General features: G+C 47.7%; 1 pseudogene; it reads left to right on the top strand.

Annotated features, from left to right (window-relative positions):
• Positions 1 to 22803: 22803 nt before the first annotated feature.
• LOC123191472 (uncharacterized) lies at positions 22804 to 62741 on the top strand (annotated as a pseudogene).
• The last annotated feature ends 9348 nt before the right edge of the window (positions 62742 to 72089 follow it).

Genomic DNA, 72089 nt, shown 5'->3' with positions numbered 1-72089 from the left:
ACCAAATCCTGCCGAGGCACAAGATCGTAGCTGAGGTAACAAGCTAAACGTCGAAGACCACGCGGAAATACTAGTGAGACTGAAGTCTCTCTGCAAAAACATAAAATAGGCAAACGTGAGTACAAATGTACCCAACAAGACTTACATCAGAACTATCTACATATGCATCATTATCAACAAAGGGATGGTGGGGTTTAACTGCAGCAAGCCAGCTTTGACTCGGTGGCTATCCTGAACTACGACTGCAATGTAACTCTTTTGAGGTGGCGCACACGAGTCCACATATTCACCATATCAATACACCACTATGGATCCGCTCCCGTCTCCCTACGAGAACGCCATCCATAGCACTCACGCTTATCTTGCGTATTTTAGAGTATCCACTTTCACTTGTCTATGAACTGATATAAGCAACCCAGAAGTCCTTTTCCGCGGACACGGCTATTCGAATAGATGATATTAACCCTGCAGGGGTGTACTTCTTCACACACGCTCTCACCACTTACCGCCGTTTACACGACATGTACTCGGCAACCTTCAAGCGGAAGCCCAACGTGGGTGTCGGCCACGGCCTGCCTAAACACTCAAGTCTCTAGTCCAGGTTTATCGCCTATTCGGGTTCCATCCATGAGGAGATCCGGCCGGAGTTTCGCTCACAGCCCCAAACGATGTGAACAGGGTTCCCGAGACACCAAACGGGCGCCCGGTTACACCGTGCCACGTGCCTACCGCATCACAGCCCACCCCTACGGTCAGCGCTGCCACGGCCTCCAGCATACTACAAACACCAGAAACTACTTGCAACTCCTGGACAGAGGACAAGGGTGATCAAGAAGCCGAGAGGGTCCATTGGTTTCGGGCCCAATGCGTGGTAGTAGCTGAATCATGGATCACAAACACAGAACTCAGTTCCTGAGGACGGCTGCAATGAGACAACCCACCATGTACTCCTACATGGCCTCTCACCGCTACCTTTACCAAATCGTGTTCACACACTTAGCTCACACACAGTAGGACATGTTCACACGCCTCTGATTCATCCCCGATGAATCAGACCTGACTCAACTCTAAGCAGTAGCAGGCATGACAAACAAACATGAATGAGTAGGCACATCAGGGCTCAAACAACTCCTACTCATGCTAGTGGGTTTCATCTATTTACTGTGGCAATGACAGGTCATGCAGAGGATAAAGGGGTTCAGCTACCGCAGCAAGTAACAGATGAATCGGTGTTGTCCTAATGCAGTAAAAGAGAGCAGGAGCGAGAGAGTAGGATTGTATCGGAATGAACAAGGGGGTTTTGCTTGCCTGGCACTTCTGAAGATAACATTGAGTCTTCATCAGTGTCAACGATCACATCATCGGTATCACGTCTATCGAGAGGGAACAAATACCGGCAACACAGAAGGGAACACAATCAATGCAATGCACAATATGATGCATGCTATGACATGGCAATATGAATGTGTTTTGGGCTAATGCAACTAGCAACAGATTAAATGAAGTTGGTTTGAATATAAAATTCAAATTCAAACTCCATATGTGATTATTCAAATGCCATTCACTTCATTTGCCCTAAACAGTAGTGATAAGTTGTTCTAACATGCATGAAAATGGTACAGATGGATTCCTTGAATTTTTCTGATAATTTTTCATATATAATTTATTTAATTTGGAGTTACGGTTAATTTTCTATGATTTATTGAAGTTTTAGCTATTTTCTGGAATTATTAAATCATTTAAGATTATTTAAATTCCAGAAAATACTTATTGCGTCAGCCTGACATCATTATGACGTCAGCAGGTCAACAGGGCGCCTCCAGTCAAACCTGACCAGTGGGGTCCACTGGTCAGTGACACTGGGGCTAATCCCGCGTTGACCCGGGCTTTGACCCACTACGGGGCCCACTGTCAGCGGCTGGTGGGGTGGCTAATGGTGGGGATTAGCGCTAAATAAGCCGCCACGTCAGCCTCGCCGGGGTTCGGCCGGCGACGACCAAACCGCGCGGCGGTGCTTCGCCGGAATGGGCTACAGGCGGCGGAAAAACGCGCGGAGACCACCGGGGCGTAGCCCGTGCTCTCCCGTATCCAAAGGAGCAGGAGGGTGGTGGCGGGGGCGCTGGAGCTCGTCGGAACGGAGCTCGCGGCGGCGGCCGGAGCTTCGGGTTCGAGCGGGGCGAGGCCACAGAGGACGGGAGGGATGGTTAAGGGGCTCGCCGAGCTCCTGAGGATGCTAGGAGCACGGTGCCGTGCTCGGTTTCGAGCCTTGCTGTCTGCAGTGACGGCGGCGACATCGCCGGCGGAGCCGAGCTCGCGGCTCCGGTGGGATCGGGGCTACAGGGCGCAATCGAAGGGGGGAAGAGGGAGGGGAGGCGTAGGAGCTCACAGCGGTGCCGTAGAGGAGGTCAGCGAGCTCGGGGAGGGGCTGGTGACGACGGGAGGTCGCCGGCGATCTCGGTGGCCCGAGGAGGAAGAAGACGTCGGGGACGGCGCTCCGGGGCTTCCGGCGTCACATGGGTTGGTGGAGACGAAGAAGAAGGTGCGGCGGTTCTTCTGGAGGCATCGGCGAGGCGAGGGGTGGTCGGTGGCCGCGGCGAACAGCGTCGGTGGCGACGGCTGCGCTCGGCACGAGAGGGAGAGGGAAACAGAGGAGGGGGAGAGCTCGGGAGAGAGTGAGGGAGTTCGTGGGGGCCGCGTGGCGTCTCCAGGGAGTAGTGGAGGCAAGCAGGGAGGCAGGAGGTGGCCGAAGCAGGGAGGAGGTGGCCGGGGCGCGTGGCCGCGCGCGCCGGGCGCGTGCCCGTCCTCCTGGCAGAGGAGGAAGGCGACAGGGGAGGCGCTGGTGGGCTGGGCCGGCCAGGGGGGGGGAGCTGGGCCGGCTCGTGGCGCCAGGTAAGTGGCCCAGGTGGCCTTCTCTTTTTTTATTTTTGCTCTGTTTTATTTCTAATCATTGTTTTCTATTTGTTTCAATCTGTTTTGATTTAGTTCAAACACTAAATCATTTTTGTTTCTTCCAATAATTTTTGCAGGGACTGAAAGTAATATTCTAGAGCCCCTCACAAAATATCAGAATTATTGAAGCATTAAAATATATATATAACATATATTTGCTCCAACTCAAATACAATATATATTAGTTCAAAGATCCAAAATGACATGGAAAAATGTGCATCATCTCTGGTTACTGTTTCCAGCATTTTTCCAAAGATGATGAACATTTTTGAAAGCCACTTGGATTGACTGAAAATATTTTAGGTGAACCTGGTGAATTCTTATAATGCTAGGGTTTGGACAAACCCCATTTCAACTTTCTGTAAAAGTAAACATGATGCATCACCAAAGGCTAGTACTAGTGCAATGCCAGAAGCTAGGGATGTGACAACTCACCCCCACTAAACAAGAATCTCGTCTCGAGATTCAAGCGTAGGGTAGGCTGAAGGGGAAGCGCAAACTAGTATAATCTTCACGATCCCGGTTGCACTTCAAATGAACGTTGATTTGAACACCATCTTTGTCTTGTCGTCTTGCTCTGAGAATTCCAGCTAATCATGACAAGAAGAGGAAAGGAAAACTCTGGAAGGATCGGTCTTCTCGAAGATCGAACAACTCAGGATTATCTCCCGGAATGAGACATAGAACCATCTCTCGGGTTGAGACACGAGATACACATCAAGAGGGGTGGAAGAAACGGATGACGGAGGTTCACTAGGTAGACCACAATTTCACTCTTAAGAAGGTGGTAAACGATTGTCAACGTAGCGAGGAGTTGAGTTGCCATGATACCACGACGAAACATCCTGGAGGAGGGTGATTCGTAGATTATTATCTTAAGTGGCAAAAAGAATTACTTTTGATATAGAGATCATTGAGACTCTCTATATCAGCCTAAGGCAAATCACAGCAATCGTTTGGAGGGGGTCGGTAGAATGGCATACTCGGACTTGGATGATGTGGATTACCTTGTTGAAGACAACGTAATGGATGAATTTTGCTTATCACCGGAAATGGAAGAGACCCATGGTAGAATGGCACATTGGCGGTGCAAGCTGGGAACAAAATGCAAATGCTGGGAATGATTCTGGTAACTGGGGAAGAACCCAACAATAGAGAGTGAATTCACTGTTGGAGTGGTTATAGCATAACCGAGGAAATCTGGGGCAATCCCAGCTAGTGCCGATGATAAGACGTAGCGCTTGTGCGTGCTCTCAAGAACTTGAGCATTTTCACAATCATCAAGGTTTTACCAACATCCATGTCAAGGGTCCGGTAACACAACTTACTACCATGATGAATGGTGATGGAGGATGCAGATGCAAAGGAAGATAACACCTCCTCAGATTTCACCCTTGGCGGGGCCAAGGAAATAAAAATCTGGATGATCGACCGAGAGACATTTAGCACTCCGCTTCTAATGTTCTCCTTGATGTGCTAGCGTAATCCACCCATAGATATGGTTTGATATCTAGAACATCAAGTAAAAAGGTCGGACTTCGGAACACAGAAATCCATAGGGCAACTAGGGAGTAATCCTACGAAATCCTTATGGGGAGGTGGCCAACTTCATCAATCAAGATATTATAATAACAGGTCTTCCGGCTGGGTGTGTTGGCCACGACATCCACTTTACCGGTTATCGCGCGACCAATATTATAATTCTTGGGAAATATTCCAACCATCATATCTGCCTGAGATTCAGATCTGGTTGGTGTCAGGATATTCCAGACTCATCGAGTCTAGGAAGAAAAACGGAAATTTGCAACACAAATCGACGAGATGACGTTGCGGGATTCTCGAGAGATGAACTACGATAGCAAGCTCCAAAACATGAGCTGGTTCTGCTACAAACATGTGAACACGTTGTCCCAGACAAGCATGACCACAAAGTAGTCTTATAATAAAACACTACCGAGTTCTGGTTGGGAACCATCACCGTGGATAACGAAGTCCTTGCATAAGTCATATGATTAGCTCTTATGAAGGAACTTCTTCTCCTTGAACAAATCAATCAGTGGCTTGGTGTGCTCGGGACACATATGGAATGAAGGTTGCAAGTCTCCAGACCACAGAATACTTCGCACGTGTGCATGACTGATTTGGGATGATTCCAAGGAAACAAAACTAGCTTTCTCAAATTCACGGCGGCAACTTTCACCAAATGCACGTGTATAAGAGGAAGTCACTCCTTTCATCAAACAAATACTTCATGAGCTAGCATGAAGGAAATGCTTCAAAAGTTTCCAACACTAGCTTAATGTTCAGCAAAATTATGGAGATAAGGATGTTGTCAATGGGCTCAACAACAATTCATCTAGGTTTCCTTTTAAAAGGAATTCCATAGTTAAGTGAACACGGTGATAGCATTGGTCAGACCCAAAAGATATAATGGTGTATGCTCGAGGGATCAACCACGAGTAAGACAACATTACGAATATCGTTGGTTCTGGTCTGATTGGATGATAGCCCATACTCAATCAAAGGTTTGGGTAAGATAATAGATCCAACAATTGTTCACGAGGACCAATTGATGAAGATATCATCTTTCTTCAACACACACACACACACAAAAGATATCCCTTAACATGAACTAAGTCGGACAAGCTTTTATCTTCCAACTCTCCAAGTTGTTGTTTGGCTTATCCAACTAGCTCAGGGTATCCAACACGGATTCTTGGAGAAGGGGGTGGTTTACAGGAATAAACCAACTTGATCACGAACTCAACATAGCGGTCAGGTGACAACCTGGTAATACTTCTGAGAAGATATTCAGAAAATCATGAACCACCGGTATGTTACTAAGCTCGAGAACAATCTTGCTTTTCAGGGCAAGACGATATGATCAGTAGGGCAAGGATTTGAAATAATCCTAACTCACCGATCGAGGAGTGAACCAGGAGAATGGACTAGGTAGCACGATCAATCTTAGAATGATGATTCACTAACCAACATGCTAAGAATGAAATTATTGTCCTTTATCTACCAAGCAACAAGGTTGCTAGGAGTATTTAATTCACACATCACGATTCACTTGTCGGCATTCCGGTTGCGACAACACGGAACCGAGGGATGAATAATGATGGCGAGAAGTATCACTACATCAAGAATTCACAAGAGCCGGTGCAATCCTCATGAAATCCTGACATAAAGACGGTAATACTTCAAGGTAGAACAGAACCAAAAGCTGGATTGGCATCTGATCTGCGGAATACAACTACTTTGACCCAATCCTAGATATGGATGAGGTACTGGAGTTTGTTTCTCCAAGTCATTCAGCGATAGAATGGCTTGACGGACCACAAGAGTAATAGGCATCGATAAACGAACACACGCATACTCTTGACTATCAATTGATAGACGAAGGTCAGAATGCAACTAAAGAGAACAACTCAAAGGAACATATAATTTTCTGAGTTGTGGATGCATAGATTAGTATGTCGAACCAAGTTCAACATATTTCTTCCGGATAACCCATGCGGAAAGGTAGAATTGGCAGAGTCACAATGTAGAATCGAGAACCCATCGAGAGCACTCTGGTTGTGATCTTTCGATCAGCGAGGAACATCTGCCATAAGCGGTTCATAGTATTTGGAAGAAAGGAATACCACGAACATCGAGGACTAATGCAAAGGTTACTAATAACCTAAAGGAACGAGCAAAACTATCAACATGAAGCAAGTAGGGTGAATCTCGGGTTCAAGAACCCAGGAACAGAATACCTATTACTAAGTAGCATCACGGGATGCTTTCGAGAATGATGGCCAGAATCATCACACTGGGAACACAAATCATGGCTAAATTACTAGATGATCCCCTAAGACACCTAGGGTCATAATAATATCTCCGACATATATGTCAAGGTAACGGAGTACCTCAACTCACTGATTAGTGTGGTTAATCTGGCCCATGGGAACATTGAAACGGAAAGAAGGATTTGCAAATGCATCAGACTACTTAGAAACCTGGGATGACTCGGACAGCATAACGGCTATAATTGCTCAAAAAGATTTGAGACAATCACAAAAATGGTGGCATAACCACTCAGAAGCACAATATCAAGGTTTCGAGATCAACAATTAACATACGGAGGTAGTAGGAACTGAACTGAGACTTAAATCCAACAATCTTATAAGTCTACTGATTAGTAACACGTGATCCTAATAGAAAGGAGAGATAGCCTAGTTCTTAATCCCCGCAGGAAAGATAAGATGACTCAGATCAGAAGGGCATGAGGTATAAGGAGTAAAAAGAGCCTTACGTTCCATCCCACAATCTATTCCCTTATATAACTAAAGAATTTCTAGACTCAACTTCGACCAGTTTGGCTTGGTAATCCTACAGGCAGTCAAGCTCTGATACCAACGCTGTCAGGACCCCGACTCAATGCCACATCGATCTAGCATGTAACACCTCATATCACTTTGCGGCCTCACGCACGGTATTCCCACGGGTGTCGCCTTACCTTTGCCCGGGACCGTTTGCGCCTTTTGGCACACGTATATGACAGTGTCGCTAGCATCCATATGATAAGGAGCCCGGGCTGACATGGCTAGTCGTAAACCCAAAGTGGCACAGACTTACAGGGACAGGCATCCATGACCCAGCATCGAACGTGTCGGTCATCAGCGAGTGAATCCAGGCTGTAGCACTGGGCTAGCAGGACTCCGGTGAACCGGGCTGTAGCGGGCTAGCAGGACTCCGGTATTCATCGCGTGACATTTCCCCGAAGGGACAGACACAGGAACGAAGAAGGACACATGCCGGCCAGCCTAAGTGTTCCGGAGCAGTAGCAAGCTACCATGGCTCGGTGGAAACACTAGGAGACATTTCCCCGTAAGAGAGGCTACTAAAGATAAACAACTAGATGGTCAGATCCCACACATACCAAGCATTTCAATAACATACACACAATATGCTCGATATGTGCAAATACAACATGGCATCACAACATGACTCTACGACTCAAGTAGTTTATTCAATAGGCTCCGAGGAGCGAGATATTACAAACATGGGTCTCATGACCCAACACTCAGAGCATACAAATCAAGCACAAGCGGAAGCTATCATGTCTGAGTACAGACATCTATAAATGAAAAAGGCTGAGAAGCCTGACTATCTACCAAATCCTGCCGAGGCACAAGATCGTAGCTGAGGTAACAAGCTAAACGTCGAAGACCACGCGGAAATACTAGTGAGACTGAAGTCTCTCTGCAAAAACATAAAATAGGCAAACGTGAGTACAAATGTACCCAACAAGACTTACATCAGAACTATCTACATATGCATCATTATCAACAAAGGGATGGTGGGGTTTAACTGCAGCAAGCCAGCTTTGACTCGGTGGCTATCCTGAACTACGACTGCAATGTAACTCTTTTGAGGTGGCGCACACGAGTCCACATATTCACCATATCAATACACCACTATGGATCCGCTCCCGTCTCCCTACGAGAACGCCATCCATAGCACTCACGCTTATCTTGCGTATTTTAGAGTATCCACTTTCACTTGTCTATGAACTGATATAAGCAACCCAGAAGTCCTTTTCCGCGGACACGGCTATTCGAATAGATGATAGTTAACCCTGCAGGGGTGTACTTCTTCACACACGCTCTCACCACTTACCGCCGTTTACACGACATGTACTCGGCAACCTTCAAGCGGAAGCCCAACGTGGGTGTCGGCCACGGCCTGCCTAAACACTCAAGTCTCTAGTCCAGGTTTATCGCCTATTCGGGTTCCATCCATGAGGAGATCCGGCCGGAGTTTCGCTCACAGCCCCAAACGATGTGTACAGGGTTCCGAGACACCAAACGGGTGCCCGGTTACACCGTGCCACGTGCCTACCGCATCACAGCCCACCCCTACGGTCAGCGCTGCCCACGGCCTCCAGCATACTACAAACACCAGAAACTACTTGCAACTCCTGGACAGAGGACAAGGGTGATCAAGAAGCCGAGAGGGTCCATTGGTTTCGGGCCCAATGCGTGGTAGTAGCTGAATCATGGATCACAAACACAGAACTCAGTTCCTGAGGACGGCTGCAATGAGACAACCCACCATGTACTCCTACATGGCCTCTCACCGCTACCTTTACCAAATCGTGTTCACACACTTAGCTCACACACAGTAGGACATGTTCACACGCCTCTGATTCATCCCCGATGAATCAGACCTGACTCAACTCTAAGCAATAGCAGGCATGACAAACAAACATGAATGAGTAGGCACATCAGGGCTCAAACAACTCCTACTCATGCTAGTGGGTTTCATCTATTTACTGTGGCAATGACAGGTCATGCAGAGGATAAAGGGGTTCAGCTACCGCAGCAAGTAACAGATGAATCGGTGTTGTCCTAATGCATTAAAAGAGAGCAGGAGCGAGAGAGTAGGATTGTATCGGAATGAACAAGGGGGTTTTGCTTGCCTGGCACTTCTGAAGATAACATTGAGTCTTCATCAGTGTCAACGATCACATCATCGGTATCACGTCTATCGAGAGGGAACAAATACCGGCAACACAGAAGGGAACACAATCAATGCAATGCACAATATGATGCATGCTATGACATGGCAATATGAATGTGTTTTGGGCTAATGCAACTAGCAACAGATTAAATGAAGTTGGTTTGAATATAAAATTCAAATTCAAACTCCATATGTGATTATTCAAATGCCATTCACTTCATTTGCCCTAAACAGTAGTGATAAGTTGTTCTAACATGCATGAAAATGGTACAGATGGATTCCTTGAATTTTTCTGATAATTTTTCATATATAATTTATTTAATTTGGAGTTACGGTTAATTTTCTATGATTTATTGAAGTTTTAGCTATTTTCTGGAATTATTAAATCATTTAAGATTATTTAAATTCCAGAAAATACTTATTGCGTCAGCCTGACATCATTATGACGTCAGCAGGTCAACAGGGCGCCTCCAGTCAAACCTGACCAGTGGGGTCCACTGGTCAGTGACACTGGGGCTAATCCCGCGTTGACCCGGGCTTTGACCCACTACGGGGCCCACTGTCAGCGGCTGGTGGGGTGGCTAATGGTGGGGATTAGCGCTAAATAAGCCGCCACGTCAGCCTCGCCGGGGTTCGGCCGGCGACGACCAAACCGCGCGGCGGTGCTTCGCCGGAATGGGCTACAGGCGGCGGAAAAACGCGCGGAGACCACCGGGGCGTAGCCCGTGCTCTCCCGTATCCAAAGGAGCAGGAGGGTGGTGGCGGGGGCGCTGGAGCTCGTCGGAACGGAGCTCGCGGCGGCGGCCGGAGCTTCGGGTTCGAGCGGGGCGAGGCCACAGAGGACGGGAGGGATGGTTAAGGGGCTCGCCGAGCTCCTGAGGATGCTAGGAGCACGGTGCCGTGCTCGGTTTCGAGCCTTGCTGTCTGCAGTGACGGCGGCGACATCGCCGGCGGAGCCGAGCTCGCGGCTCCGGTGGGATCGGGGCTACAGGGCGCAATCGAAGGGGGGAAGAGGGAGGGGAGGCGTAGGAGCTCACAGCGGTGCCGTAGAGGAGGTCAGCGAGCTCGGGGAGGGGCTGGTGACGACGGGAGGTCGCCGGCGATCTCGGTGGCCCGAGGAGGAAGAAGACGTCGGGGACGGCGCTCCGGGGCTTCCGGCGTCACATGGGTTGGTGGAGACGAAGAAGAAGGTGCGGCGGTTCTTCTGGAGGCATCGGCGAGGCGAGGGGTGGTCGGTGGCCGCGGCGAACAGCGTCGGTGGCGACGGCTGCGCTCGGCACGAGAGGGAGAGGGAAACAGAGGAGGGGGAGAGCTCGGGAGAGAGTGAGGGAGTTCGTGGGGGCCGCGTGGCGTCTCCAGGGAGTAGTGGAGGCAAGCAGGGAGGCAGGAGGTGGCCGAAGCAGGGAGGAGGTGGCCGGGGCGCGTGGCCGCGCGCGCCGGGCGCGTGCCCGTCCTCCTGGCAGAGGAGGAAGGCGACAGGGGAGGCGCTGGTGGGCTGGGCCGGCCAGGGGGGGGGGAGCTGGGCCGGCTCGTGGCGCCAGGTAAGTGGCCCAGGTGGCCTTCTCTTTTTTTTATTTTTGCTCTGTTTTATTTCTAATCATTGTTTTCTATTTGTTTCAATCTGTTTTGATTTAGTTCAAACACTAAATCATTTTTGTTTCTTCCAATAATTTTTGCAGGGACTGAAAGTAATATTCTAGAGCCCCTCACAAAATATCAGAATTATTGAAGCATTAAAATATATATATAACATATATTTGCTCCAACTCAAATACAATATATATTAGTTCAAAGATCCAAAATGACATGGAAAAATGTGCATCATCTCTGGTTACTGTTTCCAGCATTTTTCCAAAGATGATGAACATTTTTGAAAGCCACTTGGATTGACTGAAAATATTTTGGGCGAACCTGGTGAATTCTTATAATGCTAGGGTTTGGACAAACCCCATTTCAACTTTCTGTAAAAGTAAACATGATGCATCACCAAAGGCTAGTACTAGTGCAATGCCAGAAGCTAGGGATGTGACAACTCACCCCCACTAAACAAGAATGTCGTCTCGAGATTCAAGCGTAGGGTAGGCTGAAGGGGAAGCGCAAACTAGTATAATCTTCACGATCACGGTTGCACTTCAAATGAATGTTGATTTGAACACCATCTTTGTCTTGTCGTCTTGCTCTGAGAATTCCAGCTAATCATGTACCACAGTGAGGGGTATTGAAGCCCCTGGCGTATTTGCCGTACCACAGTGTACGGGTGCAACATGTTATTAATGAACAGTTATAAAAGATAGTAATGCAAAAAATAGACAAAAGCTATGCATTGTTTATATAAAGGCTATGATCAAAGCCGAACGATACAAATAGTGCGATAAGCAAAAGGTTGGACTATTTAACATGTCCTGTCCAGGAGTAGGCCGCGGAATTGTATGCAAATCAGGTATACTGCTCGTAATAGAGACCACCTGGTAGTTCCATGTTGCGGCATGGCTTGTCTGCTTCCCTGGATCTTGCATCGTTTGTGCGGCTGTCGAATTGCCGAACAGGTCATCCGAAGTATGGAGTCCTGGAAGTAAGAAAAAAAGAATTCGGCAGCCCCTAGTACGGTTTAGGCCGTGTTTTGGGCATGCCGTGATTGTGCCCCTTCCCCTGCGCACATGGTATTTCAAGAGCGTAGTTATGTATGCGAAAGCTGGGGTTGGGGTCGCATTCCTACGCCTGCTCAGAACGTGCCAGGCGGTCTTGTTGTAGGTTACTCCGGGCGCGCTTCACATTGTCCGGCGTTATAGTGGCCGGACTGGAGAGCTGCCTAAAAAGGCTGCTTTGCACTTCCGCGGCGAGGGCTGTCGTGTGCTCCTCCGTTCGGAGGGAGCGTTCGGTGTTTCCATTAACCGTGATCACACCTCGAGGGCCTGGCATCTTGAGCTTTAGATATGCGTAGTGCAGTACCGCATTGAACTTTGCAAATGCGGTGCGCCCGAGCAGAGCGTGATAGCCACTGCGAAATGGGACTCTGTCGAAGATTAACTCTTCGCTTCAGAAATTATCCAGAGATCCGAAGACCACTTCAAGTGTTACTGAGCCTGTACAGTTGGCCTCTACACCTGGTATAGCGCCTTTAAAGGTCGTTTTGGTGGGTTTAATCCTTGAGGGATCTATGCCCATTTTCCGCATTGTATCCTGGTAAAGCAGGTTTAGGCTGCTGCCGCCGTCCATGAGGACTCTTGTGAGGTGAAATCTGTCGATGATTGGGTCAAGAACCAATGCGGCGAAGCCGCCGTGATGGATGCTAGTGGGGTGGTCCCCTCGATCGAAAGTGATCGGGCAGGAAGACCATGGGTTGAACTTTGGGGCGACTGGCTCCATTGCGTATATGTCCCATAGCGCACGCTTCCGCTCCCTCTTGGGAATGTGGGTTGCGTATATCATGTTCACCGTCCGCACTTGTGGGGGAAAACCCTTCTATCCATTGTTGTTCGGCGGCCTGGGCTCCTCCTCGTCATCCCTATGCAGCCCCTTGTCTTTGTTTTCGGCTCTTAACTTGCCTGCCTGCTTGAATACCCAACAATCCCTGTTGGTGTGATTGGCTGGCTTTTCGGGGGTGCCATGTATCTGGCACAAGCGGTCGAGTATTCGGTCCAAACTGGACGGGCCTTGAGTATTCTTTTTGAATGGCTTTTTCCGCTGACCGGATTTGTAGCCTCTGAATCCAGCATTAACTGCCGTGTCCGCGTTGCTGTCACTGCTAACGCGGTGTTTTTGCTTGTTCCGGCGTGTCCTGCCACTTTTGTCCTTGGTATCTGAGTTACCAGGGTTCTTTGGTAAGTTGTTACTGCGAGCTAGCCAGCTGTCTTCTCCCGCTCAAAAGCGGGTCATGAGTGTCGTGAGGGCTGCCATGGATTTCGGCTTTTCCTGTCCCAGGTGCCGGGCAAGCCACTCGTCGCGGATATTATGCTTGAAGGCCGCTAGAGTCTCTGCGTCCGGACAGTCGACTATCTGGTTTTTCTTTGTTAGGAACCGTGTCCAGAATTGCCTGGCCGATTCATCTGGCTGCTGAATTATGTGGCTTAGGTCATCGGCGTCCGGTGGTCGCACATAAGTGCCCTGGAAATTGTCGAGGAATGCGGCTTCCAGGTCCTCCCAGGAACCGATTGAATCTGCTGGCAAGCTGTTAAGCCAATGCCGGGCCGGTCCCTTGAGTTTGAGTGGGAGGTATTTGATGGCGTGTAGATCATCGCCATGGGCCATGTGGATATGAAGGATATAATCCTCAATCCATACCGCAGGATCTGTTGTGCCATCGTATGCTTCGATGTTTACGGGTTTGAAACCCTCAGGGATTTTATGATCCATTACTTCATCTGTGAAATACAGTGGGTGTGCGGCGCCTCTGTATTGGGCTATATCACGACGCAGCTCGAAGGAGCTTTGTCTGGTGTGTTCGGCCCGGCCGGATTTATTGTATCCGGAGTGACGATCACCGTCACGTGCCGTGAGGCGCCCGCGTGATCCGTAGATTGATCTTGTTTGCCTTGCCTTGTCCTCCAGTATGTCTCGTAGGTCTGGCGCATTTTCCTGTGCCTTAGTCTTTGAACGGTGCCGGGGCATGGCTTGGGTGGAGGGAGGAGAGGCCTCTCTGTCACGGCCGCGAGGTGGCCGGTCGGCCATGTCATGTGCTGGTGATGTAGGTGCTTCCTCCTCTGATCGGGGTAGCGGCCTGCGCTTTGGGTAGCTCTTGGAGGGGCGTTCGAGTTCATACTCTTCGGCCGCAAGGACTTCAGTCCATCTGTCAGCTAGAAAATCTTGATCAGCTCTAAGCTGTTGCTACTTTTTCTTGAGGCTGCTTGCCGTGGCTATAAGCCTGCGTTTAAAACGCTCTTGTTCGGCGGCATCTGATGGCACGACGAATTCGTCGTCGTTGAGGCTTGCCTCATCTTCGGAGGGAGGCGTATAATGATCATCCTCAACCTCCTTGTCTGCCGCTCTCTCGTGAGGGCTGGCTTCGCCATCCTCCTATGCCGAATCTTGCTGGATGGGGTGTTCTTCGGCGCTATCCGGGGTAGTATTATCTCCCGTGCCGGAATCACCATTTTTGCTTTGGCAGGAGCGGCGCCGCTGACGCCGGCGCTTGGGATGTTTCTTGGTGGTGTCATCCCCCGCTATTCCATCACCATCTCCATCTTTTGGAGTATCCACCATGTATATGTCATGCGATGAGGTGGCCTTCCAGTGCCCTATAGGCACTGGTTCTTGGTCGTCTCCTGCATCGGCGTCCATACTGTCGATGTCTTCGGAGTCGAAATCGAGCACGTCGGTTAAATCATCGACGGTGGCTACGAAGTGGGTGGTGGGTGGGCTTTGAGTTTCAGCATCCGTATCCCATCCTTGCTGACCGTAGTCCGGCCAGGGCTCTCCTGACAAAGAGAGAGACTTTAGTGACTGCAGGATATCGCCAAGGGGCGAGTGCTGAAAGATGTCCTCAGCGGTGAACTCCATGATCGGCGCCCAATCGGATTCGATTGGTAGGGGCGCGGAGGGCTCGGAGTCCGGAAAGGAGTCCGGCCCCTAGGAGTCACGGGTCGGGGCTGGCGTTCGGCTCGATCGCCTTTGAGATCGCAGCCCCCGAGGTGGTGTCCAACCGCTCATCCTCGATTGGTGCAGTGGGCTCCGAATTAAGGGTCGGAACCGGCATGTGTGCGGCCTCCAGGGCACTGTTAGGCTGCAGAGCTAGATCATGCCCATCGAGACGGTGCGGTGCGCTCGGCTGTGGCCCGAATCCGTCGAAGATCAAATCCTCGCGGATATTAGCCGTGTAGTTTAAGCTTCCAAACCTGACCTGATGGCCAGGGGCGTAGCTTTCGATCTGCTCCAGGTGGCCAAGCGAATTGGCCCGCGGTGCGAAGCCGCCGAAGACAAAGATCTGTCCGGGGAGAAAAGCCTCACCCTGGACTGTATTGTCGATGATCGAAGGAGCCATCGGGCCTAAAAGCGACGACATAGAGGGACTCTCAATGAAAGCACCAATGTCGGTGTCAAAACCGGCGGATCTCGGGTAGGGGGTCCCGAACTGTGCGTCTAGGCGGATGGTAACCGGAGACAAGGGACACGATGTTTTTACCCAGGATCGGGCCCTCTCGATGGAGGTAAAACCCTACTCCTGCTTGATTAATATTGATGATATGGGTAGTACAAGAGTAGATCTACCACGAGATCAAGGAGGCTAAACCCTAGAAGCTAGCCTATGGTATGATTGTATGTTGAAGATGTTGTCCTATGGACTAAAACCCTCCGGTTTATATAGACACCGGATAGGGTTAGGGTTACATAGAGTCGGTTACAATGGTAGGAGATCCTGAATATCCGCATCGCCAAGCTTGCCTTCCACGCCAAGGAAAGTCCCATCCAGACACGGGACGAAGTCTTCGATCTTGTATCTTCATAGTCATGGAGTCCGGCTGAAGGTATAGTCCGGCTACCCGAATACCCCCTAATCCAGGACTCCCTCAGTAACCATCAACGGCGATCGGCCTCCCGTCTCGCCGGACGACCTTGTCAAAGCTCTTGGTATTGCGCACGGCATCCAAATAAATGACTTGCTCGTCGAAGTCTGTCCGCCACCGGCTGATTTCTTTGTCAGGTTCCGGACAACTTTCGACTGCAGTGGTGTGTTCGAATCTTCCCGGCGTTTGTTCTGCGATGGCGCGCTGGTGAGCTTTGATCAGTGGCACCCAGGATGGGGCTCGGTGCCCTCTGAGCTTGGGTTTTTAACAAAGCTTACCTTCCACGGCATGCCTCGACGTGCTTGGAACAGCGAGTCCATGAATGAGCTTATCAACGACCTTGGAGGTGAGCTCGTAAGTATGTTTGTACCTCCAGACAGCTAGGCTCTGACGGTTATGGCATGGATGAAGAAGCCATCCACCATACTGAAGGTGATTGGTGTTGAGATACCGGTGCAGGAACCGGGGTTGTACTATTCGTCGCCACCAAGGCCGCTGCAGACCACGTTAGGGATGTACCTGTATTGAGTGTTCGTGCATGTCGAGGAAGTGGTCAATCCATCAATCGAAGTCCTGCCTCCACCGCTGGTGCCAGGGTCCGTCGAAGACGTCCATTGCCGGAGTCAACGTCAGACTTTCCCTGTGTTGCTCGGAACGATGGATGGCACAGGGCCTACTCCATCGTGCGGCGGAGGCCACAACTTCTTTGGGAGAAGAGGCGGGGTTGGCTGCCTGGATGTGCTCTAATTTGAGGTAAAACTGAATCTTGTCAGATACTCCCTCCGTCCCAAAATTCTTGTCTTAGATTTGACTACATACGGATGTATCTATTCACATTTTAGTGTTAGATACATCCGTATCTAGATAAATCTAAGACAAGAATTTTGGGACAGAGGGAGAACTAGTTAAATCCGAGCTATGGGTGTGCAGCACTGATGTGCCAGTACATTTGATTGTGACCTGATCTAATTTTGTACCTGGATTTTTTTTAGAAAGGGCTGTACGTCAACTTAATGTGCTAGCAGAACTTATTATGTTTTCTATCTATTTTCTTTGCACTGCATTCAAGATATTTCCCTGTCATTGATAAAGAAGATGAACCGTTATGTACGAGTTCGTTGGTTTCAACATAGCCCTACCCGTAGCGATCCACTGCTTCCATCAGATTGTGCCACCTGCGTGAAATTTTTGTATGCAAGTTAAGTGTGTTATATGTTCTATATGATTGTGTCAACTATATAAGCTTTTACTGAGCATCAGCAATGCATATGGCTGAAAGATGTATTTACGAGCATCGGCCGATGGGTCTCTCTCTCTCTCTCACACACACACACGCACAAGTGGGGCCCGTTGAATTATTTCTTTGCTCGTGACAGCTTTTAATTAGGTTCCATTGTAATCTAACTTTTTTCTTAAGTTATTAATTGAGCTCAGTGACTTCAAAAAGTTGTACAGAAGCCTTGTTTGGGCCTTTCCAGCGTCGCTGAATGTGAGCTGAGTAGCCATGTTAGGTTGTACAATACTACACGGGCCTTTTTTTCAACATCAGCAATGCAACTGGGCCGACAGTTGTACACAATATCCGGGTCAACTTGTTATTCTCCGCCCCGCTGGGCTGCAAACTTTTCTAGGAGGTATGCATTAGGCTTAACAAGAAAATGGACTTTAAGAAATAATAAATGTGATGTAATTATAATAACTGGGCAGTAACTAAAAAAAGATGCACCAAACACGTAATTAGTTTAAAAAATATATTATTTTTGGAATTTGAAAATTTTAATTTCATTACTTGTTGCGCGCGCAATATTTCGTTGGATTTTAACGTAATTCAACTTTATTTTAAAATTATATTTAATCTGACTAGAAATTTCGGATAAAAATATTTGGGATCCCATAAAAATGTGAGAATTTTTTTTAATTCTGTTTTGAGCGGTTGGTTGAAATTATTAATCGTTGTCCTAGCTAGAAAATGGGTTGTACTTTTAACAAACTGTAAATGGGCTGTAGTAAATTCCATTGGAATTAAAAAATAGGTTGTACATTCTTACAAATCGCAAATGGGCTATATGTTCTCTGCCACACACTTGTGGGCCTTCTAAGTTGACGCGTCCCCTAAAAAAACTAAGTTGATGCGTATGCAAGGCTTTGTCAACAACACACCGTTCTGGCAGCTGTGGCCGTTGGATGTCCATCCAACGGATGTCATGCTTCTTCTTCAATCCCGAATATTCTTGCTTCAGCCGCCCAAAAATGATTCCTTCCCCTGACATCTGGGGCGCACCGTTTCGGAGGCTGACCTGTGGGCCTACTAAGTTGACGCGTACCAAGGGCTTTGTCAACTTAGTCAATATAAACGATTCTAGCTGCAGTGACCGTACGATGTCCATCCAACGGCCATAGTGCTTCTTCAACCTTTGGTCTTCTTGCTCCAGCCGCCCAAAGCAGCGCCGGTCGTGCCGTGTGCTCCTGCCGCCCGTGGCCGGCTGTGATGCCGCGGAGGCCTCACCGCCCCCTACTACTCCCACTGCTGGCCAGGCCAACCCTCTAGTCACCCAAACCCCCCGTTATTCCACGGCGACGGCAGCCTCACACCGCAGCCAAACCAGTGAACCCTCGTACTCCTCTCCGCGCGGGCTTCCACTGTCACGTCTTCCCCGGCTCCGTGTCGTCCCCTTCCTAGGCCTCGTCGTCGTCCATCGCCCTAGTGCTCTCGGTGCGGCGTGGTCAACATGGTCAAGGAACGGCTTCCATCAGACGTGGGCTGTACGTGGAGAGGCTGATAGGTGGGTCCATGACGGCAGCAAGGAAGTTCCTCCTTATTATGCGGAAAATAATGATTCCTCGACCTGACAGCAGGGACCCACCGGACGGGCCACTGTATTTTGCGAAAAAACGTTTCCCCCCTGACTGCTAGGACCCACCGTACGGGCCACCGTATTGCGCGAAAAAAACGTTCCCCCCGCTGTCAGCTCGGACCCACCAGAAGTGCCTCCTTATTACGCACAAAAAAATGAATACTCCCCCCGCTGGTTGGGACCCACCTTGGTGGGAGGCTGACTTGTGGGCCTACTAAGCTGACGGGGACGGAGTGCTTTGTCAACTAAGTCAATATGAACGATTCTAGCTCCAGTTACCGTACGATGTCCATCCAACGGCCGTAGTGCTTCTTCAACCTCTGGTCTTGTTGCTCCAGCCGCCCAAAGCAGCGTCGGTCGTGCCGCATGCTCCTACCTCCCATGGTCGGCTGTGCTGCGGCGGAGGCCTCACCGCCCCCTACTATTCCCACCGCTGGCCAGGCCATCCCTCTACTCACCCACAACTCCTGTTATTCTGCGGCGACGGCAGCCTCACACCGCAGCGAACCAGTGAACTCTCGTACTCCTCTAAGCGTGGGCATCCACTACTGCATCTTCCCCAGCTCCGCGTCGTCCCCTTCCTAGGCCTCGCCGTCATCCACCGCCCTGGTGCTCTCGGCGCGGCGTGGTCAACATGGTCAAGGAACAGCTTCCATCGGACGTGGACTATACGTGGGGAGGCTGACAGCTTGGTCCACGGCCGCAGCAAGGAAGTGCCTCCTTATTACGCGCAAAATAATTATTCCTCCACCTGACAACGGGGACCCACTAGACGGGCCACCGTATTTCATGAAAAAACGTTTCCCCCTGACTGCTGGGACCAACCAGCTACATCTTCGCACGCAAGCAAGTGCGTCCGGGCAAAAAAAACGATTCGCCCCCCTGACTTCTGGGACCCACCAGCTACGTCTTCGCAGGCAAGGAAGTACCTGACAGTCGGGACCCACCTGGTTGAAGCATACGTAGCGTTGTCATTCTGGTCGCGAACGTGTACGTACATACTGGTCGATGTAGAGGCGCGCACGTGTCGTAGTAGAGGCGCGCACGTAGCATGTACACGTACATACAGCGGCCATTATGCAAGAAAGAAAATACGGCCATGTACGTACATACGGGCAGGGTCTCGTACGCCTACTCGCGTATACGTACGGCCAGGGCTCGTGTACATGGCTGGGTCAGAATGGAGAAACAGCATCATCGTCGTGTTCATGGGGAGCCAACCGGCTGGGTCGGAACGGAATGCGTCGTCGTGTTCATCGGGAGGGGTCTGGCATACCGCAAAACGGAGGAAACGGACTTGTCTTGGAGCGCTACAGTCGAAGCGGGGGTCCTGTTCATCGGGAGGGGTGTTGCGTACCGCAAAACAGGACTCCACGGGATACTATTCATCTCCACCATCGACTCCCTCCAGCCTCCACGGGCTACTATTCATCCACCGTCGACCTCCTCCAGCCTCCACCTGCGACTGTTCATCCACGGGCTCCTGTTCATCCAGCCTCCACCGCGCGCTACTCCACTGGCTACTGTTCAACCAGCCCTCTCCACGGGCTCCTGTTCAACCACCCCTCCACGGGCTACTGTTCATCCTTCCCTCCATCGTCTACTATTCATCCTGCCCTCCACGGGGTGGTCCTGTTCATCCTGCCCTCCACGGGGTCCTGTTCATCCAGCCCCAACTGGCTCGATCGATCGAGATACTGTTCATCCAAAGGCAACACCACGGGGTCCTGTTCATCCACCCCCACCGGGAACTGTTCATCCAATCCCCCCCCCCATCGCAACACTCACTGTTCATCCAGAGGCAGCATCGATCGGCTTCAGTTAGCAGCAGTAGCGAAGAAATCGCTCGATCGGGTTCAGTAACGCGTAGCCTGCAGTGCAATCGCTCGGGTTCAGTTAGAGCCCAACGCCTCGCACACACGCGCGTATGTACGAGAGAAACGCGCATTGCTCGGCCCCCGACCACCCACCGTAACCGGGGACTCCATGATATTTTCCGCGCCCTCGCTTCTACCACGTCATTTTTTCCGTCATGGACGGCCCAAAGAATGCCATGCAGCTGTGTCTCCGGCCCGCCCAGGACGAAAAGCCCATTTTCTGTCATGATTTTTTGTCATAGAAGTAGGACCCCACCACATCTATGATGATACCGGGTTTTGTCACAATTATCGTCATAGAAGTGTCATAAGTATGACAAAAAAGATTTTCATTCGGCCCAAAATGTCACAGATGTGTCTTTTTTTGTAGTGCATCTAGGTTCCGCAATTGTTTATTGACCGGAGATGTGTTTCGGTCATGTCTACATAGTTCTCGAACCCATATGGTCCGCACGCTTAACGTTCGATGATGCTTTGTATTATGAGTTATGTGCTTTGATGTCCGAAGCTTGTTCCGAGTACCGGATGAGATCACGGACATGACGAAGAGTCTTGAAATGGTCGAGAGGTAAAGATTCATATATTGGAAGGTTGCATTTGGACATCGGAATGGTTCCGAGTGGTTCGGGCATTTTTCGGAGTACCGGGAGGTTACCGGAACCCCCCAGGAGAAGTTATGGGCCTTATGGGCCATAAGAGGGAAGCACACCAGCCCACAAGGGGCTGGTGCACCCCCCTTGGGCAGGAGGCCGATTAGGACTAGGAGAAGGGGGCCGACCCCCCTTTCCTTCTCATTGTCCCTTTCCTACTCCATGTGGGAGGTGGAATCCTACTAGGACTAGGGAGTCCTAGTAGGACTCCACACCTTGGCGCGGCCCCCTACGGCCGGCTGCCTCTACCTCTCCCTCCTTTATATACGGAGGCGGGGGCACCCTAAAGACACAAAAGTTGATCTTTTAGTCGTGTGCGGTGCCCCCCTCCATAGTTACACACCTCAGTCATATCGTCGTAGTGCCTTGGCGAAGCCCTGCGCCGGTAACTTCATTATCACCGTCGCCACGCCGTCGTGTTGACAGAACTCTCCCTCGGCCTCTACTGGATCAAGAGTTCGAGGGACGTCACCGAGCTGAACATGTGCTGATCGCGGAGGTGCCGTACGTTCGGTACTTGGATCAGTTGGATCACGAAGACGTTCGACTACATCAACCGCGTTACTAAACGCTTCCACTTTCAGTCTACGAGGGTACGTGGACACACTCTCCCCACTCATTGCTATGCTTCTCCTAGATAGATCTTGCATGAACGTAGGCAATATTTTTGAAATGCTACGTTCCCCAACAGACCTTTCCCTCCCTTTCTTGATTTAGATATAGGCTATCAGGAATTAGTTGTAAACTGTATATGTAGGCTATCGTTTCACCTAGCAGGGAGCAGTTTGGGGAACACGATTGCAGTTTCCACAGATTCTGTACTCACATAATGCAGAACTTTGTTAATGAGCCGTGCAAGGAGAGTTCAATCGCTACAGATTTTTGAACGAAGCAGATAAGGCTCAATACGATACCGTCCAGAATCCATGCACGCGGCAGCGAGATCGGCGGCACACGGCATTGACGAGATCGGCGGCACGCTGCCTATAGGCGATCGGCGGGACGTCGAGAAGATCGGCGGCACGGGATGTTGAGAAGATCGGCGGCACGCGACATCTAAGCCATCTGTGGCACTCTGCGTCGAGGTATTCTCGGTGGCCGTTGTGATCTCGTATCAATTACAATGTGGATAGTACGTGTATCGAATTATGGGTAGTTTGGTCTTTTCCTGTGCTTATAAATTGAAAAGGAAAAAAGGAAATCACTAAAAGGAGGTAAGTGGCATGGTAATCAAGGAGCCAACAAGCAGAGTGGCAGTTTTGCGAAGCCAATCTTGGAAGTGGCAATTTAGAGAAGCCACATACTGAAAGTGGCAGGAGGCGGCGGCCACATCTGGACAGCGCGAGTTCGATTTGTGGTGTACGGCTGCCACACCACTTCCCTAATGGTAGAGCGAGAGATTGAAACACTCAAGATGAATTCGGTGAGAGAGAGAGGATTTTTCAGTTTGGCGGACGAGCCTATGGTGACCAGATCAATCAACTCCTTGCTCGCCAAGCTCAACTCCAAAAAACTGAAGAAGAATCATCCCAAGATGATGGAAGTGTTATGTCAAGGCGTGGTGAACCTAAAGAAGGGTTATGACACGCTCGGCAGTGGACAAGCGATGGATCGGGGTGCCCTGTTGTGGACGAAGTTTGCCCGGGACCTGGTCTTTGACATGGAAGAGTGGATCGATGAGCCAAAGAGCACATATTTATCGGAGATAGATATGAATATTTTGTTCAAGTCCCGGATCCACAAAGTGCTTGACCTCTTCACGTGGTGCAACCTTCTCGTTCCAACTCCAACTGAAGACCGGCTCAAGATCATCGATAATTTACATAAAGATCTGGAGATCCTTAAAAAGGAACTCCCCTATAAGTTTGGGCCATTGGTGAGTCTTGAGCAGTCAATGTGGATGGATCGAACATGTGAGCTAGTCAGCGAAGTGGAAACTTTGGTCCATGAGAAGCCCAGAAGGGACATGGATGAGTTGCAGGAAAAACTAATCCCGGACTATAGGGCCAAGATACAGGAAACTCGTGAGATCTTGAAGCATTATAGTGATAAGCTCAGTACAACCTCCATTGATTGTCCACTTATTTATGAGGAGAAAACCTGTGACCTCATTGCTCTCAAAGAACCAAGTAGTAAGCTTATCATGCTTCTGGCTGCCGCACAGCCAAGGCTAGTGTTGGTATCTATCGTCGGAATGGAAGGCCTTGGTAAGACTACCCTTGCCAAGGTGGTACATGCAAAGCTTCAATGCAAGTTTGAGTGTCGAGCTTTTGTCACTCTTGGACGAAGGCCGTCTCTAGCGGGCACTCTGCTGGATATACTTCACCAAGTAAAGGCTCAGGGCACTATTCCTCAGAATGGCACGGAAGCTCCTGAAATTAATCAAGTCGTAACTGAGCTCAGGGAATACCTCATCACGAAGAGGTATTTCTCGTTTACATTGTTATAGTGTAGATAGACATATTTATTATGCTTTCATGTAGCAACAAAATGAAAAAGAACATCACCGAATGCAAATTGAGGCTATTCATAGATCTATTCATTGTGCTTTTCCCATTCTATTTATCTGAAACCGCATCAAATTAACAATGGATAATGTTATTTGATGCATCACAAGATAATCATGATGAAAGATTGAATTTTTAGCATTTTTTATCTCTGTATTTGTTTGTGTTTTGTCAATCTTTCTATCCATGCAGACCAAACAAGCAATCAATGGAAAGAATAAATAAATCAAAATTTATCATCTTTTCTATTTAAAAGTATTAGGATAACAAATGCATATGGAATGTACTGGTAGCCAATAGAGACATTTGGTTGGATCTAACTGACTCTCAGAATTATTGAGTAGATAAGTAACAAAACTGAACCAGCTTGCTATAATGTCATCTATATAAGTTGATCATAAATTAGCTGATAATGTTAACCATGTTCCTCTATATGCTAGGTATTTCATATTAATTAATGACATTTGGAGCATCTCGGCATGGGATGTTATTAATTGTGTTTTGCCTAAGAATGATCTTTGAAGTAGAGTATTGATCACAACTTGCATCAGCGAGGTAGCCAAATGTTCTTCTATGCGCCCAGTTGATGTCATCCACCAGATGGAGCCTCTTAGCGAGGAAGAATCCAAGACTTTTGAGGGAGTCCTGGATTAGGGGGTGTCCAGATAGCCAGACTATAACCTTTGGCCGGACTCTTGGACTATGAAGATACAAGATTGAAGACTTCATCCCGTGTCCGGATGGGACTTTCGTTGGCGTGGAAGGCAAGCTTGGCAATACGGATATGTAGATCTCCTACCATTGTAACCGACTCTGTTTAACCCTAGCCCTCTCCGGTGTCTATATAAACCGAAGGGTTTTAGTCTGTAGGCAACAATCATATCATAGCCTAGCTTCTAGGGTTTAGCCTCTCTGATCTCGTGGTAGACCTACTCTTGTACTACCCATATCATCAATATTAATCAAGCAGGAGTAGGTTTTTACCTCCATCGAGAGGGCCCGAACCTGGGTAAAAACAACGTGTCCCTTGTCTCCTGTTACCATCCGCCTAGATGCACAGTTCGGGACCCCCTACCCGAGATCCGCCGGTTTTGACACCGACATTGGTGCTTTCATTCTGTGCCCTCGCCATCAGGAAGGATGCCTCATCCCGTCTTTAAAGACGACACCATTGCTAAAGGAGCTTTGGCTGTCGGCCAAACTCTCCGGCTAGGTGGTTTCCTTATGACCGCCTGTTCGGCTGCTGCGCCGACGATGACTTCTCGGGTCATCAAAAGCAATCTTCACGTCAACTCGGAACTCACCGAGCAGTTATACCCAATGGAGCTCTCTTCCCTAAACGAGCTCTTTGCTCGCATCGCTGCCCTGGGAGTCGCTACAGACTACGATCAGATTGGGCCTAAACCCGATCTGAGAGAGATTAACTCTCCCCAGGTCACCCATCGCGTTACTGTGGTGGAGGAACAATGCGGCGACCCTTCATCTATCTTAAGGACTAGCTATGTCCGGATTCCCGATCCCTCCAAGCCGGATACGCGCGGAGGGGAGGACGTCACTCAAGACCTAAACTTAGAGTCAGACAACAGGCTAGATTCATTGGACAACATCCAAGAATCCAAACTTTCGAGTTTGAAAACTCCTTGGCCTCTGAGTCTCAGATCGGGTGAGGTTTTGGATTTAATTCCACCCACCCACCCGAACATAAGCGATCTATCCCAAATTAGGCAAGAGCCTGAATAAATAGTACATCATTACTGGGTCAGATTCCTCCTGGTTATGAACAGGATAAAGGACTGCCGCGAGGAAGACGCAATTTCATTCTTCTGCAATAATTGCACGGACAAGGGAATCCTCAACGCCATAAGTCGCCGTGAAATTACACGCTTCCCTGACTTGGCGTCCATAGTACGAAAGTACTATGCGATGGAAAGCGCCTAGAAAACCGAAGTAAAATTTTGGGACAATCCGGCCCTGAATACAAACCCAGTCCGAAATAAAAGGGTGCATTATCTCCAGTCACCCGGGTTAAACACCAAAAAGCAAAAACCATCTACAGGGCATGGAACCGTACTGGAGGGATGGCTCAATGGACCCTGTAAAATTCACAGTACAGAGGGTGCCATACCAACTCATAGCCTTGGAGCATGTTGGATACTCCGGCAGGTGGCCAAAAGTGGCGAAGATCTCCTAATTCCAGAAGCCACAGAAAACCCTCCCAGGGATACCAGTATGGTATTAACAGTCTTCGAGACTTTCGCATCAAATAATATGCGGAAACAAACACTCCACAGCCTTGCCAAAGTCTACCACGTAGCAACAATAAACCCATGGAGTGACACGGCTATTACTTTTAATGCTAGTGACGAACCTAAATTCCGAATAGTCAGAGCACCAGCCGCATTGGTCCTCAGTCCAATAGTGGAGGGCTTTCGCCTTACCAAGGTACTCATGGACGGCGGCAGCGGATTGAACCTCATTTATGAGGAAACCCTTCAAAAAATGCTAATAGACTGGAACCGCATTGAGCGAAGCAGCACAACCTTTAGAGGAATAATCCCCAGTCGGGAAGCACGCTGTACAGGAAAAATCACACTAGATGTGGTGTTCGGCACGCCGGATAATTACAGGTCCGAAGAAGTCACGTTCCAAGTGGCCCCGTTCAGTAGCGGATACCACGCTCTGCTAGGGCGGGAGGCGTTTACAATCAAGCCATACCCCATTATGGGTACATGAAGCTCAAGATGCCCGGGCCCAACGGAATCATCACTCTCGCTAGTGATCCGGACATATCACTCCGCACCGAAAACAAGACAGCTGCACTAGCCATCGAGGCACTATCCGAAGCCCTAGAGGCTGAGGAACTAACTGCTCTGTGCTCCACGGTGAATAGGGACGATGTGATACTCGACAAAAGATCTAAGTCCACCTTCTTCAAACCGGCGGACGAAATAGTCAAATTCCAGGTCCATCCAACAGACCCCACGAAAACAGCTTCCATCGGGGCACAGTTAAACCCTGATGTAGACGCCGCACTACGAGAGTTCCTACATGAGAACTGGGACATTTTTGCCTGGCACCCTTCAGACATGCCAGGAATCCCACGCAAGCTGGCCGAGCACAGCTTAAATATCCTAAAAGGATTCAAGCCCGTCAAGCAGGCTCTTCGGTGTTTCTCCGAACCTAAGAGACAAGCCATGGGAGAGGAACTAGCCAAGCTACTGGAGGCCGGATTCATTAGAGACATAAAACATCCGGACTGGCTAGCAAACCTGGTGATGGTACCAAATAAGGACAAATCCTGGCGCCTGTGCGTCGATTTTAAGGACCTCAACAAGACCTATCCAAAGGATCCCTTCCCCCTCCCCCGCATCGATCAAATTATCGATGCTACCGCAGAACACGATTCATTGTGTTTCCTCGACACATACTCCGGCTACCATCAAATCAAGATGGCAGAACCAGACCAAGCCGCAACGGCATTCATCACACCATACGTCCCATTTTGCTTCAACACAATGCCCTTCGGGCCAAAGAACGCCGGTGCAACATATCAGCGCATGATTCAGACATGTTTGGCAAACCAGATCGGCAAAACAGTGGAGGCATAAGTAGATGATGTGGTCATCAAAACAAGACATGTCGAATCTCTAGTAGACGACTTGAGGCTCACATTTGATAACCTCCGAACATACGACATCAAGCTCAACCCAGAAAAATGTGTTTTCGGTGTACCAGCCGGAAAGCTCTTGGGCTTCATTGTATCCGGTCGAGGAATTGAAGCAAATCCAGCCAAGATCCGAGCTCTGTCACAATTGGATATCCCAAAGGACCTCAAACAAATACAAAAACTAACCGGATGCGTGGCGGATCTAAGCCGCTTTATCTCCCGCTTGGGAGAAAAGGCATTACCCCTTTATCGCCTCCTTCGGCGCACCGAACACTTCGAGTGGACGGATGCCGCCACGGTCGGACTGGAAGAAATAAAAGCCATATTGGCAACCAACCCAGTCCTGGCCGCACCAAACATTGGCGAACCAATGCTATTATACATCGCGGCAACTCACCAAGTTGTGAGCGCAGTGCTCGTTGTCGAACGAGAAACGGACGGACATAAATTCCTCCTTCAAAAGCCGGTTTACTATGTGTCCACTGTCCTTACTCCATGCAAGGCACGGTACCCGCATTATCAAAAGATAGCGTACACGTTCTTCATGGCATCCCAGAAGCTGCGACACTACTTTCAAGAGTGTTCGATAATAGTAGCCTCGGAAGTGCCACTTAATGATATTATAAACAACTGCGACGCGACGGGCCGGATTGCCAAATGGGCCATTGAGCTCCTCCCGTTTGACATAACTTACAAGCCACGACGAGCTATTAAGTCGCAAGTTTTGGCCGACTTCGTCGCCGAATGGACGGAAGCCGAACTCCCTAAAGAGTACGGCACATATTCCAACTAGATCATGCACTTCGACGGCTCCAAAATGTTGGCCGGTCTAGGGGCTGGCGTCGTCTTAACGTCCCCCACAGGAGATATAGTTCAATACGTACTCCAGATAATGTATACGGACTCCAACAACGCAGCCGAATACGAGGCCCTTCTACACGGTCTCCGGATGGCAGTATCCATGGGCATTCAACGCCTAGAGGTGCGCGGGGATTCGAACCTCACGATATCCCAAATAAATGGAGACTTTGATGCCAAGGATCCGAAAATGGCAGCTTACCGCAATGCCGTCCTAAAAATGTCAGCTCGGTTCGAGGGGCTCGAATTTCACCATATAGCCCGGGAAAATAATCAGGCGACAGATGTCCTGGCACGCATCAGTGCAAAACGCGATGTAGTCCCCCCAACATCTTCTTGGAAAGGCTTTTCAAGCCATCCGTGGTATGGGAAGGGGAATCCGGCAATAACAGCCCGGACCCAACCGCACTGCCCGACACCGAACACTCTGATATAATTGGAGGCTCTGCCAATGAAATAACATCTTTAGCCCATGTAATAATGGCTGTCATCACCCCATGGACAGAACCACTCCTAGCCTACCTTACTAGGCCGGAACACCCCGAGGACCAAAACAAGCCACGTTGCATAGTGCGGCGATCTAAAGCCTATAAAGTCCATGACGGAGAGCTTTATAAGAAAAGCACCACCAGAGTCCTTCAAAGGTGCATCTCTGAAGAGGAAGGGCGGAACCTTCTGGCTGAAATTCATGCCGGACTCGGCGGTCATCATGCCGCAGCTCGGGCCCTTGTAAGCGAGGCCTTCCGTACAGGCTTTTATTGGCCGACGGCCTAGGCAGACGCTCAGAATTTAGTCCAGCGATGCGTCGGTTGCCAGCTTTTTGCAAACCAAAGCCATATGCCACCCACCGCCCTCCAAACTATCCCCATCACTTGGCCCTTCACGATCTGGGGGCTTGACATGGTTGGACCCCTTAAAGGGGGAACCCACAAGAAAAAATACTTACTGGTCATGGTGGATAAGTTCACCAAATGGATAGAAGCCAAGCCTGTTAAGACGGTCGAATCCGGACCAGCGATAGACTTCATATCCGGGGTCATACACTGTTACGGCGTCCCCCACAGCACCATCACTGATAACGGCACGAACTTTACGGCCGATGAGGTAAAACTCTAGTGCAAAAACATGGGCATCAACCTCGATTATGCTTCCGTCTATCACCCACAAACCAACGGCCAGGTCGAGCGAGCAAATGGTCTTAGCATGAGCAGTATCAAACCCAGATTAGTGCGGTCCCTTAAGGAATCTAATACGCACTAGGTAGAGGAGCTCGACTCCGTACTCTGGGGGCTGCGGACCACGCCAAATCGCACCACCGGATATACACCATTCTTCATGGTGTACGGCACAGAGGCGGTTTTGCCCTGCGACATAATTCATGACTCACCTCGTGTGCGCGTGTACGAAGAAAGAGAAGCCGATCTCGATCGGCAGGACAGTCTGGACGCCTTGGAGGAGGAGCATGACATGGCAAAAGCCCGTTCCGCATTGTATCAACAGCAGGCTCGAAGATACCAAAGCAGAGAAGTACGGGCCAAAACTTACAATGTTGGCGAATTAGTTCTACACCTGTCGGATAAGAAAAAGGACAAACTCAAGCCCAAATGGGAAGGTCCCTTCATTATTGACCAAGTCCTGCCTGGTGGAGCGTACCGTCTGCAAGATGCATCAGATAACCGACTCGAGCCGAACCCATGGAATGCAGCCCGTCTCCGAAGATTCTACGCCTAGCGCCGGACTCTGCGTTCGTCTCCTTCCTGTGTCCATTTTTTATATATATTATCTATCTTATATTTGTCTCCTTCTCCCCTCCTTTTCTCTTATAGCCTTTAAGGGCTCATCCATGCCTTGTTTGCACACAAATGACGCGCTTTCCACGCTCATTAGACCTGGGGGCTTCTTTCACAGAAGTTTATTTATACGGGCTTCATGCCCAATACATGTGTCACACTTCCGCATGTACCTTTTATTCACCATTATGTGCATCGATATGACTTAAGTTTTGGCCAAGCTGGGTTGCGTGGCTCCTGTGCTTACCCCTACGTTCCCGATTGTTCGGCTAGGTGGTAAAGGCAGCACCTCTGCGATTATTACTGCCGGGTCAGCCGGATGTGTACCTCAGACTGGGTGAAGCCGAAAGCTAGCATTATTAAGGGAATATTCGATCGGTGAACTAAAGATGATCTTTCACTTATTTATTTATGCGCCCCCAGATGTTTTTCCTGCGCCTCTTTTCGCAGTCCGGACATGCACTTTAGGGCATGCCTCCCAGGGAAAGGAACCCCTAACGGAACTATTCTCCCTGGAAGATGTTTCTTACTAACCATGTAATATAACATAACTAGTTGGGCACTTGTCTGTTCAAGCAATAAATGACCCCTACGCATAGTCTCCACGCATGCCCCGGTTCTTACATAACCGAGAGGGTATTCGGACACACTCCGGACCGTCGGGTCCCGAGGTTGAAGCGAAAAGGTCTGCCATGACAAACGATCTACAATCTGGCTAGAAGGCATTATACATGTCACTTAAAATTACATAGTCAATTTGACTAATTGTATTCCTCTTCAATACCATCTAATAGGCTGTCTAGTTTACAGTCTAGTTGGGAATACTTTGCGGCCAATTCTACTTGGCCGTACACTAAGCTCACAGGGATCTCCTTCCCATCGGGCCCCACAGGTCCGACCTCGGCTATGTGGTTTGGGTCAGCCTTCGTGTACCGCGTCTTCACCATGGCCCAGGCCTCCCTGGCGCCTTGACGGCAGGCCGATATCTTCCATAATCGGAAGTGCCACCGCGCTCCCTTCAGCTTCTCTGCAAGATCTCCAAGGCCTTCGGGCATGGAGACGGATGACCACAAGGCCTGGGCGACGCCTTGCATCAGCTGCCAAACTCGTTCATGCAGTTGTGAGAGCTCGGGAAGAAGGTCACCCGTAGAACCGGGCATTTCCTCTGCAGGCCGACCTGTTAGCAGACCTACTGACATAACTCTGTTAATCTACTTCCTCGCTGAACTCTTTTTTTCGAAGTTCGTTCAAGCACTTACTAAAAATGCCGCGTCGAAGCCGCCGATTATCCTTCATGGAGTCCGACAGCTGGGCACGGACATCCTTTAGTTCCTCGCCCAGCTGGGTGTTGGCATCTTGGAGATTATTCTTTTCCTGCCTCGCCTTTGTAAGCACGCTCTCGCCGGCCTTTAACCGGCGCAAGAGTTTTTGCTTATCCGGATCTACTCCGGCGCCATCTGCAATGTTATTGTCAGATTTGCACACACGCCGCACTTCACAAAATACTTATCTTTTGAAGCATATATTACCAGAGGGGGTCTCCTTGGGCTCCCCTGCCGCGGCTAGTGCAGCCTCAAGTTGGGCTTTGCACTCTTCTAGCTCCTGAGACAGTTGGGTATTCTTTTCTGTAAGATCCTGCATAACAAATGATCCTTAAATTAGTTATTCTAACTGTTTCAAGTCTCGGGGGATACTGATATATATAATCATCAAATTTTCTCACCCGTATGTCTTTTACATACTGCTCCGTGGCTCTGGCTAGACCATTTTGAGCGGCACGGAGGTATGCATCTCCCGAATTGAAGGCATCCAATGCCTCTTGGGAGAAACAAGCGTCGCGAAGAACTGTCCGGTGATGCCTGTGGTTCATGGCACTTTCCACCTTGGAATTGGTGGCAGACAGCCTGTCCGCATCCTTTGTCAGAGGAGCGTCCGGTGCGCGCCTCGTGTTCGCCTCCGCTTCCAGACCCGACTTTGGAGCCTGGCTGGTGGAGGTGCGATTGGCAACCTCTCCGGATATAGTCCGGCGAGCGCTCTTTTACTAAAAAGGGCACGAGCGTTAGTATGCCTCGAAGAAATAACACCTGGGAATAAGATAGCGCGCCATACCGTTGCGCTGGCGTCTCAATCCGGATTGCACTTCTTTTCAGCCTGCTGGGCCTTGCTGCCCCTTGTGGGCTTGTCGCTGCAGGCTCGGCCTTCCGCCTCAAGGACTTCCCCTCCAAAACACCGTTGGTATACGGTGATCAAAAATAAGCACGGATGGATCATTTTCAAAGTATTGGGAGTTTGGTCTCAGTTACCTGTGAGGCTGGAAGCAGTCCGGGGTAATCGGCCGTAATGGCCACCAAGGCGTTGTCCTTGCTCAATTGATGAAATACCCCATCGATCAGCTCCACAGATAAGTGCGGATCCTCTTGGGAAGCTGGGTTGAGGGACCGTCCCGGATCCTCGGGTTGTGGAGGAGGGCTATTTATCTCCTTTACAGCCTGGCGCAGTTCCTGCGTCGAAATCGCTAGATTGAATATTTAGCTATGGGAATATGAAACGGATGAGCAAGAACAAGTGTTCGCTTACCCAGCTTGGAGGATTGTACATAGAAAATCTGCCCTGTGGATTGACGCGGAGAAATTCCTCCTCTTCTCCCTTGTACAAAGCGGACAAGATCTTCATTAGAGCGGCAACCGATTCCGGCCCCTTACGGCCGCAGCGGGTAGCATCATCCTCTCAGTTGAAATCCCACATGGGGCAGCCTCTATACTGAAGCAGCTGCACCCCCCGCATAATGCATGTGGCCATGACCTCGATCATGGTCAGTCTAGAATGAGCTAACAACCTTATCCGGCTCATCAGGTAAAGAACGTCCTTGTCTTTTTCCTCTTGAGGGCTCCGTGGTGCCAACTTAGGCACTTCTTCAGGGGAGCATTATCGAACTCAGGGAGGCCGATCCGAATAGGATCCGGCAAGGGGACATCTTCTATATAAAACCATTTTGAAGACCAGTCTTCGGACGCCTTCTTTGGGGTTCCGGATAGATATCCGGTCTCGGCGATGCGCCATATTTCGGCTCCGCCCACTTGATATACTGACCCCTTCTGAGAACGGGGCACAAGGCAGAACAGCTTCTTCCACAATGCGAAATGAGCCTCGCAGCCCAAAAACAGCTCACAAAGGGCTACGAAGCCCGCAATATGCAATATGGAGGCAGGCGTAAGGTTGTGCAACTGGAGGCCGTAGAACTCCAGGAGCCCCCGGAGAAACGGATGAATTGGAAATCCAAGCCCTCTCATCAAATAAGGGACAAGACATACCCGCTCTCCTTTGGAGGGATTAGGGACGCTCTCCGCTTGCTTTCCGCCATCACAGGTGGCAAGCCCGGCTCAAACCGGGACCATGTAGGCTGGGGGGAGAAGTCCCTTGGTTTGGAGCATCGCTAGCTCGCTGTGCAGGACGGAACATCTCTCCCAATCTCCAGGCTGAGGGCTGGGAGGGCGAGAGGAGGAGCTGCATCGACTGGCCATGATGGAATGGATCTTTGTCGGATGCGCTCCGATGAATGCTCGCGAAGGGAAGATGGTGTGATTTGGATCTAAATCCTCGTCTCTTTTATAGGCAGCTCATTTGCGCAGCTAGGGGGGTAAATGCAAGGTTGTTAGAATCGCGATTCTGTTATACATTCTACGGCTTTACGATCCAAACTAACCCCTATGATTCTATGATTTTAGTTCATAGAATCTACGTTTCTATGATCCTGATAGTGAAGATTCTACGATTTGCGATCCTACCATTGGAGCTCCGATTCGATTCAAAATCGTGATTCTGACAACCTTGGGTAAATGTAAAAACACCCTGGCTTTTCGCATTCGTTTGACACGTGGAAGATGGCCATTATTGGGCGTGGAAGCCAAGGAGCGCAATATTCACGAGAAGCCGGACACTATTCAACAGGTACACGGAATTTGGGGAAGAACCCGCCTTGCAATGCCGAAGACAAATCTGCGCGCCGGACTCATCGTCATTGAAGCCTGATTCGGGGGCTACTGAGGGAGTCCTGGATTAGAGGGTGTCCGGATAGCCGGACTATAACCTTTGGCCGGACTCTTGGACTATGAAGATACAAGATTGAAGACTTCATCCCGTGTCCGGATGGGACTTTCCTTGGCGTGGAAGGCAAGCTTGGCGATACAGATATGTAGATCTCCTACCATTGTAACCGACTCTATGTAACCCTAGGCCTCTCCGGTGTCTATATAAACCGGAGGGTTTTAGTCTGTAGGACGAACAACAATCATACCATAGGCTAGCTTCTAGGGTTTAGCCTCTCTGATCTCGTGGTAGATCAACTCTTGTACTACCCATATCATCAATATTAATCAAGCAGGAGTAGGGTTTTACCTCCATCAAGAGGGCTCGAACCTGGGTGAAAACATCGTGTCCCTTGTCTCCTGTTACCATCCGCCTAGACGCACAGTTTGGGACCCCCTACCCAAGATCCGCCAGATTTGACACCGACAACTTTATTTCATGAGGAGGCAAAAAGGCCCGCTGAAAATGAGTTGTTGAAAATGTGTGGCGGCATGCCATTGGCAATGATTATTGTAGCCGGCAGGAAATCTGCAGGACTAGCTGAGCCAGAGATTCATGAGAGACGTATCCTTTCAACATCAGACTAATGTTCCACATCGGATGGGATGAGAAAGTTATTGCACATGAGTTATGATGAGCTACCTGCCCCTTTGAAGTCTTGTCTTCTATACCTCGGTGTTTTTCCATAATATTATACCATCAAGAAAGACCGTTTGATACGGCTATGGATCGCCGAGGGATTTTTCTTAGGAAGACATGAAGAAAACTTGTGGAGAATAGGAGAAAGCTATTTCAATGACCTCATCTGCAGGCGGCTGATTCAGCCAGTGTTTGGCTACGAAGATGGCCAGGCTATAGGATGTGTGGTGCATGGTGTGATCCTTGACTTCATCGAAACTTTGTCTAGGGAAGACAACTTTGTGACAACGGGTGCAGATATGAGGTCTGGACTAGTTCCATGGTACCCGATTCGACGGTTCTCGTTTGATTGCTTCAGTAAGGAAGATGAAGCCGACACACTGGCCTTAGGAACCTGGTGCCTATCTAGCATGCGAACCCTCCAAATTTGCGGGCGTGTTGGATGGACAACCCTCCCCACATATCCTAAGGCCAGAAAAGGGAGAGCTCTTTTATGGTACCCTGGGGTAAATTCTAACCGTCAGTTCGTCAAATCGTGCGGTGTGTGGTGACACATACTGCTCCAGTTCTCGCGAGCGGTAGACCATGCACTGGTTAGCTCCCATCCTCCAGTATAGATGTCCTGAGGGCATTTTGGGAAGAAAAAATCAATAGAGGTAGTAAAGGCATCAGCCCGGCCGCTTGTCGAACAGGCCCATCCGGCCCTCGTGTCCAACTAGCCCACCCCACCCTCCCCATCCCCATCCAATTTCGTTCCGAGGCGATGCCGTGATCATCAAGGAATATGATGGGGTGACTAAACCGTCAACCATCAAGCTCAACACCATGGAGATTTGGATCCAAATCCATGACGTCCCTAATCTATATGCTCACCTAGTTTCTCCGTTGGCGGCAAAAGTGGGCGAGGTTCTGTTTGCCGAGCCCCCACCTCAGGATTTCCCTGATAATTTCTACCGTGTGTGGATCAAAATTAATGTCACCAAACCTCTCAAGAATTCAGTGTCCCTGATCCGCGACGGCAAGCGGCAGATCTACAAGGTGAAGTATGAAAAGTTGCCAGATTGGTGCGCTGTTTGTGGCATGCTGGGACATCTTTACAAAGAACATGGTGATGGGATTCATCCTCCGTCTGCCTTGGTCTTCAAAGAGCTCAAAGCCACATGGTATATGCGCAATGGTCGCGGTCCAGGAGGCGGCCGTGGACGCCGGGGAGGACGCCGAGGAGGCCGAAGTGGTGGTTGGGGAAACTCAAGTCAGTATGAGGAGCATGATGAGCCAGAGGACGACCTGAACGATGTGGACATGCTGAACCTTAGCAGGAAAAGTACTAATAGTGTTGATGCAAATAGAGAAACTACAAGTATAGAGCAGATTGTTGAAGATCCAAAGAGCAGCCAGGTAGCAATAATTCCCTCTACAGCAACTATGGTCAGTCCGCCACCAAAGAGGGATCCAAAAAGGCCTAAGGGTAATTCTGATGGTACAGACACTACGTCCGTGGTGACAAAAAACTGGACGGGCTCCCTAGAGGGGCGCCGCCGGGCCCAATGAATATCATTAGTTGGAACTGTCGTGGTGTGGGTAACCCCACGACAGTTCACGAACTTCGCAATCTCGCGAAGAAATTTACCCCAACCGTACTATGTATTGTTGAAACCCAGATTGATAGTGTACGTGTCGAGAATTTGAAAGGAGAATTAGGATACAATAAAAGCTATGCTGTTGGTAGTGATGGTAGAAGTGGTGGCCTAGGGATTTTCTGGAACGATGAAATAAATTTACAAGTTTCTGGTTACACCAAATACCATATAGATGCTATGATTCATGATGTGGGACCTATGCCATGGAGGTTAACATGTATTTACGGAGAAGCCCAAGTGCAGGAGAGATACAAGACTTTTGATACTATGAGAAGCCTGGTTGGAACCTCAAACGCTCCATGGGTTCTAGTTGGCGATTTTAATGAAGTCTTGCATGCAAGCGAACACGACGGAGTGGGTCAGAGGAGCCAAAACAAGATTGATTATTCAGGGCAGGAGTTGACGATTGCTTGCTGATTGACTTGGGTTTTAATGGCCTAAGCCGGACTTTTGAAAAAAGGTTTCCGGAGGAGCGTTCACGCGTGTTCGTCTCGACCTGCACTTGCATGTGCTGCATGGCGGAGCGATTTTCCCAATGCAAAGGTGGAGCACTTGCATGCTGCAGCATCAGACCACCAACCCATCCAATTACGTCTGCAGGAGAGCAATCATGAGCCAATCAACAGAGGATTTAAATATGAATGCATGTGGGAGGTACACCCTAACCTGCGGGCAGAAGTTGTTGAGGCCTGGGGATCGACGCAGGGAGAATCTGTCAGAGACGTAGCAGCCTATCTGCATGCGCTCTCATGCTCTCCAGGCGAATGGGACAGAAAAACCTTCGGCAATGTTAGAGGCAGCATTAAAAAATTGAAAAGAGAATTAGAGTGCCTCAGGTCTGTCCCAGGGCGAACTGGCGCATCGCTGCGTGAAACAAAAATTAAGAAGGAGTTACTGGAGCTATACAAGAGGGAGGAGATGATGTGGAAACAGCATGCAAGGGTAGAATGGCTTCGAGCAGGGGACAAGAATACACGCTATTTTCATATGCGTGCTAATATGAGGCGTGCAAAAAATAAAATTATAACTTTGCTACGAGCAGATGGCACAACTACGAATGATGTACAAGAGATGAAGGCTATGACTAACTCTTTCTATAACACTTTGTACACATCCGAAGGCACTGAAAATATGGATGAGGTCCTGAACACTATGTCGTGTAAGGTGACTCAACAGATGAATGAAAGGCTAAATGCACCATACACAGTGGAGGAAGTTAAAACTGCTCTCTTTCAGATGGCCCCTCAAAAGGCGCCGGGTCCGGACGGATTCCCAGCCCAGTTCTTTCTGAAACATTGGGACATTTGTAGCAAAGCAATTTCTAGGGTGGTTTTGAGTATTGTCGAAGGAAAAGAAAGTGCACAGGAAATTAATAGTACCATTCTGGTCCTTATACCGAAGGTAAAAAATCCATCGATGCTAACTCAATTTCGACCTATAAGCTTATGCAATGTTCTTTATAAGCTGGCATCGAAGGTAATAGCAAATCGTTTGAAGATTGTGCTGCCTGAGATCATCTCTGAGGAACAGTCTGCCTTCGTTCCTGGACGTCTTATCATGGACAACATCATTGCTGCAAATGAGTGTTTGCATTTTATGAAGAGAAATAAGGCCCAAAAGCATAGACATTGTGCGCTGAAACTGGACATGATGAAAGCCTATGACAGGGTGGAATGGAGTTATCTGAGAGCGATAATGCTGAAACTGGGGTTCACACAGAGATGGATGGATATAATAATGGGCATGGTAACCTCAGTCTCCTTTTCAGTCTTGTCTAATGGTCAGAAGCTGGATGAATTCCATCCTACACGTGGGATTCATCAGGGGGATCCGATCTCACCATACCTCTTTTTGCTGGCGGTAGAGGGCCTTTCGTGCCTTTTGAAATCCAGAGTTCAGTCATCCAATCTAAGAGGACTTCAAGTGGCCACATCGGCACCACCGGTAAACCATTTGCTGTTTGCGGATGACAGCCTGCTGTTTTTTAAAGCAACTAATGAGGGAGCTGAGGAGGTGTCTCTCCCGTTGGAAACCTATGCTCAAGCATCTGGTCAGAGAGTAAATAGGGATAAGTCCTCTATCTTCTTCAGTAAGGGCTATCCTGAGGTGGTAAGAGGTGCCATAAAAAATATTTTGCATGTACAAAACGAGCAGTTGAATGAGAAATATATTGGTATGCCATCGGATGTAGGCACCTCAAAAAATGGATCATTTAAATACCTCAAGGATAGGCTATGGAGCAAGACTCAGGGATGGATGGAGAAATTGTTGTCAGCAGCTGGTGTCGCGACCGGTTTTCCAGGATATATTTCCCAGAAAATGGTCCTTGTGCTCACCAGCCCCAGGATTAGTGTTAGCTGATGAGGCACCAACTTGATACAGAAATTCCAAGCAAAATACAAAATATGTAGTACAAGACCATTCTGGCCTATGAGTACAACAAATGGTTTCTGGTAGTTGATGGCGGAAGCGGTTTGTGGTTCATCAGTGGCCATGGGACTCCATTTCCCACAGGAACAGCTGACCAGGATAACTCCTATCTTTGCGAGGCTGCTATCACCATTATGTAGGTTCCGGGGCTGTCATCGCAACGCTCCTCTCCATGCAAGAAATCTGGCCAAGACAATAGCCAGGGACAAGCCAGTGAGTACTTTGAATGTACTCGCAAACATTATGAACACTGGTATAATATAACAAATGATAATCATGCTCCGAAATATTCTATGATCACAACGTCAGTCATGAAATAAAAATCCATGATGCAAGCAGGTTGTTCATATAAAACATGAATATGCAATCAGAGAGTAGAAATAGAATGCACCGATCGGGTGTCTGAAGCGATGCCTCGAAAGGACAATGATATAAAGCATGCCTCAGTCGGGCGTCTGAGCGACACCACATAAAGGGCTTATAGAGTAAATAAATAACAAGCATGCCACAGTCGGGCATATGTGCGACACCACATAAAGGGCTTATAAGTAATTTAAATAACAAGCATGCCACAGTCGGGCGTCTGAGCGACATCACATAAAGGGCTTAAAAGTAATTTAAATAACAAGCATGCCATAGTCGGGCATCTGAGCGACACCACATAAAGGGCTTATAAGTAATTTAAATGACAAGCATGCCACAGTCGGGCGTCTGAGCGACACCACATAAAGGGCTATTAAGAGAATAATCACAGTGAATATCCAGGAGGTGGAACCGTCCCAGGGATACTCAATAATTCAAATAATGTAAATGGTTAGTCCTTAATAATAATAATCATAATCATCATGAGTCACAGGTCATGATCCCTGTTCTGGTTCAGCAGTTTTTCCATCAAAGACCGACTCTAAGACCGACACTTGACCCATCCCAGACTGTAGTCCTTACTCATGGACACGGCTATTCGAATAGATATAACCTCTGCAGAGGGTGTACTCTTTACCCACGAGTAACGGATTTCCTTAGTCCACCGGGACTAATTCCGCTTACGGTATTTTGATTGAAAACACGCCTGACCCGCACACACCAGCTTAACTTACCGGTGTCTGGAATCACCCACGACAGTAGTTAAGCAAAACTCTAAGTGGGGAGGCTACAACCTCGTTTAGCATGGGATCAAATTTATACCGCGCGCTTCTAAGGGGTGCCCCCTCTCGGTCCCAACCGGAAACACCCATGCCCCCAGACCAGGTGGCATGCCTACCGGATGCAGCCGGGATCTTCCACCATGGCCTCTCTGTATGGTGTGTGCCAAGAAAGGGGTTGACAACTTACTGAACTGTACCCTACCTGCGGCAGGGACAAGTGGTAGTACGAAACAAGTATGGGGGTTACTGGAACAAGACTCGATCTATGGTCGACTCGAGAGGTTAAAGCATTTCCTGCATGGTTAGCATAAGAAATATGTTTCACACCAGTTAGACAGAATCACCACTCACCATACCTCACCAGGCCTTCGGGACACAACCGTACCGACGAATAACTAGAGACAAGCTCGTGTCTACCCAAGACAGAGACTTCCCCGGCTTCCTCCCGGCAGGCGTGAAAGGCATACGAGGATGATTACTATCACAAGCATATCAATTTCCAACAGCAAGGAATCTTCATTATGCACTCATGAGTATGATCATATCATCACATAAAATAACGAATACTTCATGTCAAGGTGGTGTTGTAACCATATCAAACAACACACAACAATATTATGCCAGGGTTGAGAATGCTTGCCTTCATGAATATGCAAGTGGGGGTGCACTTTTTGAAAGTTGCATTCTTCTTCAAAATCCTATTTTATGAAAATTTGAATTAACACATAGTTTCTAAACAGTACAAAAAAGTTGTTTGGAAAATTTTCAAATAAATATGAAAATAAACTATACAAAATTTGAGAAACAACAGAAAAAGAATCAAATCAATTGGACTTGTATTTTAAAAGTTATAGCCAGTCAAAGTTTAGTCAAAAATCTGTTTTTAATAAAAATCAGAAAAAGAAAACAGTTCGGCAGCACTTACGTTTTCCTCTAGCGAAGGCGTATTTGGTGGAATACGCTTCCACTTAAAACACGTTTCGGCGGGGCTGGGTCACTGACAGTGGGTCCCTTGGGCCCATTGGTCAGGTTTGACCAGTCGCCCGCGCCTCTTTTCTCCTCTGACCGAGCGAAGGCGGGGCTCCAGCGATCGCCATCGACGAACGGCGGCTCCCCACGGGACTCCAAGGGCAGTGATGAATCCTCCAGCCCAGGGCAGTCCTCCTAGTGGTTGCTAGGTTGGCGGGCGTGGAGGGGGTCGCCGGCGGCGAGCTCCGCAGCGGACGGTGGCTTCGGGAGGATTTGGGGCCCCGAGCTACGGTGGCTCCCGATCAAGTTTGAGAGGTGGGGTGGCTCCGCAAGGTTAAGGAGAGTCGGATGGTGGCACTGGATGGACGGGGGAGGCCCTGCTCGCGAGGAACGGTGCCGGAATGTGGCGGCGGCCGAACTGGCTGGAGACGAGGAAGACGGCCTCCCCCCGTCGATTGTTGGCTATGGGAGCTCTAGAGGGATGGCCTGAGGTCGCCTGGGGTCTGGTCGAGCTCGGGGTCTCCTTTTATAGCATCGGTAGGTTGATTCCGCGGCTCTGAGGATAGGCACGGCGGCGGCCGAGGATAAGATCGGCGAACCGCCTTGCTATAGCTTGCAGCGCGACGTGTCGAGGCTGGGGACAGCGGCAGAAGCTAGCTGACGAGCGGGCACTACTCCAGGGGCGAGCTGGCGAGCGAGAGTGGCTCGGGCGGCGCCGCCCATGGCAGAGCCGGTCATGGGCGCCAATGTGCCGCCAAAGCGCCAAAGCTGCCACTCTGAGAGGAGTAGGGCGAGTCGGGGCCGCACTAAGGGACAGGGGAGAGGATTAGGACGGGCGGGGGAGGCGGCAACGAGGAGCGGTGACTCGGGCGGACGCACTTGCAAAACGTGCGTTCTCGCTGCGCCCAGAGCACGCACACGAGGCATTCGACAAAATGCCAACGCGTCCTAGGCCTCTCTGATGCCTCTGCAATTAAACAGGACTAGGCTAATGATTATATGAGAGCTAATAGACATGTTGGTAAGGTCACTAGAGCAACTTCCTAATGCAAGTCTAAAAGCATGCTAAAACTGGCCATGCTCCTAACCTGCTCGATGAAATGCCAAGGGTATCTAGGCATCTCTTCTGCTGGCCAAAGTCTCCAGTTTGGGGTCTCTTTAGGTGCAAGTGATGATGGCAAGGTTATTTGGGCAAAACCAGAAACTTGTTAGTGTAAGTTTTTGAGAAAACCAAATCTAGACAGAAAATAAAGGACATTATTGCATGGACCAAAAATATTCCAATGGGTCCAATCTCCTGGACTTAAGGGTTTGGTAGGGTGGACTATAAGCAGGAGAAAGATCACTAGCACTAGAGCAAAATAAAATAGGGTTGCAGTAGAAAATGCCAACCTGGACCAGAGAGCAAAAGAGGATGATTTGCTCAAATTTTCCAAAGAACACCAATGTGTTTATGATAGTTGAATTATATACTCCTACTAACATCTCCCAACTTTGGTGAAATTTTTAAAGAAATATTTAAATAGATTGCAATGCAAACCACAAACTGATCCAGATTTGAAAACTTGAGGTAGGGCTCAAAATCTCCAAATGACTAAAAGATATTTTTGCATAAAAGTGATGTGGGAACATCACATGACATCCCCAAATTTTGGTGGAATTGTTAAATAAATTTATCAAAGGGTTCTAGTGCAAAAGAGGCTCTAAGGCTTATAAGAAACCATTTTAAAAGGATTAAAGTTCAGGAAAAATTAATTATAGAAATAATTCCACTGATAAAAGAAATGTTTCTTGAGAGGTTATACAAGTCCAACAATATTTTTGAAAAGTTTTCTCTTTGGAGGGAAACTCCACAACTTAGAAGAAAAGAGTGGTTCTGAATCAAAAGAAAATCCAGAAAATAAAAATTTAATTTACCAAGGCAAAATTTTAATAAATCATGGTTAAATTTTTGGGGTGTTACGGCTGGGAAGGACGTTCTAATAAAATCTGTGGCCCAAGCAATACCTGTGTATTCTATGTCTTGTTTCAAGCTGCCTAGAGGGTTGTGTGAGAAGTTGACGTCCATGATCAATGCTTTCTGGTGGGGCAGTAAACAAGGCCAGCGCAAACCCTATTGGGTCTCTTGGGACACCATGAGCATGCCAAAATATATGGGAGGTTTAGGCTTTCGAGACTTTGAAATCTTCAATCTAGCGCTGTTAGCCAGGAAGGCATGGCGTATACTTGAAAACCCAGACTCTCTGAGTGCTAGGATTTTAAAGGCAGTCTATTACCCCAACACAGAATTTTAGTCAGCTGAGTTGGGCAATCACCCATCTCAGTTTTGGAGATCAATTTTTGAAGGTCGGGACACATTGAAGGTGGGAATTATCAGGAGGATAGGGACAGGTGCTACGACAAACATCTGGGATATGAATTGGATCCCGAGAGCAGAAAACATGCACCCAATCGTGTCACTGATTGCCCAGCCACCTCAGTTAGTCTCTGAGTTATTGGACTGGAATAACGCAAGGTGGGATGCACAACTAGTTGAGCAGATTTTTTTGCCTTATGATACAGCCGCTATCTTGCAGATTCCAGTGTGCACCCGAAACATAGAGGACTTCTGGGCATGGAATTTTGAAAAGAATGGTGTTTTCTCTGTCCGTTCTGCATATAGGATGATCATGGCTATCAAGAAACAAAGAGAAGATTGTCTAGAGAATTGAGCAGGGTCCTCTAATAGCTTTGAAATTGAAAAATCATGGACTACTTTCTAGAAAACTACTGTACCAGCAAAGATAAAAGTGTTCTTATGGAGGCTGTCCAAGAATTCGCTTGCAACAGAGGATGTTCGCAAGCATAGGAAGATGTCACACCATGACCAATGTTTCGTGTGTGGAGCTCAAGACTCGTGGAGTCATAGTCCTAGAGTGCACCATGGCGCGTTGCGTATGGGTTCTCGTGGACCATGATTTGTTAGAGCATATGATTGCAACACCAGAACCAGATGCTAGGAGTTGGCTCTTTTCTATGATGGATGTTCTAAGTCACGAAGAGTTCACTCGGATGACGGTGACCTTGTGGGCGATTTGGTATGCAAGGAGAAAACTCATTCATGAAGGTATTAATCAGAGCCCCTATGAAACTCATACATTTGTCACAAACTTCATCTCTGAGTTGGATCAAATTTTGGTTATACCTGAGCCCACAACAAGAGCTGGTTCTACATGCAATAATATGCAATGACGCTGGATCCCGCCTGATGAGGGACTAGTGAAGATAAATGTGGACGCCGGAGTTCAGTGCAACACAATGCAGGAACCGCAACAACCATCTGCCGTGATTGTGACGGTTCCTATCTTAGGTCATTAGTGTTAGTTATCCAGGGCATATCGGACCTAGCTAGTTTGGAAGCTTTAGCTTGTCGAGAAGCTCTTTCAATGGCGCAAGACTTGGGTTTACAACATCTCCAAATTGCATCAGATTGTAAACAGGTTGTGAACCATATTCGCCAGGGCATGGGAGGAAGCTATGGAAGTGTTACTAGAGAGATCCTAGAAACTGTGAGAAATTTTACTTCTTGTAATTTTGTTTTCGAACCTCGAGCTTCAAATACTGAAGTTCATAGATTAGCTAGGTCAGGTACTTCTCTACCTTACGGGCACCATATTTGGTTGGGCATGTCGAGTGACCCAATCGCATTTCCTGTAAACATTGGTATTGATCAATAAAGACCTAGTTTTCTTGCTAAAAAAACTCCAATTTCGTTCCCTCCCCTAAAAAAATCCAATTTCATTCCCCACCATTTGCCTTCGTTCTCCACCGCGCTCACTAGGGTTCCGGCCGCCGCCGGCGAGGGCCTGCCATTTATGGGGGATCAGGAAACTGTCGAGCTAGGCCCATCTTCCTCTCCATATACGCGGCAATGCTTTACCTCGTCCCTCCATTCCTCCTCTTCCTGGCGCCGCGAGGCGCTCGAGGAGGACTCGCCGTCCCCCGACGCCGCTGCTCCCCTGGACTCCGTCGCGCTCCGGGACAGCCAGCGCTCACCCTCGACTTCTCTCGCCTCGTCTTCTCCATGGAGCTCCCTGCCGACGCCCCACGCCGGAGCTGTGGGCCGACCTCCCCTTCGGTAGCACGCGCCGCCCGAACCCAGTTGGCCGCGTCGGCAATTTCAATATTGCGCTCTCACAGTCCGGCTCTACTCGTGCCAAGCTCTAGGTATACGTTCTAATCCTCCTTCCAAATCTTAGGCTGAAATTGGATGTGATTTGCTTAATTTTATTCTATTTGCAACAATTGGCGATTGGTATGAGTACTTATTGACATATCAGTCTAAGGTTTGAGCTTGTGATGCAACTGTCATTGTACTGAACAGTGTGGATGTACTTGAGTGTTTGGTAGATTTCTTCTATCTGGTCTTCAAAAATACCCAAATCAACGCGTATTTTGTCATGCTAGTACTGATCAAGAAGGTGTTGACTTGTACATTCAGTTCACATGGCCGAGATATGCACTTGTTTAACTTCACACTTGTTAATTACAGTCCAGGATCTGCTAAACCTTGCTAGTACAGGAGGATGAGTGCTCTCCCTCCTACAGGTCAAAGAGGCCTCTAGGTCAAACAATGCTTGCTGTCACTAGAAACCAATGTTTTAAATAGCGGGCTATGGAAAATAGCGGCGAGCCTTCAAATCAGCTATAGCAGAGCTATAGCGGGCTATTTGTGAAGGCGACCATTTAGCGGAACCCTGCTGAAATGGCTATAGCGGGCTATAGCGGAGCTATAGCCGACTATTTGAAACTATGCTAGAAACCAATCAAACTTAAAATTCCGTGAGAAACCATGTGCTTGAGATTTCCCACTGAAATACTCATGTACATGCTTTATAATTATAAGTTTCTCCTGTAGAGTCTGTCTACTTTGTCATGACTAAGTGATTCAAAAAGAGGGATCGCACCCCATGTATGCCTTCTATTTAGTTTAGATCAAGCTAAAAATTGTTCCTGAATTTCCAAGCCACTTATATGTTCAGTTGTGTGATTTGCAGGTTGAGACCTTGCTAGGTTACTTGCGTGAGCAATGACAAGGGGGCGGCTCAGAGCTGGACCAGGCGGCGCAGCTACGAGCATGGCTCGGTAACATGCTGGTCATGCGACAAAGCTACGAGCTTGGCTAGGCAATGCAGCACTGATATGGTGAAATGCAGAAAGTAATGCTTGGTTTGTCCTTCACCTCGTCGGCTCTGTTTCTTTATTTGGGCGTCGAGAAGAGAGCAGCCCTATATGTATGGGTGTGATGATCATGTGTAAATAACAGCCGGCTTTTGGCTCAGTTTTGTGAATGCACATATGTGGTCTGCGACTGTGAGTGATGGAAGGTTAGATGGCTGGTCACTAACATCAGTTGAGAGGAGCATCCAGGTTATCTTAGGAGAGGACATGGGTTGCTTCTTAGTTATATGCGTGGTGTCGAAGTTGTAGCTGTGTACAGGATGTATGTTTATTGCGGTAATATGGTAATGCCGGCTTGGCTTTGCGAGGTTATAGGGGAATGTTGGATAGCCAACCATGTCTTTTTTACTTGATGCTTGGAGTCCAAACCCCCCTGTGTCCGTTTTATGATCTAGCGTGACTTGTTTCGCAAAATAAATCTAGAAATGGCAGACAGGCCCAAAATAAATACCAATTGTCCCGCAAAATATAAATCTCAATTCTCACTCACAGATTATGACCAAGTGATGTTAGACCGATCTATTTGCTGACTTATTTTTTACTTTGAAATACCAGTCTGGTTCAAATTATACATTGATAATCGAGATTCCAAGTAAGATTGACAACCAGACTAACATGTAAACCTTTTCCAGGCACCTCCTCCAGCTGTAGCACCTGCTGGTTCAACATTGCTTGAAATGGCATGTGAGAGTTAATTCTCTGATGCTGAACTTGATGGTTTGCACTAGCAGGTAAACATAAATTCATCGTTGCAGTATCTGTTCCCACTTTATAATGATGTCTACATTTGATAGAACTTTTTGTCATATGAAGGTTTTGGAGAAACAAACAATATATTTTGCATTAAACAGAGAGCATTGTTTGACATACAGAACCCGTAATAATGTGTGGTGACCAGTAGCTTGCAAAATTATGTTACAAGGGAGGATATTGGGCTATGCAATCCTGCTGACGCCTACTAACCTCCCTCTAACTTCAAGTAGAAAGGAAAGTTGTACTGTAGAATGAAGATGAAATTGCACATATTATCGCAGTTGAAAGGAAGAAACTGCTCAAACATACAAACAATTACAAAGGCTTCTCAAGCTTGCTCAGCAGGACCGCATTCATGAAGAGAGACAATGGTAGACCGGTATACAAACTCTTATCAGAAATCCAATAGAACTAAAAAACTCCGTACAAAGAATTCATTTGATATTGAAGAATTTCACTTAACATTATCATTTTGTTAACCAACACTCAACACATACATGGCAAGAGAACATTGTATTTTACATAGCCAATGGATGCCTTGCATATTAAAATTAATGACCAAGCACAGAACCTTTTATTCACAACATCTAATGTGCATATGCACTCTCGGTTCCATCCACACATATGACAAGCATCTTGCACTGATTACCTGATTGACCATACGAATTACAGCAACACCAACACTAGCTCATGACTTGAACATGCTTGTGTGGAGAAGGGTGGTGATATAGAAGCTTGCCCAAGGCATGCTTTTAAAATACATGATAGAGCATTACAGGAAGCCTAGAAATGCAATAGTTCATTGACAAATTTAGTTCATCTCCCAAAGTAAGCTGCAATCCTACAAGTTGATGGTTCAAAGTGGCAAATTCTAAATTGTAAAAATTTCTAAAGTTCAATCAGAACTTCCAAAATACGAGCGTAAAGTTTAGACAAATCTTAATCCAAATTTTATTCTAGAAAAAGTAGCAAATTGTAACAGCATTCAGCTCTCTTCATCCTTCATTCATGACTTTCACTATCTTAGTCCTCGCCATTTCGCCGTCCTTTCATGTTCAGTGGAGACTCCACTAGGAGGGCAGTGAGTTGTTTCCGAACTCGGGGATGTCATCCTGCGTAATAGGTTGAGTCAGTCTCATAGTTGTAACAACGGTAATGGTATGGTTAAATTAAGTGTGGACATCGTATCGCTGTGTAGGCTCCATCTAGATTGTTGCCTGTAAACTTTTCCATATTCTTTACCGCAAAAAGCCCACATGACATGCTGCAATCATATGGATTGTTTATAAATATTTTTTACTATGAATACTAAAATGAGTGATTTTAAATGATGTGTACAGTACCTGTCTTTCTGTCGTGGTATGTTTTTGATAACTTGAACTTTCCAAGTGGTGATGTTGAAATCCTTCCAAGTATCGACTTTTCGGCCAACATGCCGATATGCTACTTCCATATGGAGTTGCATGCCTTTGAGCTATAATAAGTTAAGAAGCATAAGACATATAATATGAAAATTAACTCTCGGTATGTATTTACTAAGCATTGAAAAATGTACCATGTTTTCTAGTTCCGGGTGGGCTTTCTTAAACTGTTTTATTGATGATGGCATCGAATCCATAACTTGCGTTAGATGCATTTCTAGGGTTTTCCCGGTGAAAAAATCCTAAAACACTGCCCGGACGTGACGCAACGTGCGTTCAGTGTCACACTTCGTCCAAATTTTGCGTGGGGGTATAGATTGGGCATGCACACATGCTGACAAAATTTGGTGTCATTTCATGCAAGCCGTCACGTACATCATGTGCAACCAGGACCGTTCGGGTCTGCCGGAGGTCAAGTCTCAAAGGCATTTTCTTTTCCAACTCAACCAAATGAGCCCAAACTTTTTCCACACCCTCACATCACCATGGCAAGAATGCATGCCAATTTTCGTTGATTCCCGACGTTCGATGCATTTTCTAGGATTTTCCCGGTAAGAAAACCCTAAAACACTGCCCGGACGTGACACAACGTGCGTTCGGTGTCCGTTTTCGTCCAAATCATGCATGGGGGTATAGATTGGGCATGCACATATGCCGGCAAAATTTGGTGTCATTTCATGCATGCCACCACGTACATCATGTGCAACCAGGACCGTTCGGGCTGCCGGAGGTCAAGTCTCAAAGGCATTTTCTTTTCCAACTCAACCAAATGAGCCCAAACTTTTTCCACACCCTCACATCACCATGGCAAGAATGCATGCCAGTTTTCGTTCATTCCCGACGTTCGATGCATTTTCTAGGATTTTCCCGGTAAAAAAACCCTAAAACACTGCCCGGACGTGACGCAATGTGCGTTCGGTGTCCGGTTTCGTCCAAATCATGCGTGGGGGTATAGATTGGGCATGCACACATGCCGGCAAAATTTGGTGTCATTTCATGCATGCCATCACGTACATCATGTGCAAACAGGACCATTCGGGTCTGCCGGAGGTCAAGTCTCAAAGGCATTTTTTTTCCAACTCAACCAAATGAGCCCAAACTTTTTCCTATTTTTAGGATGTATAGAGGGATATTAGGTGACTGAAATTATCTTTACAAAATAACTTGCGACCGTAGTAATAATATTTTCCTATTTTCTTATTGCGAGCTACCTAAAGTGACATAAATAACTATATATCTGAAAAAGTTACATAAAAAATATTTGTTCATCTGGTTAGGTTGTGCACTAATATCCTCAAGGTCATGGGTTCGAATCCCATTATGGACATTATTTATATTTTGCTTGTAATTATTTTTGATTATCTGTAGCCCAAAACAATAATTCATTTTGTGATATTCACATATTGCCTCCTTTTCAGTGTATACTTTGCATACATCTGCAACCATCCGTCTAGATACCGCCATAGCCAACTTTTTAGCTCAAGAACAGAATATATAACTCACCCAAGAAATTAGAAATTGACTCGCGAGATCATATGAACACGCTTACTAGTCTCATCAAACATATAAATGACATATGCACTTCCTAATCCCAATAAAATGACCTTCATGCGGAAAGATAAATCATTAAGGAAACACCAGCACAATAAATCTTCTGCCACACAACGCAACAAAACAATGGTTTCAGGAGATGCATCAGTAGCATGAGTAGACGAGTACATGAGCGGCACCACCACTAAAAAAATCAATTCATACAATTCTGGCATTATAAAAGTCAGGAATTATAAAAATAAAATTCACTTCTTGGCAACATTTATTTCATTCCAAATCTTGTTAAACGGCTTCCACCTCTTGTTGGATGTCTTGGATGGAGCACCTTTCGGTTTAATTATTTTTGGATTCCGGACATTTCCTAGACATGCTTGGCTTGACCCTGAAAAATATGCTGGAAGAGGGCCCAGTGATGCCGCCTCATTTTTCCCATCATCTTCGCTGCCTTCAGCTATAATACCCTTGAGAAAATCCACCACCTTCTGTGACGTCTCCTGGCTATTTGAAGCTTTGAATAAATATAGACTACAAATGTTGCGGAGTTCATGGTAATGATCCATCCGCTCAGACCAATCATGCATATTACCATTTCTCTCTGAGTCAAATGCGGACTTGCCTACCATCGTCCATCTTCTTGAGACACAACACCTAGGAATGTTGACTAAGCCAAGGTATTTTAGAACAAAAAAATGTGTGCGCACGGGATCTCCTTCGAGTCCATCTTCAGACAACAGCAATTCACACTTTGAAGCAACAGGCCTGCCATGACAAACCTCACAACATACGTCACATGCCTACTCTCTTTGCGAGCAACTTTATACAGAACAAAAGCATCATTCTTGGTCACTTCTGCTACTTCCCATTTTGACAACTGCATGATTTGATGTTTTACCTTCTTGAACATCACTGGAGTATAAATGAGAGCAGCACTTCTCTCAAGTGGATCAGCTGTTAATTCAGTAAAAGGTACTGTCAGTGAAGCTGTAGCATCCAACTCGGCCTCATTCTTGCGGATACGCGATAAACAGTGATTTGAGTGCTCTAGCAAATCAACAAGTGACATTCTCCTATCCAGATTCTTATGAAGCCTAGAGTTTAGGCTTTCGCTACGCTGATTGCTCTGCATGCCAAGGAAATATCTACCTTTTGTATAGGATCTAGACCACTTCTTCCTCAGCTCGTACATCCTCATAATCCAAGCATCTTTTTCAGAGATATCATAATCCACCATAAACTCAACCCAACGTCTCTCAAACTCATCGACATCCCAGATGTGATAAACAAATTTCCTAAAATCCTTGAGCTTTTGCTTCCGTAGGTGTCATATCATGTTTTGCTCGATGTGCCAGCTGCACAACCGGTGATCTGTATTGGGAAAAACTGCCGCTATCGCCTTCGCCATTGCATGGTCACCATCGGTGATTACTGATCTAGGATGTTTCTGCTGCGTTGACTCCAAAAATGCTTCAAGCAACCCAAGTCCACCCAATGGACCCTACAAAAACAGCCTCCATCGAGGCACAGTTAAATCCCGCCGTGGACGCCGCACTACGAGAGTTCCTGCGCGAGAATTGGGACATATTCGCCTGGCATCCATCAGACATGCCAGGAATCCCACACAGGCTGGCCGAGCACAGCCTCAATATCCTAAAGGGATTCAAGGAAAGATGCCTCGGTCTCAGCTGAGACAATACCAAAGCCAAACACGGTCGTGCTGCAATGGTGATTCACTCCTATGAAGGGGACAAATGGCAGGTTGTATTTGTTCACACGGTAAGTGCTATCAAAGATCACGGCACCACCAAAGGCATCGTAGTCAATCCGAGACTGTGCGTCTGCCCAAAAGATGTTCAGCAGATGCCCTTCACTATCAGTGGTGTACTTGTAAAAAAATTCGCCATCCATGTCTTTCCGGGCTGTCATATAGCGGAGCACAAATTCGGCATCGCGGCCTTTTATCCTTTCCTTCTTGTACTTGGCAACAAAATTATACAGGTCCCGAGGAATAAAGCCTACCTTGCTGAAACCACCACTATCCTTCTCCATTACTTCCATTATTTGATGTGTTCGAAGGCCACCAATTCCATACTCAATGACATCAGCCTTTTGCACGTCACTCAGCCCATGATGTGACCTTATGTAAGTTGTCTGCTCAGGCTTAGCGAGTGGATGGTTATGTTCGTCCACAAAATCTTTTACAAACCATTCACCATTATCCATACGAAGCTCGATCTCCATCCGAGCGCCACATCCACAACGTGACAGCGGCCTAGGAGTTCGCACCCGTTTAGTTTTCTCAAAGTGCTTCCTCGCCCGATATCCTTCTTTAGAGCAGACATAGAGGCGCCGAAAAAAGACAGAGACAGTGACAATGATTACCCGGAAAAAGAGCTTCAGCAGATGGTTGATCGCCCAGTACAAAATGATGCAGCATGCCCTCTGCTCTTGCAGCTGTGCGGGTTGCGACATATCCAGTTGCGCGTCGGAGGTTGAACATGTAACTGACCGTGTGAGTTTATATTAAAAACCCGGAAAAACTGAATTGCTGCAGGTGTACAGACGTACATACCAAAGTTGGAATTAACAACATCAGCGAGGTCATGCTGCGGGAAGCAGGGCTATGGCACACCTCTGCGGCAAGCCAGAAGAACACACATGTATAGAAATCCAACACGAAATTAAACTAGCGTGTGTAGCAGGAGGAAGCGAGGGATAGGAGCAACGTAGTGCATGAGGTTTCCGAGCTTTTCTGAATGTTTCTTAATGACCAGTTTCATGAGGCTCCTTATCGAGAAATATATCTCCACACACTGCGTCTTGGTGGGTGGTATTAGCATGAACATCCTTGCCCGTATCTTTCCAGTCTTATGTTTTTAGATAGCTTGAAATGAATTGTCATTAGCTACATGGTTTATCATGGTAATTTTGGTTCGAGTATTCTAAGTTCATGCGATGCAATCATAGACCCATTATGTACCTTGACTGATAGCCATTGCAATCACAGGTGATATCACCATGAAGTTCAGGCAGGAGTTTAGTTTTTTGCTTGCACTATTTAGCTGATAATCCCAACAGGATGCAGTCCATGTAAATGGCACTGTTCACTGTCCGGCACAGAAGCATGGCTTTCAATTTCAGTGAGATTTCGATGAAATTTACTGAATGTCACTGATTTCAGTAGGCACTTAAATATTTACATTTTGGTCAAAATATTTCAGTAATTAGAGTAGTGTACATGAATTCAAATATTTCTCAAAAAAATCAAATATTTAATTGAATTCAAGTGAATATTTCAGCCCTTTGGCCGAAATGCAAACTGAAATTATAAGGATCACAGTTGAATTTTGGTTGGTGCAAAAAATTTCTGAAACTGAAAGTGAAAACCATGCACAGAAGCATCATAGCTGAATATCGGATTGGTAGCCAAGATACACTGATTGGTCCCCTTTCAGGTTGCGATCGGTGGTACCGCTGCTTGCTTCTTCGACGATGCAGGTGGAGAAGCTATTTCATAGCTGGATTGCTCCTAGGTCGACTGTCATTGAGTGTCCCCAGTGCTTTTGGTATAAAATGCAACCTCATTCGCATCAGGTGCGTCTTCAGAATGCAGTAGTTCGTTGTTACAAAAATTCTCTGTCGATTCATTCTCGAGCAGCAGCTTCTTAGCCATGTTCCGGAAGGATTCGGTCAACGGGTCACGGTGCTTCTTGACAGAGAGCTTCCTTGGCGATCTTTCGGCCCTTGCGGCGATGAAGTCAACAAGGGCACTACGAGAATTTGTGGCAATGTGGCTGGCAGATCCATCAGCATTGCCTTCTATGATGTCACTCACATAAGTACAGGCTGCAGCTGGAGATAGCTGTAGCGCCGGGGCACATCACACGCTATAGCTTAGTAGCCTGCCCTTTTGGCACGGCGGCCCGCTAAACAGCAGCGCTGCCCGCGCCAACCAGCGCTGCTGCTATGCAGTAGCAGTAGCGCCCGTTTTGGCCGGCGCTACTGGTACATACCAGTAGCGTGGGCTTCCAAATAGGCGCTACTGCTAAAATTCTATGTATAAGCATTTTCCTAGTAGTGTCGTATTGATCTTATGGAGAGTAATGACTTCACATATAAAGAGTATGATGAATAAAAGTTGTTTAGAGTTGACAAACATAGTTTTGGTCATCGTTGCAATTAATAGGAAGTAATAAAGAAAGAGAGGTTCTCACATATAAATATACTATCTTGGACATCTTTTATGGCTATGAGCACTCACTAAAATATGACATGCTATAAAGTTGATGTTGGACAAGGAAGACAATGTAATGGGTTATTTTTTCTTATATCCGAAATAAAGTATATTGTTATGGATCGTCCAACATGTTGAGCTTGCTTTTCCCCCTCATGCTAGCCAAATTCTTTGCACCAAGTAGAGATACTACTTGTGCTTCCAAATATCCTTCAACCTAGTTTTGCCATGAGTGTCCATCATACCTACCTATGGATTGAGTAAGATCCTTCAAGTAAGTTGTCATTGTTGCAAGCAATAAAAATTGCTCTCTAAATATGTATGATCTATTAGTGTGGAGAAAAAATAAGCTTTATACGATCTTGTGATATGGAAGTAATAAAAGCGACGGACTGCATAATAAAGGTCCATATCACAAGTGGCAATATAAAGTGACATTCTTTCGCATTAAGATTTTGTGCATCCAACCATAAAAGCACATGACAACCTCTTCTTCCCTCTGCAAAGGGCCTATCTGTTGGAAAGATCCTGATATATATATCCAATTGGATGTAAGTTATCATAAACTATTATTGTTGATATTATCCTTGAGGTAAAAGGTTGGGAGGCAAAAACTATAAGCCCCTATCTTTCTCTGTGTCCGATTATAACTTCATACCTATAAGTATTGCGTGAGTGTTAGCAATTGTGAAAGACTAAATGATAGTTGAGTATGTGGACCTTCTGAAAAGCTCTTATATTGACTCTTTCCGATGTTATGATAAATTGCAATTGCTTCAATGACTGAGATTATAGTTTGGTAGTTTTCAATGAAGTTTCTGATTCATATTTTACATTGTGAATTGATTGTTACTTCAGCATAAGAAATCATGTGACAATATATACATATGTTGCTATTCAAAGAATGATCATGATGTCCTCATGTCCGTATTTTATTTTATGGACACCTCTATCTCTAAACATGTGGACATATTTTTCGATATCGGCTACCGCTTGACGACAAGCGAGGTCTAAGCTTGGGGGAGTTGATACGTCCATTTTGCATCATGCTTTGATATCGGATGCGGATTTTTGTGCTGAATTTTTTGATATATTATACGTTTTTTTCCGACATCGTATGCAAAAGTTATAGTCGTTTTACATTTTCCCTACACTTTTTGCAAAACATGTCCAAATTTAAGTTTTCAAATTTTCCTAACTAGTAGATGTAGTAATATAACTACCTCTCGAAGGATTTTATTTTCTGAAGTTTTTATCATTTTCTTTTGATTTTTTCAAAACTGAAATGGCGATACACGGGGGGGGGGGGGGGGGTAGAGTTTGGAAATTGCCCTATAGTCCCGGTTTGTGTCTCCAACCGGGACTACAGGTCAGACCCATTTAGTCCCGGTTCATGGCACGAACCGGTACTAAAGGTTAGCCCTTTAGTACCGGTTTGTACCACGAACCGGTACTAAAGGTGATCGTGGGGCCCCGGCCTGACGCCAGCCTGCCACCACACCTTTAGCACCGGTTCGTGGCACGAACCGGTACTAAAGGTTCAACACGAACCGGCATTAATGCATAGACATTTGAACCGGCACTAATGGTACCATTAGTACCGGGCCAAAAACGAACCGGGACTAATGTGTCTCACATTAGGTCCTTTTTCTACAAGTGAACTCAACCAAATGAGCCCAAACTTTTTCCACATCCTCACATCACCATGGCAAGAATGCATGCCAATTTTCGTTGATTCCTGACGTTCGATGCATTTTCTAGGATTTTCCTGGTAAAAAAATCCTAAAACACTGCCCGGACATGACGTAACATGCATTCGATGTCCGTTTTCGTCCAAATCATGCGTGGGGGTATAGATTGGTCATGCACACATGCCGACAAAATTTGGTGTCATTTCATGCATGCCATCACGTACATCATGTGCAACCAGGATCGTTCGGGTCTGCGGGAGGTCAAGTCTCAAACGCATTTTCTTTGCCAACTCAACCAAATGAGCCCAAACTTTTTCCACACCCTCACATCACCATGGCAAGAATGCATGCCAATTTTCGTTGATTCCCGACGTTCGATGCATTTTCTAGGATTTTCCCGGTAAAAAAACCCTAAAACACTGCCCGGACGTGACGCAATGTGCGTTCGGTGTCTGTTTTCATCCAAATCATGCGTGGGGGTATAGATTGGGCATGTACACATGCCGGCAAAATTTGGTGTCATTTCATGCATGCCATCACGTACATCATGTGCAAAGAGGACCATTCGGGTCTGCCGGAGGTCAAGTCTCAAAGGCATTTCTTTTCCAACTCAACCAAATGAGCCCAAACTTTTTCCTATTTTTAGGATGTAGAGAGGGATATTAGGTGACCGAAAGTATCTGTACAAAATAACTTGTGACCCTAGTAATAATATTTTCCTAGTTTCTTATTGCGAGCTACCTGAAGTGACATAAATAACTATATATCTGAAAAAGTTACATAAATTTGTTTTGTTCATCTGGTTAGGTTTGCACTAATATCCTCAAGGTCATGGGTTCGAATCCCATTATGGACATTATTATATTTTGCTTGTAATTATTTTTGATTATCTGTAGCCCAAAACAATAATTCATTTTGTGATATTCACATATTGCCTCCTTTTCAGTGTATACTTTGCATACATGTGCAACCATCCGTCCAGATACCGCCATAGCCAACTTTTTAGCTCAAGAACAGAATATATAACTCACCCAAGAAATTAGAAATTGACTCGCGAGATCATATGAACACGCTTACTAGTCTCATCAAACATATAAATGACATATGCACTTCCTAATCCCAATAAAATGACCTTCATGCGGAAAGATAAATCATTAAGGAAACACCAGCACAATAAATCTTCTGCCACACAACGCAACAAAACAATGGTTTCAGGAGATGCATCAGTAGCATGAGTAGACGAGTACATGAGCGGCACCACCACTAAAAAATCAATTCATACAATTCTGGCATTATAAAAGTCAGGAATTATAAAAATAAAATTCACTTCTTGGCAACATTTTTTTCATTCCAAATCTCGTTAAACGGCTTCCACCTCTTGTTGGATGTCTTGGATGGAGCACCTTTCGGTTTAATTATTTTTGGATTCTGGACATTTCCTGGACATGCTTGGCTTGACCTTGAAAAATATGCTGGAAGAGGGCCCAGTGATGCCGCCTCATTTTTCCCATCATCTTCCCCGCCTTCAGCTATAATACCCTTGAGAAAACCCACCACCTTATGTGACGCCTCCTGAATGTTTGAAGCTTTGAATAAATACAGACTACAAATGTTGCGGAGTTCATGGTAACGATCCATCCGCTCAGACCAATCATGCATATTACCATATCTCTCTGAATCAAATGCGGACATGCCTACCATCGTCCATCTTCTTGAGACACAACACCTAGGAATGCTGACTAAGCCAAGGTATTTTAGAACAGAAAAAATGTGTGCGCACGGGATCTCCTCCGAGTTCATCTTCAGACAATGGCAATTCACACTCTGAAGCAACGTGCCTGCCATGACAAACCTCACAACATACGTCACATGCCTACTCTCTTTGCGAGCAACTGTATACAGAACAAAAGCATCATTCTTGGTCACTTCTACTACTTCCCATTTTGACAACTGCATGATTTGATGTTTTACCTTCTTGAACATCACTGGAGTATAAATCAGAGCAGCACTTCTCTCAAGTGGATCAGCTGTTAATTCAGTAAAAGGTACTGTCAGTGAAGCTGTAGCATCCAACTCGGCCTCATTCTTGCGGATACGCGATAAACAGTGATCTGAGTGCTCTAGCAAATCAACAAGTGACATTCTCCTATCCAGATTCTTATGAAGCCTAGAGTTTAGGCTTTCGCTACGCTGATTGCTCTGCATGCCAAGGAAATATCTACCTTTTGTATAGGCTCTAGACCACTTCTTCCTCAGCTCGTACATCCTCATAATCCAAGCATCTTTTTCAGAGATATCATAATCCACCATAAACTCAACCCAACGTCTCTCAAACTCATCGACATCCCAGATGTGATAAAAAATTTCCTAAAATCCTTGAGCTTTTTCTTCCGTAGGTGTCGTATCATGTTTTGCTCGATGTGCCAGCTGCACAACCGGTGATCTGTATTGGGAAAAACCGCCGCTATCGCCTTCGCCATTGCATGGTCACCATCGGTGATTACTGATCTAGGATGTTTCTGCTGCGTTGACTCCAAAAATGCTTCAAGCAACCACACAAAAGATGCCTCGGTCTCAGCTGAGACAATACCAAAGCCAAACACGGTCGTGCTGCGATGGTGATTCACTCCTATGAAGGGGACAAATGGCAGGTTGTATTTGTTCACACGGTAAGTGCTATCAAAGATCACGACGCCACCAAAGGCATCGTAGTCAATCCGAGACTGTGCGTCTGCCCAAAAGATGTTCATCAGATGCCCTTCACTATCAGTGGTGTACTTGTAAAAAAACGCCATCCATGTCTTTTCGGGCTGCCATATAACGGAGCACAAATTCGGCATCACGGCCTTCTATCCTTTCCTTCTTGTACTTGGCAACAAAATTATACAGGTCCCGAGGAATAAAGCCTACCTTGCTGAAACCACCACTATCCTTCTCCATTACTTCCATTATTTGATGTGTTCGAAGGCCACCAATTCCATACTCAATGACATCAGCCTTTTGCACGTCACTCAGCCCACGATGTGACCTTATGTAAGTTGTCTGCTCAGGCTTAGCGAGTGGATGGTTATGTTCGTCCACAAAATCTTTTACAAACCATTCACCATTATCCATACGAAGCTCGATCTCCATCCGAGCACCACATCCACAACGTGACAGCGGCCTAGGAGTTCGCACCTGTTTAGTTTTCTCAAAGTGCTTCCTCGCCCGATATCCTTCTTTAGAGTAGACATATAGGCGCCGAAAAGCTATGTTCGTGTCCGACTTCCTAGTCAGTTCTTCCTTTCTAACACCAAAACCCTTTGACCGAGCCTATGCATTATAGTAATTGTAACCTTCTTCCTCGCTGCCAAAAATTTGACTGATCACCGTGTCATATTCTGCAATGTCCTCCAGGGTGGCACTCCCATATTCCATGTCAAACACTGCAATTAATAAAGAATCATGTCTAACTTATTTTAATTCCAGTTGTGAAACTAAAACTCGTTTCAGTACGAAGAATAAGATAGCCTTAGTATGTCGTGCTAAAAGTATGAACAAGAAAATCAAAATGCATCAGTAACAATGCTTGCGTATATAATCAAACAGAAACATTACATATACTCCAGTATGTCATTGAACAACATTTGGTACTATTTTTGTTATCATCCAAAACTGAGCCATGATGTTTTGACGTTCATAGACAGCAGTACACAGGCATAAGAATTATAGCACAAAACAACAGTACACTTATAAACTGTGGCTACACTCCCCCCCCCCCCCCCCCCCCCCAATATTTAGCCCCAAATTAAAATGGGAGAAAAATCATGAACTGATCAAAACTACTATCCAACACAAATTACCCACTGATAAACACCATGTACCAGACAACAATGCCATCCGTAAGAACATTTCTTTTGACGAGCGTGCACGGCAGGATCTAATTAACTATGATTTTTTCCCATCGTGTAGGATCTAATTAACTGTGATTTTTTCCATCATGCAGCAGTACTCAACATGATTTGTCCATGAACAGAAGACATGCCAATTCTAGTGCTTTGTTCACAAGAGTAATCCTCACCACGTTGAGATACAGGGACGCGCCGCGGAGGTCCACGACAGCGAGCGTGGATATACAAGGGTGGAAGCAGCTACGTCGACTAGGATGGTGCGGCCGCAGGAGCAGGGCTGTGCTGGAGCGTGGGAGAGTGGCGGCGACTGGTGGCGGCCGCAGGAGCAGGGCTGTGCTGAAGTGTGGGAGACTGGCGGCGACTGGTGGCGGCGCCAACGGTAAGGAGAAGGAGGCGAGCGGCGGGCGGCACGGAGAAGGAGGCGAATCAATCGAGTAGCGCAACTGGGTGTGCATACAAAATGGGCTCAAACCTAGGCCCGTGGCAAAAAGAAAACATATCGCCCTTAATTTTGATGCCTATCCTACCCTCAGGAAATCAATGGTCCGATTTAGTTATACTGGTCCCTCCCGCTTCAGCAGTATAGGGTACCGTAAAAATGCTCAAAAGGGAAGCCTGTTCTACGAACCTTCAAATTTCTACGAGTACTCGATGTGGAAGATAATGGTAATTTGAGAAGCCACCATCTAAAAGGCATTGGAGGGCTGATTCTGCTAAGATACTTGGGACTGAGAGGGGCTGCTATCCATACATTACCAGACGAAATTGGATAGCTGGAGCACTTGGAGACGCTGGATGTCAGGCACACGAACCTGAGAAATCTGCCTGCATCTATAGTTGGATTGGAAAGGATGGTATGCCTATTGATTGAAGATGTTGTGGAGATGCTGAGTGATATCCCTATAATGAAAGGACTACAAGAAGTATCAACGATCCGTGTCGACGACATCGAGTCACTCCATAAGGTGGTAGAGCTGCTGGTTCAGTCGGAGAGGTTGAGGGTCCTTGGCTTGAGCTTTGACGGGTTAGACCCATATGTGGACAGTGCACGTGCCATTGTCGATTTCCTCAGGGCGGTTGGACACTCTAACCTTCAATCCCTATCTCCGCATTGTCTTGATGATGACTTGGTTGGCCAACTGGACTTGTGTCCGTACCAGTTGCCAAGATTTGAGCTGACCATATCTGGTGCAATCTTGGGAAGTACTGCATTTTGTATGGCCCCCTGTGTCACCCACTTGAATATTGAAATTAGTCAACTGGGAGAGCAAGGTCTGAGTATCATCGCGTCCGCGCCCCATCTTATCCTTCTCAAGTTAGTATCTACAGGACCTGTCGCTGCCATGACGGACACGCACTCATCTTCCAGAAGACAAAGAAGAAGGGTGATAATTTCCAGTGGAGCCTTTCCGTGTCTTAAGGTGTTCTGGATCACATGCAAGGCTGGTGGCAATGAGCTGCAGTTTGATCAAGGAGCCATGCCACGGCTGCGAGGGCTTCGGCTCCACTTCAACACTCTAGAGACGCTGTCTCTTTATGGAGATTTTGAATTTGGCATTGAGCATCTGTCTAGTCTCACCAGAATCCATGCCGCCATTGGATGTGAATTCCACGGCTCCGGAGGTGGAGCTTGCAGAGGCTGCCATCATAGAGCACGTCTGTCGGATCTCCTCTGCCAACACACCCACAATAGAGTTCAGCAGCGAGCAGACCGGGATGTTTGAGGGTGGAAAGAAGAGTATAGGTCCCCTTACAGAGACGGTGACAATGATTACCCGGAAAAAGAGCTTCAACAGATGGTTGATCGCCCAGTACAAAATGATGCAGCGTGCCCTCTGCTCTTGCAGCTGTGCGGGTTGCGACATATCCAGTTGCGCGTCGGAGGTTGAACATGTAACTGACCGTGTGAGTTTATATTAAAAACCCGGAAAAACTGAATTGCCGCAGGTGTACAGACGTACATACCAAAGTTGGAATTAATAACATCAGCGAGGTCATGCTGCGGGGAGCAGGGCTGTGGCACACCTCCGCGGCAAGCCAGAAGAACACACATGTATAGAAATTCAACACGAAATTAAACTAGAGTGTGCAGCAGGAGGAAGCGAGGGACAGGAGCAATGTAGTGCACGAGGTTTCCGAGCTTTTCTAAATGTTTCTTGATGACCAATTTCTTGAGGCTCCTTATCGAGAAATATATCTCCACACACTGCGTCTTGGTGGGTGGTATCAGCATGAACATCCTTGCCTGTTTCTTTCCAGTCTTATGTTTTCAGATAGCTTGAAATGAATTGTCATTAGCTACACGGTTTATCATGGTAATTTTGGTTCGAGTATTCTAAGTTCAAGCGATGCAATCACAGACCCATTATGTACCTTGACTGATAGCCATTGCAATCACAGGTGATATCACCATGAAGTTCAGGCAGGAGTTTTAGTTTTTTGCTTGCACTATTTAGCTGATAATCCCAGCAGGATGCAGTCCATGTAAATGGCACTGTTCACTGTCCGGCACAGAAGCATGGCTTTCAATTTCAGTGAGATTTCGATGAAATTTACTGAATGTCACTGATTTCAGTAGGCACTTAAATATTTACATTTTGGTCAAAATATTTCTGTAATTAGAGTAGTGTACATGAATTGAAATATTTCTCAAAAAAAACAAATATTTAATTGAATTCAAGTGAATATTTCAGCCCTTTGGCCGAAATGCAAACCGAAATCATAAGGATCACAGTTGAATTTTGGTTGGTGCAAAAAATTTCTGAAACTGAAAGTGAAAACCATGCACAGAAGCATCATAGCTGAATATCGGATTGGTAGCCAAGATACACTGATTCGTCGCCTTTCAGGTTGCGATCGGTGGTACCGCTGCTTGCTTCTTCGACGATGCAGGTGGAGAAGCTATTTCATAGCTGGATTGCTCCTAGGTTGACTGTCGTTGAGTGTCCCCAGTGCTTTTGGTATAAAATGCAACCTCATTCGGATCAGGTGCATCTTCAGAATGCAGTAGTTTGTTGTTACAAAAATTCTTTGTCAATTCATTCTCGAGCAGCAGCTTCTTAGCCATGTTCCGGAAGGATTCGGTCAACGGGTCACGGTGCTTCTTGACAGAGAGCTTCCTCGGTGATCTTTCGGCCCTCGCGGCGATGAAGTCAACAAAGGCACTACGAGAATTTGTGGCAATGTGGCTGGCAGATCCATCAGCATTGCCTTCTATGATGTCACTCACATAAGTACAGGCTGCAGCTGGAGATAGCCATGCCCCGAGCGAACTGGTCCTCTCAACGAGGTCACTGCTCCTCTCCTTGTTCGCTGGTACTGCAGTAGGCCACGGTCGCCACCACCCCGGCTGCACCCGCGCCACGCCATGCGCACCTCGGCGATCTGGGCAAGACGCCCGTCCCTGACGGCGTCGCAGCCGCTTCCTCGTCCACCTCGGCACCCAGCGTGGCGCCCTCTGTCCAGCCGGCCGCGGGTGTTCTCCGCACCGCCGGCAGCACCCCTGTCCCACGCCTCAGGCTGGGCGGCCCCGGCAGCGCCATCGTCCCCCATCTCGGCCCGGGCCGCTCCGACGTCGGTCCTTCCTCCACTGCTGGACTCCCTGTGACGCCCGGATAATTAAGCTACAGTAATCCCCTCCTAATGTTGCCATGTCATCACAGTCAATTTGCTAAATCTCACTTTGATCCAAACCCGATCAAAATTCAAAGTTAAAATAAAGTCAAATTATTATTTCTTCAACTGGTAAAACAAAAAAGTTCGCTCGGTTGCAAATATTCACTAGGTAATTAACATGAAGGATCTAACATTAAATGGATTTTTAAATCTCCCCTGGAAGTAATTAAAGTGGTCATGCAACACCTTTTATGCCTATTAAAATGTTAACTTATTTTAAAACAATTCCAAATTACCCCCAAACCTTTTGGACAATACCCAAAATATCAGTAGGTAAGTATGTGAGGAGTTTCAACTTTAACTAAAATTGTTTAGTACCTACACTAAGTACATAACAGTATCTAAATAAATAAAACAGAAAAAGGAGAATACAAAAACAGAAAAAAGGAGAAAACCCCTCCCTGCTGGGCCGTGGCCCAGCTGGCCTCCAGGCCGCCCGACCGGCCACCTGGCCCAATCGGCAGCGCCCCATCCCCACTCCCTTATACCCACTCCCCCTAACCTAATCCACCCACCGACACCCCACTCCTCCCCCCGAAATATCTCCCTCCCCCCTCTCTCCCGATTGGATCGGGAGGGGAACGAACCGCACCGGACCGCGCCGACGCCGCCGGCGATCCCCGCCACCCGGAGCTGCGTCGCCGCCCTCGTCCGCCGTCACAGGACCGCCTCGACCTCCTCTTCCTCCCCGACGAGTCACCCGAGCAGGAGCGCCTCTGCATCGAGCTCCTCGACGTCTTCTTCAACCTTCGGCCACCCGCGCGTCGTCGCCGATTTCGTCGCCGTCGAGCCTCCCCTGAGCCCGCTTTGCACCTCTACAGGCTCAACGTGAGCCCCCGCTTCCTCCCCACTCTCTCTCGTCGCCGTTCGCTAGCTGTACGCGCCGCCCCCAACTTGCCCGAGCTCGCGTTCGCCCCGGCCATCGCGCCTCTGTACCCCGCGCTCACCTTCGACCGTGAGCGCACTGGACTCCCCTGCCCGTGCCCGTCTGCGCTCCCGCGCGCCCCTGGTCGCCCCGTTCCTGCCTAGGCCGCGCCCGCAGCCGCCCGGCCACCCGTGCGTGTCCGCGTCCCGCTGTTGCTCCTATCGCGCGCGCCCCTGCTGTGCGCCATGGCGTCATCCCGCTGCTGTTGCTACTGATGCCGCCTACTGTTGTTCTGCCACTGCCACCTGCTGCTAGCGTCCGCCGGCACCCATGGTCACCTCGCCCCGGCCACTCCCCTGCTCCCCCCGTGCTTGACCGCGCCTCCGCGTGCGCTCGCGTGCGCGTAGCCTCGCCCGAGCCGCTGCTGCTCCTTGCGTCTGCTTGCTGATGCTTTTTCTTTGTTTTGCTGCTGCTCCTCTTACCTGCTGCCGCTCCTGCTTGCCGTCCCTGGCTGCTGCTACGGCTCCTGCTGCCTGCTAGCACCGCTGCAACTCTGCTGCTGCTGCCCGCAGCCGGTCCGCCGCTGCTTTGTTGCCGTTGTTGCTCTTTGCAACTGCCTGGACTTCAGTGCGTGCGTGCCCAATGCAAGTGGCCGGCTTGGCCATGGCCGCTGGGGCTAGCCCCTTCTTTGTTTAGACTAGATGATATTAGTGGTTAGATTAGTTTATGTACAGATTAGTCTATGTATGGATGACGTGTGGCCCTCCACCTAATCTGTTAAATTAATTAAAATGTTAATTTACACTGTCTCTATGACAGCTGGGTCCCACCAGCCAGTTTACCCAGTCAACCGTTGATTGGACTATTGACTTTGACCCTGACCCCACTTGTCATACACTATGGCTGGCACTCAGTATGTGACAAAACTGTTTATTGATTAAATGTGGAATACAAATAAATGCATAAATTGAATAAAACTTTGATAATTAATATAAAATAAACCGTAGCTTGGATGGAAAAACTTTGTACATGAAAGTTGCTTAGAACGACGAGACCAATCCGGATACGCAGCCCGTTTGTTCACCACACATCCCTAGCATAGCAAACACGCAACTTTCCCTCTTCGGTTCATTTGTCCGAAAATGCGAAACACCGGGAATACTTTCCCGGATGTTTCCCTCCTTCGTCGGGACCACCTCCTACCGCGTTAGGGCACACCTAGCACCGCGCATTGTCATGTCTTCCATCGTCATGCTTATGTTTGCATTATATTTATTGTTTATTCCCCCTCTTCTCTCGTTAGACACCGAGACCGACGCCGTTGCTACCCAGTGCGGCTACGGTGTTGACGACCCCTTCTTGCCAGAGCAACCAGGCAAGCCCCCCTTTGATCACCAGATATCGCCTATTCTTCTCTACTGCTTGCATTAGAGTAGTGTAGCATGTTACTGCTTTCGATTAATCCTATTCTACTGCATAGCCTGTCATTGTTGCTACAGTTGTTACCCTTACCTGCTATCCTACTGCTTAGTATAGGATGCTAGTGTTTCATCAGTGGCCCTACGCTCTTGTCCGTCTGCCTCGCTATACTACTGGGCCGTGATCACTTCGGGAGGTGATCACGAGCATATACTATATACTTTATACTGTTACATTACTTATGATACTGTTTGGAGATGGAGGCTGAAAGGACAGGTGGCTCCATCCCGATAGAGGTGGGCCTGGGTTCCCGACGGACCCCGACTGTTACTTTGTGGCGGAGCGACAGGGCAGGTCAAGGCCACCTAGGAGAGAGGTGGGCCTGACCCTGTTCGGCGTTCGCGGATACTTAACATGCTTAACGAAATCTGGGTATTTGATCTGAGTTGGGTCGTTGACCTTATACGCACTAACCGCCACGTGGGACAAGATATGGGCAACCGGCATCGTGGTATCAGCCGAAGTAGTTCGTGACGTCAGCGACTAAGCGGCGCGCGCTGGATTGGACTGGGACGCCACTAGGCTAGGTCTGCTTCCGGCCGCGTTCGCAACGTGCAGGTGTGCAATGGGCGATGGGCCCAGACCCCTGCGCGCATAGGATTTAGACTGGCGTGCTGACCTCTCTGTTGTGCCTAGGTGGGGCTGCGACGTGTTGATCTTCTGAGGCCGGGCATGACCCAGGAAAGTGTGTCCGGCCAAAGGGGATCGAGCGTGTCGGTAATGTGGTGCACCTCTGCAGGGAAGTTGATCTATTCAAATAGCCGTGTCCACGGTAACAGGCGACCTGGAGTTGTATCTTGACCTTATGGCAACTAGAACCGGATACTTAATAAAACACACCCTTCCAAGTGCCATATATAACCCGGTGATCCCTCTCTAACAGGGCGACGAGGAGGGGATCGCCGGGTAGGATTATGCTATGCGACGCTACTTGGAGGACTTCAATCTACTCTCTTCTATATGCTGCAAGATAGAGGTAGCCTGAAGCATAGTCTTCGACAGGATTAGCTATCCCCCTCTTATTCTGGCATTCTACAGTTCAGTCCACCGATATGGCCCTTTACACATATACCCATGCATATGTAGTGTAGCTCCTTGCTTGCGAATACTTTGGATGAGTACTCACGGTTGCTTTTCTCCCTCTTTTCCCCCTTTCCCTTCTTCCTGGTTGTCGCAACCAGATGCCGGAGCCCAGGAGCCAGACGCCACCGTCGACGACGACTCCTACTACACTAGAGGTGCCTACTACTACGTGCAGGCCGCTGACGACGATCAAGAGTAGTTTAGGAGGATCCCAGGCAGAAGGCCTGCGCCTCTTTCGATCTGTATCCCAGTTTGTGCTAGCCATCTTATGGCAACTTGTTTAACTTATGTAATGCGGAGCATCCTATGGACATCATCATGTCAAGAGTCCGTTCGACGAGTGACACGTGCGACATCTACTTCACATACACAAAGGTGAATCATCTCCTTTACACGTGCTCACTCGACCCCTTCGAGGATGGTATACTACTTGACACTCCACTCGTGTGCATGCATAGGTATTGTTGAAACACTACGGACGACGAGGAGTGCAAGCGCCAAGGAACAACTACACCATCCGCAAGAGGAGCATGGAAGAGAAGGAGGAAGAAGACCCAGGACGGGCGGTACTACCGCCCACACCAAGTGGTACTATCGCTAGAGGCCCCCAAGCGGCACTACCGCCGAACTTCCGCTCTACTGCCGCTCAACCCGACAAACTCCTGTGCTCGAGCGACCCGGGTCCGGTACTACCGCCCGGTCCAAGCGGCACTACCGCTTGCAAGCGGTACTACCGCCCTCCCAAGTGGTACTACCGCTCTGCCTGTGCGCAGCCGCGGGCCTATGGCCTTGTATCCCTCTCCCACTTACCCCTTCGTGGCTAAGACTATAAATAGACCACCTCCACCTCCTTTCTAGGGTTAGCAAAGGATTAGCTCATGTTTGTCTGAGAGCTTTGCTCATCCACTTGGTTACCTTCTCCTCGGAGATCACGCCTCCATCGAAGAAGATCCTTCCAAGCGGATTCAAGACCCCCTCTTCGGCGGCCCCATCAAGACCTCCTCACGGAGAAGAATCGGTTACCTCTTGTATCGTCCTTTGTTGACCTTGGATCTTGTATCTTACCTTTGTGTTCATCGATCTAGCGCATGTGTGATCTATTCTTGCTGGTTGAGTGATTTCTCTCGTGCTCCCCTCGTGTTTCCCTCGTGTTTCCCCTCGTGTTCATCACGTTTCTCATTGGGATCCGCTCCTTTCGTGAAAGATCGGGCCAATAGGGTTCCACCCTACATCATCATGGTATCATGAGCCACGTTTATCATGATTTCAGAGCCTCCCCGTTGTGTTTTCTAGCCATGTTTTGTTGATTTCGTCCTAATTTTGAAAATTCCCCACCAAAAATAGCCCCCAATTTTTTTTGTGATTTGTTGGTTTGATAATGTTTTGTTGATTTTGATCCATGGATTTGCTTGGTTTCGAGTGGATCTAGCATCTCCCCAAGTTTCCTCACCTTCCATCCATGAAATTCATCAAATTTTGCCACCGAAATCATCCATTTCCGCCCCAAAATCGCACCCCGATTCGATCTGCGAAGAATCCCGACTCGAGCGGTACTACCGCCCCTCCAAGTGGTACTACCGCTGAGCACCACAAGCGGTACTACCTCCCTGCGAATGGTACTACCGCCAGGCCCTGTTTCAGCCGAAACAGTCGAAAAATCCCGACACGAGCGGTACTACCGCCCATCCGAGCGGTACTACCGCCCATGCCAGTTTCAGCATTCCGAGTTTCACCGTTTTGCCCATAACTTCCACATCCGGAGTCCGATTTTCGCGTTCTTTAGCTCGTTGAGTAGCTATTGACATCGTCTATTCACCTAGATAGGTTCCATCACCATTTGACCCCATCAAATTTTTGGAACTTTGGCATCTTTGCCTAGGGCTTCCACCACATCCTCCGCATAACCACCACCGACTTTCGCAACCTAACCAATTTTGTTCCCCATCACATTTGAGGTTGTTTGAGTTGTGATTCGAGTCTCCTAAGGTGTTTCGGCTACTTAGGGACGGTTGCTTCTTCATCAACCACCACCTTACCTTCCGCATAGGCTTGACCACCATACACCTCAGCCACCGCAACTTAACCCAATTTTGTTTGTGTAGTGAGTTGTGTCTCCTAAGGTGTTTAGGCTACTTAGGGACCGTGCTTCCAACTCCGACACCGTGTATAGCCCATCATACCCTTCCACATTAACCCATTTTGACCGGGTTTTCACCAATACTTCCACAATCACCACCGCATTTCCGCTACGACCATTTGACTTTTATCCTTGAGATTTTGAGTTGTGGTTTTCCGTTTCCTAAGGTGTTTCGGCTACTTATGGACGAGTCTCCATCATCTTGGTATCTACATCAAGAACACCGCCACTCATCATCACAACGGACGGTAACCTCGACGACATCATTGTATATTCCCTTGCAATTGCATTGATAACCCCTAGCCCATTTTGCGTCACTTGCCTATCGAGACTAGCCATTTGAGTATTGCAGGCAACGTTACTTGTGCACATTAGTGATCCGTACCTTCCTTTGCATATATACCATATCATATTGGTATCATCATATCATCCCTTGTGTCACAAGATTGTTCCCGCATATACACAATTGCTATCTTGGTTTGTGCATTTCGCATTGTGGCCATATAAAAAGAGAGAGAATAAAGCTTTTAAGCAAAGAGAAAGAGCAAAGAAGCTTGTAAGCAAGTGTCATAGCATCATACCACATTGCACATAAGATTGTCATATCCGATCATCTTGGATCATCTTGAGAGAAACACCGGGAACCATACACATATAGCATACTTGCGATAGAAGTTTATCCATTTTGCATCTTATAGGTTGTGCACAAGTGTTGTATCCGCCTATAGAGCAATCGTGCTAGCGTCTCTCTTGAGTTGTGCAACACGAGCGTTTTGATGGATTCCACATTTTGAGCTCATTCCTTGGTTGCACGACCCCATTTATCTATCCGTGTGTGTGTTTCCGTGTGCCATTCTTTGCTATTGGTCTACTTGTTTCACTTGCGAATTTGTGAATCTTTTTCAACATTATTGACTCTTGCTAACATTTTTCATCAAATTTTTGTGCCACTATCCTCACCAAGCTCCACCATAAGCCTTACTTGTGTAGGTGTGAGAAACCGACAAGAATTGGTACCAATTGTGCTATTTCCTTGTTACACATTGAGTGATCATTGATCCATCTTCAACATCGGTCAAGGTATATTTGGTATAAATTCTTCTCTTTCTCCCACTCATATTTGCTCGAGTCTTGTGATGGATAGGCAAGGCATTTCACCTTTGGTCTACAACAACAACGACGAGTTCGATGCCACGAACAACTTCAACGACGCCAAGATGAACGCTCAAATGGAGGAGATCAAAGCCCTCATCAAGTCCTACAAGCGATCTTCCTCATCTTCAAGAAGACGCTCAAGAGCACATGCTTCCGAGCTACCATCTCCGGCAAGATCACATCGGCATCGACACCATCACCAACAAGAACGTGAAGGTCAAGAGCTCAACACCAACAACCGCTCAACGACTTCACCATTCCCCTTGGCATCTTCGCCAAGCGACTTCAAGGCATCTTCGCCTATGGACATACGACATCTTCGCCAACAAGCACCTCGAGACTACGCTCAAGAGAAGCTCCCCAAGCTCAAGTCCACGACTTCCACGAGCTACTACGACCTCGACACCGACCATGAGATTCCTTTCTATGGGACTCAAGAACCCAAGGAGTATCTTGAGTGGGAGCACCTAATGGACGACTACCTCAAGCTACATCAAGTTCCGCCCGAAGATCAAGTGAAGTGCGCCACAAGAAACTTCCACGACTATGCCTCGACATGGTGGGTTCACACACCTTCGGAGAGCTACGACATGAGTTGGCCCAAGACGAAGAAAGCTTTGCGGTGAGAGTTTGTGCCTCCAACCTACACGGAACAACTTCTACGCCAATTGGAGAGCACCATCCAAGGATCCAAGTCCATCGACGCGTACTTCAAGGAGATGAAGCAAGCCTTGCGACGAGCCGGCGTGGACGACCCCATGTCAATGAAGTTCCACTTCATGATGGGATTGAAAAACGACATCTCCAAGACCATCTTCCTCGAGAACTACAAGTCCCTCGACGATAACTACATTGGTGCTCTCAAGGCGGAACAAGAACTCATGAAGGCCAAGGCTTCTTCACCCCAAGCACACTTCTCGACGACCAAGCTCAAAGACGACGAGCATGAGGCTAGTACCACCAAGATGTCCAAGCCCGATGAGCTCGAAGACGATGCTCTCAAGTTCGACTCCACCACCATCCCTCTTTGTGGCATTGATGGTGCCGAGTCCTCCACGACTCTTTTTCAAGACTGTGCGGCGACGAGTATGACTACAGAGACCTTCAAGGACCAAGCTTTGGAGGCGAGCGACATGGTGATGAGCAAGGATGATGCTTCCATCTTAGGAGGCGAGAGTGCTAATGCGCCATCTTCGGCCTTCATCCATGGTGACAATGACGAGATGGTTGAGCATGGGATTTTCCCTTCGACAACGGCGACGTATGATGACTTGAGTGACTTGTGCCACCATATTGAGAGTGAGAGTGACTTCACCACTAGCCACATATATGATGAGTTGCCCCAATTCCCATGTGAGGAGAGCCACAACCCCCACCACTTGAGTGAGATGAGTGACTCCACCATACGTGAGATTGAGTGCACCTATCTTGAGGGAGTGAGTGAACCACCACATAGAGAGAGTGAGGCCACTTCGATTTCTAACGACTTAACCTTTACCTCTATTGTGTCTTCTCATTTGGTGCTAGGTCCCTTATATGATGACGTGATGACTACGTCCTTCCTTTGGACAAGACGATGGCCATGGTGGAATATGATGCACCCCCCACATGGTTCCATCAAGATGAAGATGACAAACGACTTGTTCTTCAACACCTCACCTACAACACATGAGCGATGCTCCAACGGTAACATAGGTGATGGTGCTTCTCTTGTCCCACTAGTGGACTATCTTGACATCAATTGCTTGCATGATGTTGATCCACCTATTTCCATGCTTCATGCTAGTGCGACTTCTTCATATCATGACTTACCAATTTATGATGACTATGATGATGAGCATGTTGAGTTGCCTAGTTGTGATGCTA

Source organism: Triticum aestivum, chromosome 2A, assembly GCF_018294505.1.
Source record: "Triticum aestivum cultivar Chinese Spring chromosome 2A, IWGSC CS RefSeq v2.1, whole genome shotgun sequence".
NCBI classification, from domain to species: Eukaryota; Viridiplantae; Streptophyta; class Magnoliopsida; order Poales; family Poaceae; genus Triticum; species Triticum aestivum.
This window is presented reverse-complemented; position numbering and strand designations above follow the sequence as displayed.